Source organism: Oncorhynchus nerka, linkage group LG21 (genome assembly GCF_034236695.1).
Source record: "Oncorhynchus nerka isolate Pitt River linkage group LG21, Oner_Uvic_2.0, whole genome shotgun sequence".
Classification (NCBI taxonomy): domain Eukaryota; kingdom Metazoa; phylum Chordata; class Actinopteri; order Salmoniformes; family Salmonidae; genus Oncorhynchus; species Oncorhynchus nerka.
In genome coordinates, this window is record NC_088416.1 from 14951569 (window position 1) to 15023657 (window position 72089).

The following is a 72089-nucleotide window of genomic DNA, read 5'->3' on the forward strand; positions in this document are numbered from 1 at the left end:
TGGGTGATAAAACCTAAAGAGACCGCATTCCAGAGCATGAGTTAATGTGTCTGTTCTATATGGTACCAGGGAGAGATGACCCCAGGGCCAGACCCTGGTCTCTACACAAAGAGGACTGTTTTTACAGCAGATACTGTCTGCTGAGAATTATAAGTATATTTCATACAAATCTTAACCTTGTGACCGGTTCTATACATCTGTTGTTAGTCATGTAGGTTGAAAGGGGTGTATCTTGGCTGTAAAAGACCTTTGTACTTTTGTATCGTGGCTCTCAACGAGTCATCTGGGGGTAATTTGTCGACCAGCCATCATTATCGTAGAGCACTCAATTGATTCACTTTATATTTGTGCGTTGTATTGACCTGCTCCCTTATTAAGTGAATAAATCTTTAAATTGAACTCTGACTTGTGTGATAAGTTTGTCTCATTTGATATGAAAGAAATTAACCACATTTGGCGATGGGGATGTTAGTCTTCACTTGGTGACCGCTCCTGACGACCTGGGTAAATCGTGCACGAGGGATCCCTCAAACATGGGATCTCAGGGAGACCACACTTTGGGAACGGAGCAGATGGTCCAACCCTTGATCTGAGAGGCAGCGAGCAGAGTGAATACCACATCTCAAACATAGTTTGAGTGTATTTCTGTGTGAGGGGGGCACCTTTGAGGTGTAAACAGGGCCGAGTCAGCTATCTGTGAACTGGATGAAAACTAGAATCTGTGTTTACTAGTTAAGACCATTTATGATATAGTAGAAGATAGTAAGGTGCACCTGTAATTTTTTAAAACCTGGAACCCATTTTAGAAGAATTGAAAGATGTACATGTATGAGTTACATTATCCTAGGAACTAACCATGACAGAAATGTGTAAATATTCCTGCAGGTTAAAATATTGTTGAAAAACTAATTGATTAGGTATGTTTGGGAATAACATTGTGTGACTGATATGAGAGTTGTGTGAATGTGGAAATTAGTCTTAATCTGACGTTTGGATAGTAACATATAGAAATATGCTTACTCAGATTATTGAAATTTGGATAATAAACGGGATGATATTTTAGAAAGCAGCGGAAGGTCTATAGTTCCTGGGAGGCTTGATTTTCCAGTGGTCTCTGGGAGGATAGAGAAACGTTGACGATCCCATGGTCATTGTCTGGGAAAACAAAAGTTATTTTTAAAATTCTGCTGGGAGTATGTTTGGAGAGCCTATTCTTAGCTATGGAGAGTCCTTGAAAAATCTAATTGAATGGTTTTCGTGAGTACCAAATCATTTCTTACGTTTTATATGGATTCTGTGAATATATGAAAATATGATGAATTGTTATTGTGTATAATGATTATAGATTTGATAAAGTAAAACTGGGAACTGCTGACTGGAGTTAGTATCGCAGTTGAGAAAATACTTTCAGACAAAAAGCTAAAAAAGTTATTTGAAGAACCTTTTGCGGGAACCCCTATAAGTTATTTGAAGAACCCCTTATGGTTCCTCAAATAACCTTTTGGGGTTCATTTTTTAACTCCCTGTCCACCCTCCCTCCATTATAAAAACATATAATAATATTGACAATATTGACTTAAATAATTAATTGTTTATTTAGTGGCACCACAAATGTGAATTAATATTTACAATACAATTTACCAAACAAAACACATTACAAATTGCAACATTTCTGCAGACATGTCAGACCATATTAAATAATAAAATTACTTTGTAAAGTGCATTTCATGACATTTAAAATAATAATGATGTACAATAAAAACAACATATATTAAAAATGAATCATAGGTAAACTAACAACATTGTAGACTTGATGCTAAATAAATATTTTTCAGCTTTAGTGTGTATATCGTATCCACTTAGTTATGTTAGGAAGTTTGTCATCTTTATGACCTGCCCTGGTACTTCACCCAACTTCTCTTTTCCCCAGAACACAGTAACTTAACAACATAAGTGTTTTTCTGACATTTTTGGGAAATTTAAGGGAAAATAAAAAATACAGCCCTAGCAGAGCCCCAAGTCCCATGGAGACGTCCTCGAGGGTGTGGATGTTCTCCCCATCAAAGGCCAGTGGGATTTCACTCTCATGGTGAAATGGATTTCCGCCGATGTGCAGTAAAGGAGTGAAGAGCGGTGAAATCTGTGTCAACAAAAGTAAGAAAAGATTAATACACATACAATTAACAAAGAACATAACAAATGTTCAGCTGTAGTTTTATATAAGCATGCACACTTATGTGTATGAAGAAACAGATGATTGGTGCATAGGCATACCTTGTCACGGACATAAAGGCCACTTGGCTCCTCTTTGAAGAGGTTGGGCAAGAGCAGAATTGCTGCTGTGGTCTCCAGTCCTAGTAAAGCATTGATCTTACTACACTTGCTAATTTTATTACAAAATACATTAGAGAAAGGGAAGGAACAAGAGCAAATCCCTCTTCTGTATTGTCCTTCGGGGACTGTCAAAATACCAGGAGGATGTCCTCACCCCTGCCTCTCTACCTCTGCTAGTACTTGAAATCTCGTTTTGGGGAGAGTTGACGACAACGAGGCGGCAGATCAAAGACCCGTGGAGCCGGAGGTAAAGAGAATGGCTAGCATCGGGAAAATAGATGTGTTTGATGACACGCAAGAAAACTGGGCAAGTTACATTGAACGACTGGAACAGTACTTCATTGCAAACGACATTGCTGATAACAAAAGAGTACCAGCGTTGTTGAGTTTAATTGGCCCAAAAACATACAGTTTGCTAAGAGATCTGACTGCCCCTCTGAAGCCCTCAAATAAAACATTCACAGAGATTGTGGAGATATTGCAAAATCACCTATCACCTAAACCACTCCTCATCGCTGAACGTTTTCGTTTCCACAAGAGAGATCAGAATGGGGGTTAGGGTGTTAGTACATATGTAGCAGAGTTGAAGAAACTGTCTGAACATTGCCAGTTTGGAGAGAACCTAAATGACACATTAAGGGATAGATTTGTTTGTGGACTGAAACATGAACACATTCAAAAACGAGAGCTCACGTTTGCAAAGGCTGTTGAAATTGCTGTGGCTATGGAAATTGCGACTAAAAATGCATTTGAGTTGCAAAGTAAAAGAAGTACTGACCTGTCACAAATTTCCCTGCACAAGTTTTCACGCAGTCGACAGCGCCCCGTGTGGCCGGAAAATGCAACAGGTGTGACAGAGATGGTCACAGAGCAGAGGACTGCCGTTTCAAAGACGAAATTTGTCACAAATGCAGTAGAAGGGGGCACATTCAAAGAGCATGCAAAGCAAAATTCAGTCACAACAGGAAAACTGAGAAAATGAAAGGGTCTGTGAATGCACTAGCAGAGAACAGTGGCAGTGATTCAGATGAACGATTAATTGGTACAATGGAGTTAAACACAGTGACTTCTCCCAGCAGTAGCATAATATGGGTGACACCAGATATCGAAGGCAAACCCCTCAAAATGGAGCTGGACACAGGATCTGCAGTGTCTATAATTTCCACTACCGTCTACAATGAGCACTTTAAGGCTATCAAGCTGAAGAACACAAATGTGTTACTGAAGACATACTCAGGAGAGAGATTGAGCCCAATGGGGGCGTTGCAGGTCAGAGTGAATTATGGGGGGCAAACACAGCAGTTACAGCTGTATATGGTGCCTGGAACTGGCCCCCCATTATTTGGCAGGGAATGGCTTTCAAAAATAAAGCTGAATTGGTGTGACTTGAAAATGCTCCACACGTTCCAGTCCAAAGAGAAAGGCACAGACCAAACACTGGAACACTTGCGGAAGAAATACAACACAGTTTTCAGTGATCAGATGGGAACATTAAAAGGCTTCACAGCAAAACTTGTACTAAGAGATGACGCAACCCCAAAATTCTGCAAAGCCAGATCTGTTCCATACTCCTTGAGACCAAAGGTGGAAGCGGAAATCGATCGCTTGCAGGATACAGGGATCCTGACGAAAGTGGACAGAAGCGAATAGGCCACACCCATAGTTCCTATTGTGAAGAAAGACGGGTCTGTTAGAATGTGTGGGGACTTCAAGGTAACTGTGAATTCAATGTTGCATGTGGACCAATACCCCCTACCACGTCTGGATGACATCTTTGCTACACTAGCTGGTGGGAAACACTTAAGTAAAATCGATCTGAAACAGGCTTACCTGCAGCTACCGGTTGAAGAGAGTTCCAAACAGTACCTGACAATAAAACACACACAAAGGTCTATACAGGTATAACCGCCTGGTTTTTGGCATTGCATCAGCCCCAGCCATTTGGCAATGAACTATTGACCAGATTTTGCAAGGAATCCCAGGAACCCAGTGTATCCTGGATGACATGATCATAACAGGACACACCGACAAAGAGCACTTGGCTAACCTGGAAGAGGTCCTGAAAAGACTGAAAGAGTATGGTCTACAGGCAAACTTACAGAAGTGTGAGTTCTTCAAAGACAAGATTGTCTTCTGTGGACATGAGATTGACTGCAATGGATTGCACAAAACACAGGACAAAATCGAGGCAGTGGTACAGGTACCACGACCACAAAATATCACAGAAGTGAGATCTTTCACGGGACTGATCAATTACTACAGAAGATTCCTCCCAAACCTTTCAGCAGTACTCCAGCCTCTAAATCAGCTCCTGGAAAAGAATAGGACATGGCGGTGGACAGAGCAGTGTGAAAATGCATTTCTGGAGGCAAAACGGCTCATAACATCTGAACAGGTCCTGATGCATTACGACCCTGAAATGCCAGTGAAGTTGGCTTGTGATACGTCCCCTTATGGATTAGGGCCAGTCCTTTCACACACACTGAAAGATGGGTCAGAGAGGCCAGTTGCATTTCCGTCACGAACATTGAATGATGCAGAGAAAAACTACTCACAAATCGACAAAGAAGCACTGGCACTAGTGTGGGGCGTCAGGAAATTCCATGCATACCTATATGGCAAGCGTTTCACACTGGTTACAGATCACCAGCCATTGCTTTCCATTTTCAGTCCAAAGAAAGGCATTCCGGCAATGACAGCAGCCAGGTTACAGCGATATGCCCTGTTCCTTGCCAGTTATATGTATGACATTGAGTTTAAGCCGTCATCCCTCCACACAAATGCAGATGGATTATTCAGACTGCAGTGTACAAGAGAAAGACAAAGGAGGGTGGATGCAGTGGACATGTTCCATACCGCTCAGCTCGAGGCACTACCAGTCACAAGCACAGTTATCAAACAGGAGACAAGCAAAGATGTGACCTTGTCAAAAGTGTACACCTACACCATGTCAGGATGGCCAGCTACTGGCAGAAAGGAGCTGACTCCGTATTTCCAGCGGAGAAACTAAATTACAACGTACCAAGGATGTTTGATGTGGGGAATGAGAGTCATGAGACCCCAGAAATGCCAACATCTAGTCTTGCAGCAACTACATGAAGGTCATGTTGGAATTGTCAAAATGAAGCTGCTCGCAAGGAGCCACTTCTGGTGGCCAGGTCTGGACGAACAGATAGAGAATATGGCAAAGAACTGTAGCGGATGTTTGGAAACCCTTCACATGCCTGCTCCTGTCCCAGTCCACCCATGGGAATGGCCCGCAGAGCCATGGCAGAGAATTCATGTAGACTACGCTGGTCCATTTGAAAAGCACATGTTTCTGGTTATAGTTGATGCCCATTCCAAATGGCCAGAAGTGTTTTGCACTGACTCCTCCACCTCAGCTCAGACGATAGAGTGTCTCAGAACAACGTTTGCACGCTTCGGTTTGCCACTGCAGCTGGTAAGTGACAACGCACAAGCTTTTGTAAGTGACGAGTTTACAAGATTCATGTCAGTAAATGGAATCAAACACTCAACCTCAGCTCCGTACCACCCTGCCACTAATGGGCTGGCAGAACGCTTTGTGCAAACCCTAAAGCAAGGACTCCGTGCAGAAAAACGAGACGAAGGGACTTTGCAAACAAAACTGGCCAAGTTCCTGGCCTCCTACCGAAACACCCCACATGCCACGACAAATGAAACCCAGCCGCACTGATGTTCGGGAGGCCTCTCCGCACACAGCTGGACATCATGAAGCCAAACAGGCGTAATGAAGTGCTGAACAAACAAACCAAGATGCTCTCCGGTGGCTGGGAGCGCCATCTCCAAACAGGACAGGAAGTGATGGTGCGAGATTACAGAAGAGTAGGGAAATGGACAAGAGGGACCGTACACACACAAACGGGTCCCAGAACTTACCAGGTTCAAGTGAGCCCAGACATAATGTGGCGGCGTCACATTAACCAAATGCATTCCACGGAAAACAGCATAACAATCGAGAGAGAACAGGCACAGAGAGCTCCTGAGAGTGACACACAGGGAACTGTAGAGGACGGTGGGGCAGTAAAGAGACCCCAGGCTGAAAGAAGGGAACGTGTTGATGAAGGTGCTGCTATAGCAGAAGCTATAATGGAACAAGCACACACTGAGGATGTTCAGGAGCCTCCAGACAATCCGAGGCGCTACCCAGAACGAAGGCAACAAACAAACAAAATCGAACTGTTCAAGTTCAAATTAAAATATGCAAAATAACTACAACAAGTTCTGGGAAATGTTTCAGTTGTGGTTTGGTTAAAGTAACTCTGATTGTATAAGAGAATGAATGTTATGTTCTGTTAATTACTGATGTCCCCTTTAAGGATGGACCTTTGGTCATGCACAGTGTTGTTCTATGTTATTCTGGTACTAACTCGTTTGAGTAAATGTAAAGCTCCAGTTCAATTGCTTGTATTCAGAGTCTTTCTTATTACATAAATAAGTACTAAGTGTTAAGACACTACACATTCCATGGACTTGATTAATTTTGGAGAAGATCAGAAAAGATCATTAAGATAATTAACGCGGACATGTAACGTTTCCAAAATGGGATAGTATTGTCCATGTAACGTTTCCAAAATGGGATAGTATTGTCCATGTAACGTTTCCAAAATGGGATAGTATTGTACATGTAACGTTTCCAAAATGGGATAGTATTGTACATGTAACGTTATGCCCCCTTGTGAGTTGATAGTATTGCATGCTGTAGCAGACTATATAAAGAGGAAGACCTCCATTGACGATTCAGTTCGTTGTAACATCTCGTAAGGACAGGTCAACGTCCTTAGTTAGTTAACGTTAGCTAGTTAATTCTCACAAAACTGAGAACTGCTCTAGATTGGAAACTCACGTTAATGAGTGTAAAGCCATGTTGGCTTTATGGAAACGATATGCAACATATGGGAACGAATATAGTTGAGGGAAATAATCCAAACCTAGTTGTGCCTAGTTAGGACATAACGTTATCTAGCTAGATAACAGTACTGAACTGTAGCTCATACAACGCCAACGGTCAAACCCGGCTTTCTAATATTTACGGTAATTAACTATAGTAACGTTACGGAAGATATTCACTGAAACCCATCGTTGTCTTCGTTATTCATTATTAGTATGTTATATTATTATATTAATTATTTCGAGACATATTCAGAGCCAAACATCAACCCAACTTAACCTTTTTAACTGTTGTCGCATCCAATCTTGTCACCATCGTTTTCAGTTGTAATTGCGAAGTTCACGGAAGAAGTCCAGCAACAACGGAGGTTCCTCGATGAACCCATCTTCTAACAAGTTATTTGAAGAACCTTTTTGGGGCTGTTTTTCATTGTCGAGAAACCTAAGGTTCTTAGGGGATCTGAGAACAACTCCAGTTGAACCCTTCATTTTTAGAGTTGTAGTCGGCTCTATTTACTCTCAAATTCGAAACATGCTGATTAGCATCAACGAACAAGTCAGCTGCTGCTGCTCCAATACAGTATGAGTTGAGACGGTGAACTGGGCAGTCAGCTGCTGCTGCTCCAATACAGTATGAAGTGAGACGGTGAACTGATGTTGAACCCGGCAGTCTGCTGCTGCTGCTCCAATACAGTATGAGGTGAGACGGTGAACTGACGTTGAATCATAAAGATTAAGTTAATTAGTGAAACTGTTAAAAAAGAGTATATGGCATATTAAATATATTACTCTTGTTATCATATCATCATGGAATATTGTACATTATATTAGCATCAACATAATTGTTTCATTCAATTTTACATAAGGATATTTCATATTTTCAAGTTCAGAAGTCAGAACCCATCACCTGTTATGTAAAGGAGACGGAAGAATGCACAATGGTCAATTCTACCCGGGATCCTTGGGACCCTAAAACCCTAACCATAACACTTTTTAATGTCAACTTCAATGGGCTAAGGGACATCCCAAGGATGTATCTCTACCTGAAAATACATGATCTAAGTGATTGATAGTTGGTATTCAGCAGTCATAAAGCCTAATTTACTTTAACGAACTACTAAAATAGTGATTTTGTCAGACAGCAGCTATACACTTTGACTGACTGATCCATTCATCCTTCCATCCCTCCTCAGCCTTCCTCTCCTCTGAGGCCCCAGTGAGGGTGGAGCTCAGTCAGAGAGGTGAGAGGTCACACGTGGTTTAGATGGTAAATATTTATGTCCCCTTAGCGGTTCATCACATCAGCAAAAGGTAAAATGTTCCATCATCTATGTTTATTTACATTAGTGCAAATTGACCACTGGTATTGGTGTAATTTCTCACCCTTTTTGGCTCTATGAAAGTTAATTCCCCTCATACACACATTTGCTCTTTGATATTATGAAGGTAATTTGTGTCAAATGTACTTTTCCCCACTCATTCACCCCATCTCTTTGCATTGCTCTCGTCTTCCTAAAACTCACTAGCTTCTAGAACTCTCGTCCCCTTGGAACGAGCCCAAACCAAACTCAAATCAAATTGTATTAGTCACATGCGCTGAATACATGTGTAGACCTAACAGTGAAATGCTTACTTATGAGCCCCTAACCAACAGTGCAGTTTAAAAAAAATATGGATAAGAAGAAGAGATAAAACTAATCTCCAACATGGAAAAAAAAACAATTGTGATCCATGATCCATGGTAACACACTGGTCAAAAACACACTGGTTAAATGCACAACACAAATATTTTGACTGCTCACCCTTGAGACAATCAGCAACCAAGTTGTCCTTACCACATGCTCTAGTACATTTGGGTTGGCACATCTGAGATTGAATCCTGATATTCTAAAAGCAGGGCAACAATGTCAATATAATTGTACCCAAAAATTGTCAGTTGGTTACATAAATTATTATGATTACTAAATGTTGCATAGTCTTATTTTCAATTACATTTTGCTAGGTGAGATATCCCCAATGTCAAAACACAGTTTTAACATGTACGAATCAATAACCAATATGCAGAAACAGTTTGGGATAAATTGAAAACATAAACATAAAATGGGCTATATACACAAACCTCTGCCACAATAATCATATTACTTGTATTGTTTAAACAAGCTCCTTATAAACTGTACAAGCACCAGAAACACTGTTGTTTTGACAAGTAGCAATAAATCACTGATATCGATTAGGGGGGAAAATCAGGTTGTACGTGCTGTTGAAACTAACACAACTAAAAAAACACATGGAAACGGGAGATTAAAGGACAACCTGCAGAAGACAGTCAGCTACATTTTGGAGTGATGCATTTAAATGTAGGGGTCGCTAAACAAAGGAACACAACACTTATTTGTCATAACTCATCGCTAAAATAATTTGTGTGAGAGGAGGGAGATGAGGTTGCACGTCCTGTTAAAACTAACAGCTCAAAAACCACACGGAATCTGGGAATGTGTACATCCCTGGTTACGGGACAATTTGTAGAAAAAAGCTTGCTACATTTTGAAGTGTTGCATATTGATTCAAGTGGGTCACCAACATGGTAAGTGTAACACAACTCTTTTTTTGTTAGTCAATTTTTCTTAAATCACATAAATAGTAACTCTTTCAATTCAAGGCCTGTATTTTTCCTTGAGGCTAATATACCTAGCAAATTGAAATCAATAGAACAGGGGAAACGTTTAGAGTTCTACATTGTGACATTATTCAAATAGTCCTACTACAATGTTTAAATATTCTACATTGTGACATCGTTAAAATACTCTTCCTACATTGTTAAAACATTCTACATTGTGACATTAATTCATTGATATCATGAAACAACTCCTTTGTGTATGTATTTTCTGATGTTTGATCAGAGGTATTTTATCAGATTATCTCTGGTCACACTGATCACAGCTGAGGTTTCTCTCCTGTATGTTATATGGTTTGTAGTCCGCTTGCTAGATGTAGTAAAACTCTTCCCACATTGAGCACAGCTATAAGATTTCTCTCCTGTGTGTGTTTTCTCTGGTGTGATATCAGGCTGTTTGACTGAGTAAAACACTTCCCACATTGAGTACAGCTAAAATGTTTCTCTCCTGTGTGTGTTCTCTGGTGTTTAGTCAGACAGCTAGACTCAGTAAAGATCTTCCCACATTGAGCACAGCTATACTGTTTCTCTCCTGTGTTTTGTCAGACTGTTAGATGTAACAAATCTCTTTCCACATTCATCACAGCTATATATGTTCTCTCCTGTGTGTGTTCTCTGGTGTGATTTCAGGCCGGTTGATTGAGTAAAACTCTTCCCACATTGAGTACAGATAAAAGGTTTCTCTCCTGTGTGGATTCTCTGATGAATTTTAATGCCTGTTGATGAGGTGAATCTCTTCCCACAGTCAGAGGAGCGGTGAGTTCTCTTCCCTGTCGGTTTCTGCTGGTGTTTCTTGTGTTCAAATGTGGAGAGACTCTTCTCTGCCTTGTCAGCATCATGAGGTTGCTGAGGCTCCCCAGAGGATCCACGTCTCTCTCCTGCGTGAACAACAAAGTCAGACAGATGGTTAAAGGCCCACAAAATGAGCAAGAATAGTCATATTTTGTCTTGTTTCCACATGAGTAGTAACATCGATGATTGAGTTATTCAAGTTGTTGAAACCCTAAGCAATGTGCCAGACAACGTTTGGTCTCCAATATAGGACCATTTCTGTGTATGCTAAAATTGCGGCACGAGGGCGATGTACACTCAATTTGGTTGCAGAAACACCTCCCTGCTAATGAGAAAACCAATTGTTATGGATGTAGTATATCTGCCTGGAGCAAAAATGGTGAGTAAAGATTTTCGTTTTCACTTTGTATTCTAAATATTAGCACCATCAACACTAGATCAGGAGTGCTAACCAAGGAAACTCACATTAAGCTCTGTGTCTATTCACTAATTCACCAAAGAGTGCATTTCACACTTTTTGGATTATAATTGTAAGGTTCGATTGAATGTCCTGCTTAATAAAATGTGTGTTTTATTGTTGCAAATCAACTGATTTATACTTTTAAAAAATACTTCAACCAGTAAAATGTTCTTTGGCTAGCTTTGCCATCAGCCTGACAATGAGGGTTTGTACACTAAGTGTTTAAGAAATTGGCCCATAACTTTACCTAGCAATAACATAGACTAGAGGTCGACCGATTATGATTTTTCAACACCCATGCCGATTATTGGAGGGACAAAAAAGCCGATACCGTTTAATCGGTCAATATTTTTATTTATTATTTATTTGTAATAATGACAATTACAACAATACTGAATGAACACATCAATAAAATCAATTTAGCCTCAAATAAATAATGAAACGTGTTCAATTTGGTTTAAATAATGCAAAAACAAAGTGTTGGAGAAGAAAGTAAAAGTGCAATATGTGCTATGTAAGAAAGCTAACGTTTAATTAAGTTCCTTGCTCAGAACATATTAAAGCTGGTGGTTCCTTTTAACATGAGTCTTCAATATTCCCAGGTAAGAAGTTTTAGTTTGTTGTTATTATAGGAATTATAGGACTATTTCCCTCTATACCATTTGTATTTCATTAACATTTGACTATTGGATGTTCTTATAGGCACTTTAGAATTGCCAGTGTAACAGTATAGCTTCTGTCCCTTTCCTCGCTCCTCCCTGGGCTCAAACCAGGAACACAACGACAACAGCCACCCTCGAAGCAGCTTTACCCATGCAGTATATCCATAATATTTGGTGTAGTCAACCCAACTCTCACATGGCACTATTGGGGGGCTCGGTGTGTAGTAAAAACATCACTACACGAAAATCAATACAAGCCGTGCCCCCCAGTCTGCTGTCAGCAGATAGACCCTTCTCAAATATATATGTTAAGCCACTTTTTGGGGAACGGAGAAAACAAGGGGTAGCTTGCTCTCTACGTCTTCTGATTTTAGACATCAGTCATCATCTCAGGGCCCTCCGTTGAAGAGGTATTGACGAGCCAACCCTGAATATCCAAAGTTAAAAACCAATTTAAGGCGGTACTTACTGGTGTGAATCAGATCTCCTATCTCCACCTCTTCATCTTTCAATGTGACAGTAATCTCCCCATCCTTCTTCACTCCAAAATCAGCATCTTCCTCTTCTTTCGTCTTTCTCTTCTTCTTCCACTGGAACAACCTCACCCTCCACTTGTTTTACTGTGACGTCCTCCTCTTCCTCCTCCTCCTCTTTCACAACAATGTTCAGCCTCTGAGCTTCTTTCTCCGTCCAGCATTTCCCCTCTTCTTTAACAGGAGGGGAGTAGTTTAGAGAGCTCATGGTCGGGGGTGTTAGCTAGCTATCATTAGCGACTAGGCTAGTGCTAACTTAACCAGCCAGCTACTATAGCTGACTAATACAAAATAACGTAATATTAAATTAAATAGGTTAACAAGTAGATACGACAGAAGTGTGTCTAAAACACAGTAGCTAATATACATCGAAAGCGTATAAATAGCTTGAATCTTTCGGCTATGTTGGCTAGCAAGCTACGGAGGTTTCTGAAGAACCGTCCACTAGATTATAGACACACATCGCCGTCTGCTGACTGGAGGGGAAACGCAGTTGAGGATCATATTTTATTTTCAGACAAAGATTATTTTTTAAATGGATTTAATTAAATAATACTATTATATTGAGACATACAAAATACTTGAATGTGTTGATTGATTAGTGCGAATAAAACAATGTTTACTACAGCACATTTAAGGAAGTTTCATTAAGTCAAACTAAATCTAAATAAGTAGCTAGCTATTGTAGGTCTATGCTGCTCCTACATGGTGTAACAATACATCATGTAGATGTATATAATGAACAGATGAGGTCTATACTGCTCCTACATGGTGTAACAATACATCATGTAGATGTATATAATGAACAGTCTAGGTCTATACTGCTCCTACATGGTGTAACAATACATCATGTAGATGTATATAATGAACAGACGAGGTCTATACTGCTCCTACATGGTGTAACAATACATCATGTAGATGTATATAATGAACAGACTAGGTCTATACTTCTCCTACATGGTGTAACAATACATCATGTAGATGTATATAATGAACAGACGAGGTCTATACTGCTCCTACATGGTGTAACAATACATCATGTGGATGTATATAATGAACAGACTAGGTCTATACTGCTCCTACATGGTGTAACAATACATCATGTAGATGTATATAATGAACAGACTAGGTCTATACTGCTCCTACATGGTGTAACAATACATCATGTATATGTATATAATGAACGGACTAGGTCTCTACTGCTCCTACATTTTATGTATTATTATGTGTTATTTATTTCACCTTTATTTAACCAGGTAGGAAGTTTAGAACAAGTTCTCATTCACAACTGTGACCTGGCTAAGATAAAGCAAAGCAGTTCGACAAAAACAACAACACAGAGTTACACATGAACAAACATTCAGTCAACAACACAATAGAAGATAGAGAATATACTTTTATGTTTAGGAATATTGTGAAACACGATCATTCCACTATTAATGCAGATAATATGGACATTTTATTTAAAACATGTAATTAAATTATGATTGTAGCTCCTTTAATTCAGACCCAAAATGTATTTGCTATCATGTGTGCCATTGCCCAGCTATTAAAATGGACAGGAGACTATTTGAGACTCAGCCTTGAATTGACATTTTATGGAATGTTAACTTTGATTGTCTTCAATGAAAATGATAGACCTTTCAAACATGGAATGCAACGTTGTATGAAACATTATTGTTAAGTGACTTGATGTCTATGGTGCCAAAGACATTGATAGTTGGGAGTGTCAAGTGTGTTGATATAACGGTAATAATGTCAAAATCCCACTTTTAACAAACATCAGAATTGGTAAAAAAAAAAAAACGTTATACCCGAGTAGTGCAACGGTCGAAGCTACTGCATTGAAGGGCTTGAGGAATCACTACAGACCCGGGTTTGATCCCGGGCTGTACCACAACCTGCTATGATCGGGAGTCCCATAGAACAGCACACTATAGTCCAAGCGTTGCCCAGGTTAGGGGAGGGTTTGGCCGGGGGGGGGGGTTTACTACTCTAGCGACTCCTTGTGGCGCCTGCAGGCTGACCTCGGTCGTCAGGTGAACAGTGTTTCCTCCGACATATTGGTGCATCTGGCTTCCGGGTTAAGCGGGCAGCTGTTAAGAAGCGCGGTTTGGCTGGTCATGCTTCAGAGGACGCATGACTCGACCTTCGAATCCTGAGCCCTTTGGGGAGTTGCAGCGATGAGACAATATTTAAATTTTTTATTTTACCTTTATTTATACAGGTTTTTCTCATTGAGATAACATCTCTTTTCCAAGAGAGACCTGGTCCAATAGCAGCAGGGGAAACAACGTTTCAGACAAAACAACGTACGTACACTAACACAACATTAAACAAAGCTATAAACACTCACACAGTACAACAATAACATTTTACGTTAAAAACACGAAAGTTTGACTAAAAACAGCTGTCCTAAAAACAATTACACTCTTCTATGATTTATACATCGATCAAGTGTTTAAGCTCCACCAACGAAACTAGATCATCAATTTTTTAAATGTTCAGGAGAGGATTCCAGGACCACGGAGCTGAGTAACTAAAACCATTTCTACCATGACCTGTTCTAATTTTTGGTACTGTTAGAAGAAAATGAGAAGGGGACCGTAATATATATTTATTTTCCGACCTGACTAAAAAAGAACAGAGATAAAATGGCATTTTACCCAATATGGCCTTAAAAATCAGTGTATACCAGTGTTTAAGCCTACGCAAGGTCAATGACGAACAGCCAACAGCACTGTAGACATCACAATATCGAAAATGTGGAGAAAAAACGGGGGTCAAATTATTTTTAAAATGCCGAAATTGGTTGTTCCCCACCATTTGCAACAACATCACTGAGCACCATCACTATCTTTCCTTCATGGATCTCCTGCATGTTTACATACTCATTACTCATCTCATATGTATATATGTATTCTATCCTATTCTACTGTATCTGTCTATGCCGCTTTGACATCGCTCGTCCATATATTTATATATTCTTATTCCTTTACTTAGATTTGTGTGTATTAGGTATTTGTTGTGAAATTGTTAGATATTACTGCACTGTTGGAGCTAGGAACACAAGCATTTAGATAGATATTACTGCACTGTTGGAGCTATGAACACAACCATTTAGTTTGATATTAATGCACTGTTGGAGCTAGAAACACAAGCATTACGTTAGATATTAATGCAGTGTTGGAGCTATGAACACAAGCAGTTAGTCAGATATTACTGCACTGTTGGAGCTAGAAACACAAGCATTACGTTAGATATTAATGCAGTGTTGGAGCTATGAACACAAGCAGTTAGTCAGATATTACTGCACTGTTGGAGCTAGGAACACAAGCATTTAGTTAGAAACACCCCATCTCTTTACATTACTTATGCATTTTCAGTGGCCTGTCTGTGTCCAGACTATGTCAAAGGCAAATCCTGGGAGATCTGAACCTAATGCAGCTTGGAGTGATCAGATGACAGAAGTCACATTTAGGTGCCAGGTGTAACTGAGGCCATAGATGCTCCATATCCATTACTTTGAGTGTTTTATATAATATGACTAAATGTGTTTCTGTGTTGAATGGGCAGTCAAGAAATGGAACAGCAAGGCCACAGAACATGACATAAGCAGAGCTGTGGGAGACCACCTCAAGCCCCTGATAGAGCCGATTGGTAAACACCGATAGAGGTGTTTACCACTCCACCACACCTTCAGCAGCTTGGGAAAGTGGGATTGATACTGATTTTCATACTAAGAGGGTCCAAGAGTCTGTTGATTAGTCAGTCACTGGGTTAATTTTTGTTTTACAATATGTTCAAATCAAATCAAGCTTTATTTATACAGCACATTTCAGACATGGATGCAACACAATGGCTTCACAGGAAAAAACAATGAAAATAAACAGAAATATTGAGGATAGAAAATAAAATAAAAACTGAAAGACAAATGAGCATTGCAAAGGAAATGCCATTGATTAAAATATTAACAATGTAATATTTGTGTTGTGGAGAAATGACCAGGCAGGAGACTGCCAGACAGTTAGTTTTCGTTTAGTCAAAAACCCCTCGTGCTCCACAGTTCCCGGCATTCCAGTGCGCATGTGCATTTCCTATTAGGTGTAGTAACGTAACACTGCCGTAATGCATTACTGCTTAGTAACAGCACAGTAACTAATATAAACAGATGTAGATCCCAGATACTACACTCCTCCCCCATAGTGTTTAACTTCCAGAGAACAAGGTAAATATGTTAGGTAACTACTAATGCAATATCTGAACAATGCATTCTTAAACATTTTTCAACTACTGGGTTGAAGCAGACTTTTCAGAGCCCAGCACAAATCCAGGGGATTATTCTGCCCCGAAGATGGAGTTTGTGTCCTAATAACTAACCCAGGTAATGTCATTTTTCTTTCCTTTTATCTATGACATATTAAAGTGTTTGTTTTACTGTCCGTTACCTCCTTAACCAGCTCAACTCACAGGTCAAGACTTTGAGGTGCCCTTCGCTGTCGAATAGGATATCTCCGCTCCTCCTGGGCTTCCTGTGGTGGGCCAGGTTCGGGTGGAAGGTCAGGCTCTGTCTCTCCCGTACGTCCACAGTCAGGAGAATAGTCCTGGGGGTCGTTATTGTTCTTGTTCTCTCGGCATGTCTCTGCTGGGGCGTGGGACCATAGCAGATGATCCACATGAACGTTGACCTGGCGATGACCAATTTGGACTTGGTAAGTCAAAGGTCCTCTGCGTTGCAAGATCACACCTGAGTTCCACAGGCGCTTGGGGTGTCTGAAATCACGTACCATCACCCTCTCTTCCTCTTTGAATTCTCTGACAGTCTTTGAGTGTCTGTCATGAGCTTTCTTCTGCTGTAGCTGGTGCTTTGCCACAGTGCTTGACAAGTCTGGTTTCAACAATGTCAGGCGGGTACGTGGTTGGTGTTTCAGAAACAGTTCAGCTGGTGTACATTCCGTTACTGTGTGTGGGGTGTTACGGTAAGTAAACAGGAACCGGGGAAGCCTTTGGTGGATGGGCACAGACTGAACCTCGAGTCTAGTCCAGGCCTTCTTAAAGGTTTGCACGGCTCTCTCCGCTGCTCCGTTTGATGCCGGATGGTAAGGTGGTGACAGGATGTGCCTTACTCCATTGTTCTTGAGAAACATTTCAAAATCGTTTGACGTGAACGGAGGGCCATTGTCCGATACGAGCTCCTTGACTAGTCCAAAGGATGCAAACAGGTGTCTGAGAAGATTGGTCTTCTCAGCTGTGGTCAGTTGAGTAGGGAACACTTCCATCCACTTGGAATGGACATCGACGACAACAAGGAAATGTTGCTTGTCAATTTCGGCATAATCCACATGGATGCGTTCCCAAGGTGTAGCAGCCCAGGACCATGGATGAAGAGGTGCAGCAGCAGGCTTGTTGCGAACAGCTTCACAAGGTGAGCAGTGGCCTACATGCTGTTGAATGTCCTGATCCAGTCCAGGCCACCACAGATAACTGCGAGCGAGTGCTTTCATTCGAGTGATCCCTGGATGTCCCTCATGCAGGTCAGATAGCAGTCTCCTCTGGAATTTGTGAGGTACCACCACCCTTGATCCCCACAGAACACACCCTTGATCAGTGGACAACTGGTCTTTCTTGTCGATGAATGGACGAAGGTTATCGTCATTTACGAAGGTTGGCCAACCGCCTAATGTTAAGTCCAAGACTTTGGAAAGCACTGGGTCTTTCCTTGTTTCCTCTGCTATGTCTGAAGCAGATATGGGCAGTTCGTCAATGAGTGAGATCTGGAAGACTGCTCTATCATCTTCACTGTCGGAGTCACTATTGCACGGTAGTCTCGATAGTGCATCGGCATTTGCATGATCACTGGATCGTCTGTACTCAATCTCGTAGTCGTAGGCTAACAATATCAGAGCCCAACGTTGCATTCGAAGTGCAGCAAGGGTTGGTATAGCTGATTTTGGTCCAAGGATGGCCAACAGAGGCTTGTGATCTGTCAGCAGTTGGAACTTCCTTCCGTAGAAGTATTTGTGAAACTTCTTCACTCCGAATATTATGCTCAGGGCTTCCTTCTCAATTTGAGCATAATTTTTCTCACTTGGTGACAGAGTCCGTGATGCAAATGCAATAGGGTGTTCTTCACCTGACGGTAGAACATGTGAGATGATGGCTCCTACTCCGTATGGAGATGCATCACACGCGAGTCTCAGCTTCATCTCTGTGTTATAGTGGGCAAGCCACTTGCTCTTTAGCAGACGCTGTTTGCAAGTCTTGAATGCTTCTTCGCATTGTGGGGACCAATTCCACTTTGTATCGGCCTGCAGCAGTTGGTGAAGCGGATGCAACAATGTGGACAAGTTTGCCACAAACTTTCCGTAATAGTTCAGGAGCCCCAAAAATGACCTCAGCTCTGAGATATTTGTGGGTGCTGGTGTGTTTACGATTGCTTCCACCTTGCTGTTGGTTGGGTGCAGGCCTTGTGCATCAATCTTGTATCCGAGATACTCCACTGAGTCCTGGAGGAACTCACACTTGCTGCGTTTCATTCTCACTCCGTATTTCTCCAGTCTTGACATCACTTTGTCCAGCACTACAAGGTGCTCTCCAATGGTTGGTGCTGACACGAGGATGTCGTCCATGACGCACACAACATGGTCTATACCGTCCAAGATCTGATCCATTGTTTGTTGGAATATCGCTGGAGCTGTCGAGATTCCATAGGCCAAGCGATTGAATCTGAATAGCCCCTTGTGTGTATTGATGGTCAGATACTGTTCTGACTCCGGATCCAGCTTCAGTTGCTGATAAGCGAATGCCAGGTCCAGCTTACTGAAAACCTTCCCACCAGCTAGAGTGGCAAACAGATCTTCAGCGTTTGGTAGTGGATATTCCTCTGGTAGTATGCAGCGATTTACTGTGACCTTGTAGTCACCGCACATTCTGACGGTCTTGTCTTTCTTTGGGACTACAACAATTGGAGCGGCCCAGTCGCTCCTCGCTACTTTCGTTATTATGTTATTCTTCTGTAGGCGGTCCAGTTCCTTCTCTACTGCTTCCTTAAGAGCATAGGGAACTGGACGTGGTTTGAGAAAGATAGGCTTGGTTCCTTCTTGCACTCTGACTTTTGCTGTGAAGTCTTGTATTTCACAGTAGCCATCTTTGAAAAGTTCTTTGTGCTTCTCCAGCATGTTAGTGAGTGTAGCCTGACTCACTGGTTTGTCATTTCTCAGACTGAAGATTTCTCCCCAGTTCAACTTGATCTTTTGTAGCCAGTTTCTGCCTAGCAAGGCTGATTTTTCTCCTTTAACAATGACAAGCGGTAGCGTCCACTCCTTCCCCTCATACCGGACTGGTACCTGGATCTGCCCTAACACAGGAATAGTGTCACCAGTGTATGAAGAAAGGCGGATGGACGCGGGCTGAAGAGGGCACTCTTTCAGTTTTTCTTCTCTCTGGAACCAGGGATACAGACGCTCCGGTGTCCAGCTGCATTTTTACTGGTTTTCCCGCTAACTCCATGTTGAGATAGATTCCATCTTTTAGTTGTTGAGCTGTGTACACTGTGAACAGTTCCACTACTGTTTCAGTTGTACCTTCCTCTTCTTGTGCTGCGTCTGACACTTTGTGCGCTCTTGCTGTGCGTTTCGAAGCTTTACACACTCTCTGTAAATGTCCAACCTTTCCACAATTGTGGCACTTTTCCTTTTGGAATCGACATTCACTGTGCTGATGATTATCTCCCCCACATCTGTAGTAACTTGGCTTAGACCTTTGAGATGTGGACTGCTTTGTTCTTGTGTAACCTTGAGGACGGGACTGAAAAAAGTGTGACTTTTGTGAGCTTTTTTCACCACGTGCATCACTGACCTTGTGAACACCTTTCTGACGTTCTGCATGTCCCGATAGCTCAATAGTATCCCTGTGGGCAAGCTCGAGTCCAAGTGCTATATCACAGGCTTTCTTAAAGGTCAGGTCCTTCTCTGACAGGAGCCTTCTGTGATATGCTTCACCTGTGAGACCACATACAAACTTGTCTCGGAGAGCATCATCGTGCAAACTCACATGTACTTGCCAGCCTTTTCAAAGCAAGGATGTAGTCAGCCACGGTTTCCCCTTGACTCTGGTGACATTGGTAAAATCTGAAACGTTCTGCAATGAGAATTGGCTTAGGCTTGAAATACCTTGAAAGAGTTTCAGTCAGTTCTGCATAGTTCAACTCCACTGCTTTCATTGGTTCAATGAGACCTTTCAGCAATCCATACTCAGTTGGACCCAAAACACTGAGGAATACGTCTGCTTTCTTTCCATCTTTGATTTCATTTGCAGCCAGCCAACGCTCAAAACGCTCCAAATAGGAATCAAAATCCTCTTTTGTAGCCTCAAACTCTGGTACCTGACCAATGGTTGCCATTTTCACAGTTAATTGTTCAGTTTCCTTATATTCCTTAATTTTCTGAATATTCATCTACTTCTTCACTTCAGAAGTTTCTGCAATTACTTCATTCACTGCACTCATTTGTATTAATGTACACACCGTGTTACGTCCCTTCTTCCTTTTTTTTCTTCCCCTTGACAATATTTCTCCACTGAGATCGCCTAATTTCAATGGGTTCAATGACAGTTTATTTTATTTAACCACCAGAGGGCAGTGTCGCTATTCTGGACTCCAATAGTCCTGCTACTTGGCAGCTCCTGAATACTGTACTAGCAGTGCTAGCAGTGCTTAACCTACTCTACTGGCGAAAGAAAATAAAAAATAACTGACGAATTACATAAAAAAAAATTGAGTTTCATTACTCACGCAACATTCTTCCCTTCAAGCAATGTCCGTTTATGTAGTTTAATCACCTCGTCGCCACTGTAATATTTGTGTTGTGGAGAAATGACCAGGCAGGAGATGGGAGTACAGTTAGTTTTCGTTTAGTCAAAAACCCCTCGTGCTCCACAGTTCCCGGCATTCCAGTGCGCATGTGCATTTCCTATTAGGTGTAGTAACGTAACACTGCCGTAATGCATTACTGCTTAGTAACAGCACAGTAACTAATATAAACAGATGTAGATCCCAGATACTACAAACAACATGATGCTACATCCACCCAAAACATAACTTGTTATTTAGGAGGGGCTCTGAAAGACACTACGGGGGCATCGATTGAAAATTGACTGGTAACAACTGGGACCTAAAAGACACCCACCATGAGACCCACTAAATCTGCCCAAGAAGAGGCAAACAAAAGAAAAACCCACAACAAACTTAAAGACAGGAAGTAAACCAAAAAGGTGGAGCAACTAAAGGTGTTGACTCTCCACATCTATCAAGACAACTGGAGCACTGGGCCAGACACTCTTAAAGTCAAGTTAACAAACAGATCACTGACCATTTTGAATCCCACCGTACCTTCTCCGCTGTGCAATCCATTTCCAATCCAAAATTAAATCTAGAATCGGCTTCCTATTTCGCATCAAAGCTACCTTCACTCACGCTGCCAAACATACCCTCGTAAAACTGACTATCCTACCGATCCTTGACTTCGATGATGTCGTTTTCAAAATAGCCTCCAACACTCTACTCAGCAAACTGGATGCAGTCTATCACATTGCCATCCATTTTGTTAGCAAAGCCCCATATACCACCCACCACTAGGACCTGTATGCTCTCATCGGCTGGACCTCGCTACATATTCGTCGCCAAACCAACTGGCTCCAGGTCATCTATAAGTCTTTGCTAGGCCGCCTTCACTCAGCTCACTGGTCACCATAGCAACACCCACCCATAGCATGCTCTCCAGGAGGTATATCTCACTGGTCATCCACAAAGCCAACACCTACTTTGCACGCATTTCCTTCCAGTTCTCTGCTGCCAGTGACTGGAACGAATTGCAAAAATCGCTGAAGTTGGAGACGTATATCTCCCTCGCTAACTTTAAGCATCAGCTATCTGAGCAGCTTACCGATCGCTGCAGCTGTACACAGCCCATCTGTAAATAGCCCATCCTACTGCCTACCTCATCCCCATATTTTTATTTACTTTTTTTGCTCTTTTGTACACCAGTATTTCTACTTGCACATCTATCACTCCAGTGTTCATTTGTTAAATTGTAATTACTTCGCTACTATGGCCTATTTATTGCCTTACCTCCATACTCCATTTGCACACACTGTATATAGATTTTTCTATTGTGTTATTGACTATACGTTTGTTTATCCCACGTGTAACTCTGTGTTGTTGTTTTTGTCGCACTGCTTTGCTTTATCATGGCCAGGTTGCAGTTGAGAACTTGTTCTCATCTAGCCTACCTGGTTAAATAAAGGTGAAATATATATATATTTTTAAATCTTAACTTTATTGACAACAGTCAAATGGATACTGTCATTAACGTGGTTCTTCTATAATTATACATTCTTAATACTGAAGCTATTTAGTTAGTCACGTGTTCAACTATCATCAGCTGATCCAGGAAATCATCTTTTGAATGACAGTCAAATGACAAACATCACAACATGCAACAACAACCAAGTGCTTCTTCATTCATTACTCTGGTAAAGACAGTTATGCCGTGCTCCATGTTGGATCCAACATCCCTAACAAATTGATGTTTATAATGTTATTTGTTATATAGTAGGGTCTCGTTAGTTTGTTTGGACAAAGAGATACTTAGCTCATAATGTGTAGAGAACTGTTCCTTGATGGATAGGCTATTGTACAACACACAGAGCTATTTTCCTATATTTGTTGTTAGGTGAAGTTACGGGTCCTACAGTTGGTCTATGTTATTGTTAGGTGAAGTTATGGGCCCCTGGTTGTTTTATGCAACAGAATAGAGGGTTCTTAGAACTATAGTGTCTGTGTGTTCTTCTGAGAATGGGCTTCTGGGAGAAAACAATGACAGGAGATTTGCAATGTATTTTGGGTGATATAACCTAAAGAGACCGCATTCCAGAGTACGAGTTAATGTTTCTGTTGTCTATGGTACCAAGGAGAGATGACCTCAGGGCCAGACCCTGGTCTCTACACAAAGAGTAATGTTTTTACAGCAGATACTGTCTGCTGAGAATTATAACTATCTTTGATACAAATCTAAACCTTGTGACCCGTTCTATACATCTGTTGTTAGTCATGTAGGTTGAAAGGGGTGTATCTTGGCTGTAAAAGACCTTTGTACTTTTGTATCGTGGCTCTCAATGAATCATCTGGGGGTGATTTGTCGACCAGCCATCATTATCGTAGAGCACTCAATTGATTAACTTTGTGTGCATTGTATTGACCTGCTCCCTTATTATTAAGTGAATAAAGATTTAGATTAAGAATAACTCATGTGATAAGTTTGTTTCCTCAATTGATATTAAAGAAATTAACAAACACATTTGGCGATGGGGATGTGAATCCTGATTTGGTGACCGCTCCTGACGACCTGGGTAAATGGTGCACGAGGGATCCCTTTAACATGGGATCTCAGGGAGACCACACTTGGGGAACGGAGCAGATGAACCCACCTTTGATCTGAGAGGCAGCGAGCCGAGTGGATACCACATCTCCAACCTAGTTTTTTTTTAAATAAAGAGGCGAGCGAAACACTTAAAGTGGAGTTTTTAGAAAAGCCTCGTAGACTCTGAGTGTGTATTCCTGTGTGAGGGGGACACCTTGGAAGTGTGATCAGGGCTGAGTCAGGAGGCTCTGAGTGAACTGGATGCAAACTATAATCTGTGTTAACTAGTTAAGACAATTTATGATATAGATAGTAAGGTGCACCGGTAATTGTTTTAAACCCATAATTGTTTTAAACCTGGACCCCATTTTAGAAGTATTAAAAGATGTAAATGTATGAGTTGCATTATCCTAGGAACTAACCATGACATAGAAATGTGGAAATATTCCTGCAGGTTAAGATATTGTTGAAAAACAACTAATTGATTAGGTATGTTTGGGAATAGCATTGTGTGACTGTGGTATGAGAGTTACGTGACTGACATGAGAGATGTGTGACTGTGATATGAGAGTTGTGTGACTGATATGATAGTTGTGTGATTGTGATATGTGAGTTGTGTGACTGAGTCTTAATCAGAAGTTTGGATAGTAACATAGAGATCTATAGTTCCTCCTAGAGATCTATAGTCCCTCACATAGATCTATAGTCCCTCACAGAGATCTATAGTTCCTCACAGAGATCTCTCACAGAGATCTGTAGGTCCTCCTAGAGATCTATAGTTCTTCGTATAGAAATATGCTTAATCAGATGATTGACATGTGGATAATAAGCTTTGATATAACGTTATCTTGGGGTTCCGTTACTTCACTGCCCATCATAGAGTATCATGGAGTGGAATAATATTTGAGAAAGCAGCGGAAGGTCTATAGTTCCTGGGAGGCTTGATTTTGCCGTGGTCTCTGGGAGGTTAGAGAACCGTTGAATTCCGGTCATTGTCCGGGAAACAAACATATTTTTTTGGTTCCGCTGGGAGTATGTTTGGAGAGCTGCTTCGTAGCTGCGGAGAGTCTTTGAAAAAGCAAATATAATGGTTGTCGTGAGTACCTGAGAATTTCTTACATTTTATATGGATTCTGTGAAAATATGATGATTTGTATGTGTCTATAATCGATTACTATAGATTTGATAAAGTAATACTGGGAATATAATTAGATACAATTTAAACAACCCATATGTAGACGAACGTAGGTTTTGAGTTGGTATCTTTAATGGATAATTTGATAAAGACGAGGTTTAAGCGTTATTAAACAGTCTACAAAGTTGTCTCAGAAACTGATGGGAGTGTGTCCACTTTAGGGTAAGTTACCCTAAGGATGAAACTATAAAACGCGTATTGGATTTTCTCCGTCCGGGTACTACATTTGAAATACAACTGCACTTAAGTCCTGAAAATTTAGGGGGTTCTTCCCAATATGAGTTGCTATATTTATTGAATAAACCTTTTTCGATAAAGTTAGAGTGAACCCCACCTTCTAAGAAGTTATTTGAAGAAACATTTGGGGCTGTTTTTCATTGTCAAGAACCCTAAGGTTCTTAGGGGATCTGAGAACAACTCCAGTTGAACCCTTCATTTTTAGAGTTGTAGTCGGATCTATTTACTCTCAGATTCAAAACATGATGATTAGTATCAACGATCAAGTCAGCTGCTGCTGCTACAATACAGGATGAGGTGAGACGTTGAACTGGGCAGTCAGTCATTCATTCTGTAGTATGAGTCTATCAAATCAAATTGTATTAGTCACATGCGCCGAATACAACAGGTGTAGTGAAATGTTTAGAGTGAATCCTTACAGTGAAATGCTGACTTAAAAGCCCCTAACCAACAATGCCGTTTTTAAAAGTACAAATAAGAATAAGAAATAAAAGGAACAAGTCATTAAAGAGCAGAAGTTAAATATGAATAACTAGACTATATACATAGGGTACCGGTACAGAGTCAATGTGGAGACTATATACAGGGGGTACTGGTACAGAGTCAATGTACCGGTTAGTCGAGGCAATTGAGGTAATATGTTCATTTAGGTAGAGTTATTAAAGTGACAATGCGTAGATGATAACAGAGTGTGTGGGGGGGCCCTTCCTCTGATACCGCCTGGTATAGAGGTCCTGGATGGCAGGAAGCTTGGCCCCAGTGATGTACTGGGCTGTACGCACTACCCTCTGTAGTGCCTTGTGGTTGGAGGCTAAGCTGTTGCTATACCAGAAAGTGATGCAACCAGTCAGGATGCTCTCGATGGTGCAGCTGTAGAACCTTTTGAGGTTCTGAGGTCCCGGGCTAAAACTTTTCAGTCTCCTGAGGGGGAATAGGTTTTGTCGTGCCGTCTTCACGATTATCTTGGTGTGCTTGGACTGTGATAGTTTGCTAGTGATGTGGACATCAGGGAACTTGAAGCTCTCAACCTGCTTCACTACAGCCCCGTCAATGAGAATGGGGGTGTGCTCTGTCTCCCTTTCCCTGTAGTCCACAATCATATTCTTTGTCTTGCTCACGTTGAAGGAGAGGTTGTTGTCCTGGCACCACACAGTCTCCTTGTTGTTGGTGATCAGGCTGCCACTGTTGTGGCATCGGAAAACTTAATGATGGTGTTGGAGTCATGCCTGGCCGTGCAGTCATGAGTGAACAGGAAGTACAGGAGGGTGCTGAGCACGCACCCCTGAGGGGCCACTGTGTTGAGGATCAGCGTGTTGTTACCAACCCTTAAAAAACATGAGCTGGCGCACACCCAGAAAAATACTTTGTGTGGAGGTGCTGACTAACGCCGAATAAACTATCAACATAAAGTCGCACACTCCATGTATAATCTCCCAGCAATTTAATGGGTTTTTACCAACGTTTCAGAATCACTGTGCCTTCCTCAGGGTGATGTCATGAACACTTGAACCAGGTTATGTAGACAGACAGTGCAACCAATGACAATAGTGAGGGGTGTGTCATAATGATTAAGTTAATTCAAATTAATTAGTGAAACTGTTTAAAAATACTATATGGCATATTAAATATATTACTCTATTGTTATCATATAGAAACATCATGGAATATTGTACATCATATTAGCATCAACATACATTATTGTTTCATTCAATTTCACATAAGGATATATCATATTTAAAAGTACAGAACCCATCACCTGCTACGTAAAAGAGACAGAATAATGCACAATGGTCAATGCTATTTGGGATCCTTGGGACATCCCTCCCCGCAACCCTAACCCCTAACGTAACCATTTTAAATATCAAAAGCCCATCCTGTTAGATCTGAACCTAATGGAGCGATCGGATGACAGAAATCACATTTAGGTGCCAGGTGTAACTGAGGCCGTAGATGCTCCATATCCATTAATTTGAGTGTTTTATAAAATATGACTAAATATATTATATATTTATTTCTGTGTTGCGGCGGCTGTCAAGAAATGGAATGGCAAGGCTGCAGAGCTGTGGGAGACCACCTCAAGCCCCTGGCAGAGCCTGGGGTGGTGTTTACCACTCCACCACGCCTTCAGCAGGCTGGAAAAGTGGGATTGATCCATTTGTTAGTTTCAGTTTTCAGTAGTTGAATCCTTTAACATATTGTTGATTTCAACATTTTTCATCTTCAACAAATGGACTAGGATTGGTTGAAAAGTTATACAAAACATACATACCATAGTGGAATATTTACTGAATTTACACCAAGATATGTGTTTCTTTTTCACATATTTGTTCATTGGTTTTACAAGAGTATTGATTGGTCAGTCATTGGGTTAATTTGTTTTGCAAAATGTTCAAATCAAATCAAGCTTTATTTATACAGCATATTTCAGACATGGATGCAACACAATGGCTTCACAGGAAAAACAATGAATATAAACAAATATTTAAAACAATCACAAGAGGATCAAAAAACAGAATAACTGAAAACTAAACTGAAGACTAATGAGCATTCATCAATTAAAATATGAACAATTCACTGCAATATCCAACCCAAAACATCTGGTCTTTCTCCATTGTTTAATGTTACATTCTCCAGCAAGAAAACCAAAAATGTCCCTCAAACAGAAGAGGCAACTAAAAACAACTAAACATGTTTTAGGAGGGGCTCTGAAAGACACTATGGGGGTGTTCACTGGAAGTTGACTAGTACCAACAACTGGGACATAAAAGACACCCACCATGAGACCCACTAAATCTGCCCAAGAAGAGGAAAACAAAAGAAAAACCCACACCAAACTTAAAGACAGGAAGTAAACCAAAAAGGTGGTTAAAATAATTTATTTACAATCAATATCATTCACACTTTACAAAATCATATCTATCATTCATTCTTAATTACTTACTTTTATTTACAAAACCAAATCACCAAACACCAAACAAAAACAAACCTCAGGGGAGCATCGTCCCTCCCCGTCATACCTAACCAATACCTAACCCTTTCCCTATCTCCCCTTCCCTAATCTATCCCCTTACCAAACTCACTCTAACACTCCCAGCCCTAAACCCCCTTTCCACCTCTCCCGTGCCGCATGCTTCCCCCACTTCCTCTCCTCCCTCTTCATCCTCCCCCTCAAATCACCTTCCACCCTTCTCACTATCCCTTCCACCCCCAATCTCTCCCTGTCTTGACAAAATTCTTCCTGGCTTCCCACAGTCCCTTTTTAAAGAGACTCATGAGAAGCCAGAGCAGAAACCTGTCCCTATCCGTTCCCTTTGCTCTCCCTACGCCTCTCTCTAGCCTAGCCCATGTCAAAACAAAATCACTCCTAACCACACCTAGCATCACCCGTGCCCTAGCCCAGACTAGTCCGGCAAAGGCACAGTCCCAAAAGACATGGCGCACAGTCTCCTCCCTGCCACAAGAGGATCTTGGACAGGTGGGGGATTGCACCAAACTATACCGGTACAAGATGGAACGTACCGGCAAGCGCTATGAAGGCTCAACCAATTCAGGTCCTTGAGCCCGTTGTCCAGGCCCCGCGCCTGCACTCCTCCCAGACCACTGACGAGATGCCCGCTACAGGCGCAGGACTCCCTGCCTGCCTGACCTCCTCGTACAGGTGCCTGTGGTCTAAACCTACTCGGGCAACTTCAACCTCGGGTGCGCACGCAGCCACTTGGCCGCATGGCCAAAGTGCCACGGCAGCTGTTCCGCCCGAGGACCCGCGTTAGACCACACCATTACGCTTCTCGCCTGGTACGAGAAGAACACCCGCAGGAGGTAACCGGACGGGTGTATCACTGGCTGAGCAAGCTCCGCTAACAAGAAAGAAACAAAAATTGAGTCCAGCTTGAGGGGGAAATGTGGTACCTCCCTCCCCGATGGGACAGATCATGCGTGCCCTGGCGACCCACTCGCACCTGCCACTCCACATAAACTGAAACACAAGCCTCACTAGAGGCCTCCTCAGACAAGCCGGCAATGGGTAGATGTATGCCAAATACAAAAGAGACGGCAACACATCCACCTTTAGGACCAGGACTTTGCCCATAAAAGACAAATACCTAGCCTTCCACATTGCTAGCTTCCTCTGTACCACTGCGATACGCATGTTCCAGTTTAGCGTCGCTGAGCCGGAGGTCTCAAAATGAACCCCGAGAATCCTCTGGGCCCCTACACAGAGAGATAACCCCCCAGGCACATCCGTTCTACCGCGCCATCTTCCGAAAAACTTGACGGAAGACTTTGCATGGTTCAGAACTGCTCCCGACGCTCGGGTAAAATCCCCAAAGATGGCAAGGGACCTTGTCAGGCACGAGTCCTTGCACAACAGCAAGGAAGTGTCGTCGGCGTACTGCGTCATCTTAACACGCAGCCCACCACTTCCAGGGATCAACAAGCCTTCCACCCCTGTGTCTGCCCTAATGGCAGCCCCCAGAGGCTCCATGTACAGTATGAAGAGGAGAGCCGAGAGTGGGCATCCCTGCCTGACCCCAGACGAGAGGTCAAAAACGTCACCTAAGTGACTATTTACACTAACTCGACACCCCGCTCCGACATATAAAGTACGGATCCATCCTATAAACTTCTCCCCAAATCCTAATCTACCTAACACCCTGAATAGAAAAGATCTATTCACGCGATCAAAAGCTTTCGCCTGATCTAGCGCTGCTACCATTAAAGGCAGCCCTCTATCTTCACCCAAGCGATGGAATCCCTGATCAACTGTAGGTTCCATCTTATAGAGCGGCCCTCTACCCCGCACGTCTGATCCTCGTGGACGACGTAGGGAAGGGCTGTGCGCAACCGGTCTGCTAAAACCTTTGCAAGAATCTTGTAATCTACGCACAGCATGGTCAATGGCCGCCAGTTGCCAAGGTCAGTTGCTTCCCCTTCTTATAAAGAAGTGACAGCACACCAACAGCCATTGATCCCCCGACCCCGTCTCAAGGATGGCCTTCAAGACTTCGAGAACCACTGGTCCAAGTATACCCCAAAACTTGAGGTAAAACTCAGCCGGCAGCCCATCCATCCCAGGCACCTTCCCTTTTCCCATCCTCCTAAGAGCGCTCTCAACCTCTTCTAGTGAGATCTGGGCCTCCATCACGTCTCTAATGTCCTCTGGCAACCGCCGGGACAAGTGTTCTAAAACACATTTCCCTGCTCTACATCTATTTCCCTTTCCTGAAATAAACCTTGGAAATGATCAGTTGTCACCCTGACCATTTCCTCTGGTTTACTTACTATACTACCATTTTCTTCCCTAACTCCATGCATTACCTTCCTACTCTGCCTGGCCCTAACCGACTTAAAGAACATAGCGGAACAAGTCTCATTATGTTCTAGAAAGCCACTATGCGCACGCTCCAGGAAAGCTCGAGCCTTCTGCTCCTGCAGCTCCCTGAGCTGCGCCTTTAGGGCTGCGAATCTCTCCCAGTCAATCGACCCGCCGAGGTTGCCTGCCTCGTACTCGAGTTCAATTAACCTTTGGATACGATCCACCTCCCTCCTTTCCTCCCTTTTTTTCCTTCTACAATATCCTATTATAAAAGCCCTTATCCTCCCCTTAACTAAATCCCACCACTCTAACACCCCCTCGCACATAGACCGGAGGCCGTCAAGCCTCCGAAAGAAACAAAAAAATGCGTCAACGAAAGCCTGCTCCTCCAGTATATCCCGATCTAACTTCCAGTACCCCCTACCGAAGAGGCAGACTGGCGACCCCACCTGCAGGAACACCCCGTCGTGATCCGTGAAGAAAACAGGCAACAGCCGCCCAGACAACTGACCCAAAGACCTGGATACAAAAATGTAGTCGAGCCTCCGCGCAACCCCCCTGGAGTTGCGCCATGTAGGACCGACCATTGCCGGAGTAGTGTGCAGGCCACCATCAACCAGACCATGGCAAGCCATTAGCCCAGAGATGGCACCTGCACTGCTATCACCGCCTACCCCTAAATCTATATTAAAGTCTCCTCCTATCACCAAGTGCCTGTTTGTAACACACAGGGGCGCCAGACAGTCCACCATCTCCCTCCTGTCTGCCGCCACCTGTGGCCCATACACCCCAATTAACCTATATCTAGCTTCTCTAAACTTAACATCTATCCCCAAAACTCTACCCTGCATTATTACAAAAGTGTTCTCTATTTTAACCTCTCTATGCCCACACAAAATCCCTACTCCTGTTGAGTGCACCCTCCTATGCCCCAAAAAGATTCCCCCTTATCCCACTCCCTCTTAAATCTACACACATCCCCACCATCCCTCAGGTGAACCTCCTGTAAAAAACAGAAATCAAACCCCACACCCTCTAAATAACAAAAACCGCCCTCCTTTTAACATTATTCCTTATCCCCTAACATTTAGACTAAAAAAAGAAACAGAACTATTCATTTAATTATTAACAACAAATAAAACCCCAAAAACCAAAGAAAAAACAGGAGACTCACCCAATGCTCCCCTGGTCCATCTCCACCGGCGGGGACGTCCTCTCCACTCCTGACGCCCCCGTCCTCCATCCCAACCCATGACCCAGGCAGTGTGTTGGGTCCTCCCTCCCACCCACCATCCCCCCTCCCTGTTTGCCTCGGGGCTGCATGTAGGGGACCCCATCTCCTCAAAGAGGAGTTGGGATCCTTCTAGCAAACAGCCCACCGACCCCTCACTGGAGTCATCCACTAAAATGCAAGGGGCTGAGGCAAACAGGAGGACAAATTACCCTCCCCTCCCCCGCCACTCTCTTAGCCCCCCCCCCTCCCACTCCCTCTCACTACCTGCCAAACTTCCCCTCTTCTTCCCCTTCTTCTTTGGTGTAGGAGGTAGCGGGGAGACACAACGTCCCATCCCCGCTAACCCCCACCAATTCCCTTGTCTCGTCCTCGAGGAAGCTTGGCAGGCTGTCCCCCCCACTCCTTCCCCCATCTCCCCCTCCCACCCCCTCCCCTCCCACCTCCACCTCCCTCCGTCCCCATCACCTCTTCCACTCCTTCTCGCACCACTGTCCCCTTCTCCCTCTTCTCTGCTCCTTCCCGTTCTTCCGCCTTCTTTTTCTTCTCTCCTTCTTTTCCTTCGGTCCATCTTCTCTCCTCTTTCTTTTCGCCTCTTCATTCTTCCCTTCTTCGTCCTTCTCCGTCCTTTCCCCTGTGCCATCCGTACAATCCGCATGCGTCCTCTCTTTCCTCCCCCCTCCCCCCCCCCCAGCTGCAGACGCGTATGACCTGTGACGAGCCGGGCAATCACGCCACAGGTGTGCTCTTGAGCCACACCCGTGGCAAGCCTTGGGCTCGTCACACTCCTGGCCTCGTGCTCTTCCGACCCACAAAACCGACATTTCTTGTTACTGCACGAGGCCAGGGTATGGCCGTAGGCCATACAACGCCTGCAGAACGGGGGCTGACGTGCATAGTATAGGGTTCCCCTGTCAGCCCCCAGGGAGAACATTGCCGGAGGATGGAGGTAGCCATCCACACTCTTCGGGGACTCCCTGAGTAACGCCTGGAAGCCTCTCTTCCCATTCCAGAAACCCAGGGAGTCCCTGAGGTACCTCGCTGAGGAGACATTGTCCATGTACCTCCCCAGAAAGGCCCTCACTTCTTCGTCCTTCACGTGCGGATTGTACATGGTTACGGTGACCACCCTGAAGTTGTTTCTTGCCAGGCTGGTCACCGTGTAATGACACAGGGGACCTTCTTCTTTCCCTTCCGTCACCGTCTTCATAATCTCATTGTGTTTTTCTTCCAAATATAGGGTTACATCAAACCCCTTCTCCATTGGGTTCCCCTGAAGGCATAGAACATCTTTAACCTTCAATTTTAGGTGCCCCATTAGGATGTTCCTCCCGAAGGTTTCTCTCCCCCAAGGCTCCATCTCTTTTCCCCGCCAAGAAAAGCGCACCGTGTTGGCCAGTCCAATCCCCGGAACCGACGGTCCATATGTACTTTGCGCCATCTCCTCACGGACGATGGCGCACCCGTCCCACCACCTCAAACTTAGAAACAGGAAGCAAATCAAAAACAGGAATAAACAGCAAGCCAAAAAGGTGGAGCAAACAAAAGGTGTTGACTCTCCACATCTATCAAGACAACTGGAGCACTGGGCCAGACACTCTTAAATAGAACCTGGAACAGCTCAGGTGAAACACCTTCCCACTAACGAGATGGACAGGTGTAACACATACTGACTAACGAGGTGACACCAATCGGTGCTAACAAGCTACACAGGCGAAAGTCCAACCTCAAAACATAAAACAAAAGCCTGTAACACCTTCCCCCTTAAGACAACAAATATATCCTATATTTTTGTTGGATAAGTTTGCTCACCACCAACAGAAAACAATTTACATTTCACATTATAATCAACTACAATGATTCACCTTTACCAATATAAACATGGTGTCTACTGTCAACAATTAAAAATAGGGGAAAAAAACTATTGTTTTCCCACTAGCTTCTAGAACTCTCATCCCCTTGGAACGAGCCCAAACAAAACTCATCCCCAATACAAAAAAACGTGCAGTCAAAATAAATTGTGATCCATGACAACGCACTGGCTAAACGCAAAACACAAATATTTTTGACTGCCCACCTTTGAGACAATCAGCATCCAAGTTGTCCTTACCACGGACATGTCTGATTTCAAGAGGAAACTCCTGCAATATCCGTAATAACTTTCCACAGCTTCTCTCTCTTTTCAGGGTTCACTAGATAGGCATGTTGTTGGATCGGGGCCCAGTCCCCAATGTCATGCTCTAGTACATTTGAGTTGGCACATCTGAGAATTAACCCTGATATTCTAAAAGTGGGTCAATATAATTGTACCAAAAAATTGTCAGTTGGTTACATAATTATGATTACTAAATGTTACATGAAATGTAAATATGAAATATTTAGTTGCATAGTCTCATTTCCAATGACATTTTGCTAGGTGGGATAGCCCCAATGTCAAAACACAGTTTTAACGTGTCCAAATCAACAACCAATATGCAGAAACAGTTTGGGATAAATTGAAAACCTAAACATAACAAGTGCTATTTACACAAACATCTGCCACAATAATCATATTACTTGTAATTTTTAAAACAAGCACCTTATAAACTGCACAAGCACCAGAAATGCTGTTGTTTTGACAAGTAGCAATAAATCACTGATATCGATTGGGGGGGAAATCAGGTTGTACATGCTGTTGAAACTGACACAACAAAAAAAAAACACATGGAAATGGGAGATATATTTTACCTCACTGGTTAGAGGACAACCTGCAGAAGACAGTCAGCTACATTTTGGAGTGATGCATTTCAATTTAGGGGTCGCTAAACAAAGGAACACAACACTTATCTGTCATCACTCATCGATATCATGTTGAAATCAATTGTGCCGAGAGGAGGTTGCACATCCTGTCAAAACTAACAGCTCAAAAACCACACGGAATCTGGGAATAATGTGTACACCACTGGTTAGAGGACAATTTGTAGAAAACAGCTAGCTACATTTTGATTCAAGTGGGTCACCAACATGGTAAGTGTAACACAGCTCTTTTTGTGTTAGTCACTTTTTTGTTAAATCACATAAATAGTACACTTTCAAGAGCCTGGATTTTTCCTAAGGCTGAAATCAATTAAATGGGGCAAACGTTTAGGGTTCTATATTGTGAAATTCCTTAAAATACTCCTCTACTACAATGACATTAAAAACATTGATATCATGAAAAAACATGAAAAAACTCCATGTATTTTCTGATGTTTGATCAGAGATCTTTTATCAGAGTATCTCTTGTCACACTGATCACAGCTATGATATTTTACTCCTGTGTGCGTTCTCTGGTGTAGAGTCAGCGAGCCAGATGTAGTAAAACTCTTCCCACATTGAGCACAGCCATAAGGTTTCTCTCCTGTGTGTGTTCTCTGGTGTGATACCAGATGGCAAGATTGACCAAAACTCTTCCCACATTGACCACAGCTATAAGGTTTCTCTCCTGTGTGTGTTCTCTGGTGTGATACCAGATGGCAAGATTGCCCAAAAGTCTTCTCACATTTATCACAGCTATAAGATTTCTCTCCTGTGTGTATTCTCTGGTGTTGAGTCAAAGTTTTAGATAGAGCAAAACTCTTTCCACATTGACCACAGCTGTATGGTTTCTCTCCTGTGTGTGTTCTCTGGTGTACAGTCAGATTGCCAGATGTAGTAAAACTCTTCCCACATTGATCACAGCTATAAGGTTTCTCTCCTGTGTGTGTTCTCTGGTGTACTGTCAGAGAGCCAGATGTAGTACATTTCTTCCCACATTGATCACAGCTATAAGGATTCTCTCCTGTGTGTGTTCTCTGGTGTACTGTCAGAGAGCCAGATGTAGTACATTTCTTCCCACATTGATCACAGCTATAAGGATTCTCTCCTGTGTGTGTTCTCTGGTGTACAGTCAGAGAGCCAGATGTTGTACATTTCTTCCCACATTGACCACATCTATAAGATTTCTCTCCTGTGTGTAATTTCTGGTGTTGAGTCAGAGTTCTCGAAGCAGCAAAACTCTTCCCACATTGATGACAGCTGTAAGGTTTCTCTCCTGTGTGTGTTCTCTGGTGCACTGTCAGCTCTCCAGATTGACCAAAACTCTTCCCACATTGATCACAGCTGTAAGGTTTCTCTCCTGTGTGTGTTCTCTGGTGTACAGTCAGATGGCCAGATGTTGAACATCTCTTCCCACATTGATTACAGCTATAAGGTTTCTCTCCTGTGTGTATTCTCTGGTGTACAGTCAGATGGCCAGATGTTGAACATCTCTTCCCGCATTGACCACAGCTATAAGGTTTCTCTCCTGTGTGTGTTCTCTGGTGTTGAGTCAGAGTTCTAGATGCAGCAAAACTCTTCCCACATTGATCACAGCTGTAAGGTTTCTCTCCTGTGTGTATTCTCTGGTGCACTGTCAACTCTCCAGATCGAAGAAAACTCATCCCACATTGACCACAACTATATGATTTCTCTCCTGTGTGTGTCTTCTGGTGTTGAGTCAGATGGCAAGATTGACCAAAACTCTTCCCACATTGACCACAACTATAAGGTTTTTCTCCTGTGTGTGTCTTTTGGTGTTGAGTCAGATAGCAAGATCTACCAAAACTCTTCCCACATTGACCACAGCTATAAGGTTTCTCTCCTGTGTGTGTTTTCTGGTGCAGCGTCAGAGAGCCAGATGTTGAAAAACTCTTTCCACATTGACCACAACTATAAGGTTTCTCTCCTGTGTGTGTTCTCTGGTGCACTGTCAGATGGCCAGATTGACCAAAACTCTTCCCACATTGAACACAGCAAAAAGGTTTCTCTCCGGTGTGTGTTCTCTGATGAATTTTTATGCCTGATGAGGTGAATCTCTTCCCGCAGTCAGAGCAGTAGTGAGTTCTCTTCCCCGTGGATCTCTGCAGGTGTTTATTGAGGTGTTCTGATCTGGAGAGATTCTTCTCTGCCTGTTCAGCATCATGAGGTTGTTGAGGCTCCCCAGAGGATCCACGATAGTGAAGTATCTCTCCTGTGTAAACAACAAAGTCAGACAGATGATTAAAGGCCCACAACAGCAGAAGTCCACTGTAACAGGTGATGCCAACAGCGTAGCCATGATGTTGTACAACAATTGATGTCTGTAATGAATGTTAGCTATTTGACAATTGTCTTAAAATGAGCAACAATAATCATATTTTGTCTTGTTTTCACATTAGTAGTAACATCGATGATTGTAGGCTAGAAATAAGTTATTCATGTTGTTGAAACTCTAAGCGGTGTGCCTGACGACTTTTGGTCTCCAATATATGCCCCTTCCTGTGTTTCCTAAACGAGGGCGATGCACATGCAATTTGGTTGAAGAAACTCCTCCCTGCTAATGAGGAAACCGATAGTTATGGATGTACAATATCTGATTAGAGCAAAAATGGTGAGCAAAGATTTTAGTTTCTCACAATGTATTCTGAATGTGAATGGGGGAAAACTCAGGGAAGTAACCTCCATTTCCAGGAAGCTTATAAGTGCATTTCACACTAGATCATCCAGTCTTCAATTTGATCGATTATTTACGTTAAATACCTAAAGTTGTATTAAAAAAGTAGTTTGACATTTTTGGGCAAAGTTTACAGGTAACCTTTGAGCTATTTTGTCGTCACGTTTGAGCAAGTTGGAACCTGTGTTTTTCTGGATCAAACGCGCCAAATAAATGGACATTTTGGATATATAATGACGGAATTAATCGAACAAAGGGACCATTTGTGATATTTATGGGACATATTGGAGTGCCAACAACAGAAGCTCGTCAAAGGTAAGGCATGAATTATTCTTTTTATTTCTGCGTTTTGTGTCTTGCCTGCAGTGTTGAATATGCTTATCTCTCTTTGTTTACAATGGTACTATCCTCAGATAATAGCATCGTATGCTTTCGCCGAAAAGACTATTTGAATTCTGACATGTTGGCTGGACTCACAACCAGTGTAGCTTTAATTTGGTATCTTTCATGTGTGATTTAATGGTAATTTTCAAAGTAATTAATTTGGCGCTCTGCATTTTCTCAGGCTTTTTGCCAAGTGAGACAGTAGCGTCCCGCCTAAACTCAGAGTTTTGGATATAAATATGAACTTTACCGAACAAAACATACATGTATTCTGTAACATGAAGTCCTATGAGTGTCATCTGATGAAGGTCATCAAAGGTTAGTGATTAATCTTCTCTCTATTTCTGCTTTTTGTTACTGCTCTCTTTGGCAGGAAAAATGGCTGTCTTTTTCTGTGACTTGGCTCATACCTAACAATCGTTTGGTGTGCTTTCGTCTTTTTGAAATCAGACACTTTGGCTGGATTTACAAGTGTATCTTTAAAATGGCGTAAAATACTTGTTTGTTTGAGGAATTTAAATTATGGGATTTCTGTTGTTTGAATTTGGCACCTTGCAGTTTCACTGGCTGTTGATGAGGTGGGACGCTACCGTCCCACATACCCTAGAGAAGTTAACCTCTTCAACCTATGGGGGCGCTATTTCATTATTGGATAAAAAAACGTGCTCGTTTTAAGCGCAATATTTTGTCACAAAAAGATGCTCGACTATGCATATAATTGACAGCTTTGAAAGAAAACACTCTGACGTTTCCAAAACTGCAAAGATATTATCTGTGACTGCCCCAGAACTGATGCTACAGGCGAAACCAAGATGAAACTTCAAACAGGAAATGAGCAGGATTTTTAGGCTCTGTTTTTCATTGTCTCCTTATATGGCTGTGAAAGCGCCAGGAATGAGCCTGCCCTTTCTATCGTTTCACCAAGTTGTCTGCAGCATTGTGACGTATTTGTAGGCATATCATTGGAAGATTGGCCATAAGAGACTACATTTACCAGGTGTCCGCCCGGTGTCCTTTGTTGAAATTGCTGCGGAATCTCCAAGCTGCTCGCATTCATCCATGTGATTGAGACAGAGAGGAGAATTCCAGGAACGATATATCATGAAGAGATATGTGAAAAACACCTTGAGGATTGATTCTAAACCACGTTTACCATGTTTCAGTCGATATTATGGAGTTAATGTGGAAAAAAGTTTGGCGTTTTGATGAATGAATTTTAGTTTATTTTTGGTAGCCAAACATGACGCAGAAAACGGACCGATTTCTCCTGCACAAATAATCTTTCAGGAAAAACTGAACATTTGCTATCTAACTAAGAGTCTCCTCATTGAAAACATCCAAAGTTCTTCAAAGGTAAATGATTTTGTTTGAATGGTTTTCTGGTTTTTGTGAAAATGTTGCCTGCTGAATGCTAACGCTAAATGCTAACGCTAGCTATCAATACTGTTACACAAATGCTTGTTTTGCTATGGTTGAGAAGCACATTTTTGAAAATCTGAGATGACAGTGTTGTTAACAAAAGGCTAAGCTTGAGAGCTAGCATATTGATTTCATTTAATTTGCGATTTTCATGAATAGTTAACGTTGTGTTATGCTAATGAGCTTGCGGATAGATTTACACAATCCTGGATACAGGTTTTTTTCTTAGCTAAACGTGACGCACAAAATGGAGCGATTTCTCCTAAACAAATAATCTTTCAGGAAAAACTGAACATTTGCTATCTAACTGAGAGTCTCCTCATTGAAAACTTCAGAAGTTCTTCAAAGGTAAATTATTTTATTTGAATGGTTTTCTGGTTTTTGTGAAAATGTTGCCTGCTGAATGCTAACGCTAAATGCTATGCTAACTGTCGATGCTGTTACACAAATGCTTGTTTTGCTATGGTTGAGAAGCATATTTTTGAAAATCTGAGATGACAGTGTTGTTAACAAAAGGCTAAGCTTGAGAGCTAGCATATTTATTTAATTTCATTTGCGATTTTCATGAATAGTTAATGTTGAGTAATGAGCTTGAGGCTGTATTCACGATCCCGGATCCGGGATGGCTCGACGCAAGAAGTTAACTTGGCTTTCGAAGACTTTAGAAAGGCAGGACAGGATGGATATAGGTCTGTAACAGTTTGGGTCATGAGTGTCACCCCCTTTGAAGAGTGGGATGACTGCAGAAGCTTTCCAATCTTTAGGAATCTCGGACGATACGAAAGAGCGGTTGAACAGACTAGTAATAGGGGTTGCAACAATGGCGGCGGATAACTTTAGTCCAGACTGACTAGCCCAGCTGATTTGTACGGGTTTTGCAGCTCTTTCAGAACATCAGCTATCTGGATTTGGGTGAAGGAGAAGATGGGGAGGCTTGGTTAACTAGCTGAGGGGGGTGTGGAGCTGTTGGCCGGGGTTGGGGTAGCCAGGAGGAAAGCATGGCCAGCCGTACAGAAATGCTTGTTGAAATTCTCGATTATTGTGGATTTATCGGTGGTGACATAGTTTCCTAGCCTCAGTGCAGTGGGCAGCTGGGAGGAGGTGCTCTTATTCTCCATGGACTTTACAGTGTCCCAAAACGTTTTGGAGTTAGAGCTACAGGACGCACATTTCTGTTTGAAAAAGCTAGCCTTTGCTTTCCTAACTGACTGTGTGTATTGGTTCCTGACTTCTCTGAAAAGTTGCATATTGCGGGGACAATTCGACACTAGTGCAGTACGCCACAGGATGTATTTGTGCTGGTCAAGGACAGTCACGTCTGGAGTGAACCAAGGGCTATATCTGTTCTTAGTTCTACATTTTTTGAAAGGGGCATGCTTATTTAAGTTGGTGAGGAAATTCCTTTTAAAAGAACAACCAGGCATCCTCTACTGACGGGATGAGGTCAATATCCTTCCAGGATACCCGGACCAGGTCGATTAGAAAGGCCTGCTCGCAGAAGTGATTTAGGGACCGTTTGACAGTGATGAGGGGTGGTCGTTTGACCGCAAACCCATAACGGATGTAGACAATGAGGCAGTGATCGCTGAGATCCTGATTGAAAACAGCATAGGTGTATTTGGAGGGCAAGTTGGTCATGATAATATCTATGAGGGTGCCCATGTTTACAGATTTAGGGTTGTACCTGGTGGGTTCCTTGATAATTTGTGTGAGATTGAGGGCATCTAGCTTGGATTGTAGGATGGACGGGGTGTTAAACATATCCCAGTTTAGGTCACCTAACAGAACGAACTCTGAAGATATATGGGGGGCAATAAATTCACATATGGTGTCCAGGCCACAGCTGGGAGCTGAGGGGGGTTAGTAACAGGCGGAAACAGTGCAAAACTTATTTCTGGAGAGATTCATTTTTTAAATTAGAACCTAAAACTGTTTGGGCATAGACCTGGAAAGTATGACAGAACTATGCAGGCCATCTCTGCAGTAGATTGCAACTCCTCCCCCTTTGGCAGTTCTATCTTGACGGAAAATGTTGTAGTTAGGGATGGACATTTCTGAATTTTTGGTGGCCTTCCAAAGCCAGGATTCAGACACGGCAAGGACATCAAGGTTGCTGAAGCAGTGAGTAAAACAAACTTAGGGAGTAGGCTTCTGATGTTAACATGCATGAAACCAAGGTTTTTACGGTTACAAAGGTCAACAAATGAGAGCGCCTGGGGACACACAGGACCTGGGTTAACCTCTACATCACCCGAGGAACAGAGGAGTAGGATGAGGGTACAGCTAAAGGCTATCAGAACTGGTCGTCTAGTGCGTCGTGAACAGAGAATAAAAGGAGCAGATTTATGGACGTGGTAGGATAGATTCAAGGCATAATGTACAGACATGGGTATGGTAGGGTGTGGGTACAGTGGAGGTAAACCTAGGCATTGAGTGACGATAAGAGAGGTTGCATCTCTTGAGGCACTAGTTATGATAGGTGAGGTCACCACATGTGTGGGAGGTGGGACAAAAGAGCTCTCTGAGGCATGTTGAGTGGGACTAGGGGCGCCGCAGTATAATAAAACAATGATAACTACCCTAAACAGTATACAAGGCATATTTACATTAGAGAGAGACAAAGTGAGGTACAAAGCAATCACAGGTGTTGATTGGGAGAGCAAGCTAAGACAACAACAACAGGTAAAATGGCGATGAATGGGCAGAGAGGGTCAGTTAACTACACACAGGGCCTGAGTTCGAGGCTGGGGCCGACAGATAAACAAAATAAACAAAATGGAGTACTGTGATTAATGAACAGTCCAGCAGGCATCAGCTATGTAGCCAAGTGATCATAGGGTCCAGTGAACAGGAATATGAAACAGGGAAACCCTTAGGTAGTCTTTACTACGCTAGCCGGGAGATGCGCCTGGCTCGAGGCTAACTGGTGCTAGCGTCGGGACCAGGGCATCACCGACGTCCGGCAAAGGCCGGTTTAGGACACATCAGATGGAATTATGTCGGCAGACCAGATGTGATGGATCGGCGGGGTTCCGTGTCGACAAATGGTCCAGGCCATTGGCAAAAGAGGTATTGTAGCTGGAGTAATTTTGTTTTATTAGCCGGGAGATGCACCTGACTCGAGGCTAACTGGTGCTAGCTTCGGGACAAGGACGTTAGCCACTATAGCCACTCCGGTGCAAAGGTCCAGGAATCCGGTGATGTAGTCGTCTTAGTGAAGAGTCCGGGAGGCATGAGCTGTGTAGCTGAGTGATCATAGGGTCCAGTGAGCAGGCCGGGAGATGGGCCTGGCTCAAGGCTAGCTTCGGGGCTGGTCCACTCGGTAGCAGCTATCTAGCTGCGATTAATCGGTGTAATGGTCCAGAGCTTACGTCAAGAATACAGTGATGTAGTGGAGAAAAACAGTCCGACATGTTCAGGGTTGATATTGCACTGTGCAGACTAGAGGTCGACCGATTAAATGGGAATGGACGATTAATTTGGGTCAATTTAAAGTTTTCATAACAATTGGCGATCGGCATTTTTGGACACCGATTGTGGCCGATTACATTGCACTCCACGAGGAGACTGCGTGGCAGGCTGACGACCTGTTATGCGAATGCAGCAAGGAGCCAAGGTAAGTTGCTAGCTAGCATTAAACTTATCTTATAAAAAACAATCAATCTTAACATAATCACTAGTTAACTACACATGGTTGATGATATTACTAGTTCATCTAGCTTGTCCTGCGTTGCATATAATCGATGCGGTGCCCGGTAATTTATCATGGAATCACAGCCTACTTTTCCAAACGGGTGATGATTTAACAAAAGCATTTCGCGAAAAAAGCAGTGTCATTGTGTAACAGTATAACTTTAGACCGTCCCCTCGCCCATACCCGGGCGCGAACCAGGAACCCTCTGCACACATCAACAACAGTCACCCACGAAGCATCGTTACCCATCGCTCCACAAAATCCACGGCCCTTGCAGAGCAAGGGGAACCACTACTTCAAGGTCTCAGAGCAAGTGACGTCACCGATTGAAACGCTATTTAGCGCGCACCACCGCTAACTAAGCTAGCCGTTTCACATCCATTACACTTGCACCAATGTGTACCTAACCATAAACATCAACGCCTTTCTTAAAATCAATACACAAGTATATATTTTTAAACCTGCATATTTAGTTAATATTGCCTGCTAACATTCATTTATTTTAACTAGGGAAATTGTGTCACTTCTCTTGCGTTCTGTGCAACAGAGTAAGGGTATATGCAGCAGTTTGGTCCGCCTGGCTCGTTGCGAACTGTGTGAAGACTATTTCTTCCCCCAAAAAAACTGCCAACTTCGCCAAACGGGGGATGATTCAACAAAAGCGCATTTGTGAAAAAAAGCACAATCGTTGCACGAATGTACCTAACCATAAACATCAATGCCTTTTTTCAAATCAATACACAGAAGTATATTTTTTAAAAACCTGCATATTTAGTTGAAAGAAATTCATGTTAGCAGGCAATATTAACTAGGCAAATTGTGTCACTTCTCTTGCATTCATTGCACGCAGAGTCAGGGTATATGCAACAGTTTGGGCCGCCTGGCTCGTTGCGAACTGATTTGCCAGATTTTTACATAATTATGTAACAACAATATTTAGACTTATGGATGCCACCCACCCGTTAGATAAAATACTGAATGGTTCCATATTTCACTGATAGAATAAAGGTTTTGTTTTCGAAATGATAGTTTCCGGATTTTACCATAATGACTTAAGGCTCGTATTTGTGTGTTTATTATATATAGTTAAGTCTATGATTTGATATAGCAGTCTGATTACTCAGACTGATTACTCAGATTGATTATTATAGCGGCTGATTACTCTTGCTGAATTCCGGTACAGGATCAAAGATTAAAAATATATTTTGCACCGAAATGCTAGATAAAACACATGAAAGAGTTGTGATGAAAGTGAAGAATCTGGTGGCACCAGTGAACGCTCCACACATGGCATTCACAACTGACTGCTGGTCAGGCACTAGAGTCCCTGATGAACCTTACTGGACATTTCATTGACAATGTCTGGACAAGAAAGCAGGTTGTGCTGAATTTCAAGACTATGATTGGATCACACACAGGAAACTACATCAGAGAGATGTTTTTGACCATGTTGGAATACTGTGAAATCCACACAGAACGTGTAGTGCTGGTCCTCAGGGACAGTGGGGAAAACATGGTGAAAGGTATGAGACTGGCAGAGCTTCCAGACTTCAGCTACAGTGCACACACCCTACAGCTTGTAATCAATGATGGCCTATCCAGTCAGGCAGCTGTGCTAGACATTATTGCCATGTTGAAGAGCTGTGCAACTCACTTTGACCACTCTGTACTGGCCAAACAGAGGCTGAGGGCCATTCAGGAAGAGCTTGGCCTTCCCAAACACAGCATCATCTAAGCAGTTCAAACTCGCTGGAACTCAACACTACACATGTTGCAGAGGATGTTTGAACAGAGGCATGCACTGAATGTGTATGCAGGTGAATACGGACACATCAGCAGTTTGTCTGCTTCACAATGGGACATTGTCTCTAACCTAATTGAGACTATGGCACCTATGGAGGAGGTGCCACTGGAGATGAGCCACTCCAAATCTACAGCAGCATGAAGCATCCCCAGTGTGTCGGTGCTGAAGCTGATGCTGCAGCAGGAGGGTTCTTCTACTCAAGGCATCAAAACTTTACGGAACACCATGTTGGACAGTCTGACAAGGAGGTTCTCCAAGGCCGAGGAGACAAAGTGCCTGGTGCTGGCAACTGTCCTGGATCCACGTTACAAGAGCTATGCCTTCAGCTCAGGGACAGCACTAGAGAAAGCAAAAGAGTGGCTGAAGGAGGAGTCTGACCTACTAAGGAAACCAAATCCCAGAGCCACAGTAGAAGGACAAGTGAAGAGGAGGACCCAGGTGCAAAAAAGCAAAGAATCCAGGTAGATCAGCCACCCAGTCTGGTGGACAGCCTCTACGCCAGAATCCTTGGAAGCAAAGAGGGCAGGGCTGAAGACCAGGTAGAACAGCCACCCAGTCTGGTGGACAGCCTCTACGCTAGAATCCTTGGAAGCCAAGAGGGCAGGGCTGAAGTCCAGTGCAGTTTTGAAATTGAGTTTGAGCGTTACCTCACAGAGCCTGCCATTGACAGAAAGAGCGGCTTGCTTTTGGAGCTGTGGAAGCAGAATGAGGATAGACTTCAATCACTCGATCCACTGGCAAACAAGTTTCTCTGTCCCCCACCTTCTTCGGTCCCAAGCAGAGAGAGTGTTCAGTGAGGTGGGGAACATTTATGATAAGCAGAGGAGCTGACTGACAGGGGAACATGCAGACAAGCTCTGCTTTCTGCACTACAACCTAAAACTTCTGAACTGGGAACATTGAAGACCCATGAAAGCTGCTGCTTCCTGTCAACATATGTTCTCATGTCATTTGAGACTACATTTATTTTATTTATGGATTATATTAAGTTAAAATAAAAGTGTTCATTGTTCATTCAGTATTGTGGCAATTGTCAATATTACAAAAATGTGTGTGTATATAAATATATAAATATATATATATAAAACATTTAAACCGTCCGATTAACCGGTATCGGCTTTTTTTTGGTCCTCCAATAATCGGTATTGGCGTTGAAAAATCACAATCGGTCGACCTCTATTAGAAACAATAACAAAGCGTACTTCATGCCCGTTTCAGCAAAAAGCTGAGGGATGGGGCTGGAGAAATGCAACAATCCATGATATCAACATTATAGATTTAACCATGTTTTGAGGATATACAGTGTTTGTTTATATTTACTGACAAACATTGCAGTAAAACAAAAAGCTTATATTTTGGGTTCTGATGGGGTATGACAGTTGAACTAAGCTCATCAGGCATTTATAAGTGATTTCTTAAAGAAACAATGGGTACATATCATTAATGTATACGTCCCAAAATGGATGTAACAACTGCTGATTGCCCCTTTAAGAGTACATCTTGGGCTAATCTAATAGGAGATATTGAGGACTACAGTATTTCAGGCATTGTCATTGGATGCATTTGATCAATTGTTAACGTTTTGTTGATGGTCCACTCTTGATGTTCTACACGTTGCAGTGAAGCTTCAGCAATTCCTACAGAACAACATTAAAGTGTAGAACCCCTTTACTGCATATTGGTTCAACGACTGCAGAGACGGTACTTACTGGTGTTAAACAGATCTCCAACCTCCTCTTCTTCCTCCAATGTTACAGTCATCTCCCCCTCCTCCTCTCCAAAAACTGCACCCTCTTTCTCTTCCCCCTCTTCTTTTACTGTAACATCCTCCTCCTCTTTCACTCTGAACGCGTCTTCCTCTTCTTTTTTCACGGTAAGAGTCTCACCCTCTACTTGTTTTTGTAGTGTGACATCCTTCTCTTCCTCCTCCTCTTTCACAAGACCTTCTCTCTCCGTCCAGCAGACCTCTTCTTTATCAGGAGGAGAGTAGCTTAGTGAACTCATGGTCGGGGATGTTAGCTAGTTAGCATTAGCGACTAGCCTAGTTCTAAGCTAATTTAGCAAACCAGCTAGCTGACAAACAACGTAAATATATAATTAAATGGGCCAACAAGTACATACGACAGAAGTGTGTTGAATACACAGCGACTAATATACACCAAAACAGTGTAAAGAGCGTGAATGTTGTAGCTGTGTTTGCTTGAAAGCTACCGAGGTGTCTGACTAGCTGTTGTTGTTGAAGGAGCGTCACGTCCACTAGATTATACGTCACACTGGCAGCGTAGCCTGAACCTAAAAGACGCACATCGCCATCTGTTGACTGGAGTGGGCAACGCAGTTGAGGAACCAAAAGTACATTTTTCTAAACTTTTTATTGAAAAAAGTTTAATATTAGATTAAGTCGTTCACAGAGAAGCATGTGTTGATTCATTCGTGTTTAATGAGTGAGATTTTAAAACAAACTTTACACCCACTACACATTTGCATTGAACCATACTTCTGACATGGATCATTTTGACCCCAGAGGCATATCTTTTATCATTGCCAAAATGTGGTTCATTCAATTCTTCAAAATTTTCATTCAACTTGTTCTTAATAAATCTAAATAATGGTTTAGTGTTTCTGTATCAATATAGACTTTTAACATATTCAAATCCTTTGGAGTCATTTTGACCCCAGCCAAAAGCACATTTGATAAAGCACATTTGATAAGTATGACGTTTATTTTAAATCAAATCAAAATCACATTATATTGGTCACATACACGTGTTTAGCAGATGTTATTGCGGGTGTAGTGAAATATTTGTGTTTCTAGCTCCGACGGTGCAGTAATATCTAACCATTTCACAACATATACCCAATACACACACATCTAAGTATTCAAATCTAGGTTTCTCTGTAGACATGATCCATTCCACCAGAGGGTGGAGGGGAACCTGTATCAGTGGTTTTGACCAGATAGACACCTGCAGACACACAGTATAGTGTCTCCCATGTCCTCTCCTAAGAATGGATTTTTCTATACCACGTATCACATGACTGTACAAAACTGCCAACGGTAGAACACTCTGCCAGCAGTAGAAAACTCTGCCAACGGTAGAAAACTCTGCCAGTGGTAGAAAAGTCTACCAGGAGTATATTTGTAATGTATTCAGACCCCTTCACTTTTACCACATTTTGTTACATTACAGCCTTATTCTAAAAATGGAAGATTTTTTCCCTCATCAATCTACACACAATACCCCATAATGACATCACAATACCCCATACTGACAAACCAAAAACAGTTGTTGTTTTTTTACATTTATGCACATATTCAGACCCTTTGCTATGAGACTCGAAATTGAGCTCAGATGCACCCAGATTCCATTGATCATCCTTGAGATGTTTCTACAACTTGATTGGAGTTCACCTGTGGTAAATTCAATTGATTGGACATGATTTGGAAAGGCACACACCTGTCTATATATGGTCCCACATGTAACCAAGCCATGAGGTCAAAAGAATGTAGAGCTCCAAGACAGGATTGTGTCGAGGCACAGATCTGGGGAAGGGTACCAAAATATTTCTGCAGCATTGAATGTCCCCAAGAATACAGTGATCTCGATCATGCTTAATGGAAGAAGTTTATTATTATTTGTAGTCTTGCATGTCGTCTACTTTGATGCTAAATAGCATTTTCAAATCCGTGAATAAAGGATCCCCATTAGTTCCTGCCAAGGCAGCTCTTCTTGGGGTCCAGCAAAATAAAGGCAGTTATACAATATTAAAAACATTACAATACATTCACAACACATGGTGTGCCCTCAGTCACCTTGTCCTAGAGAGATTTACATGGTTATTTACATGGTTATCAAAACGTCACACCAGGGTGAGCCTAAACAAAACACAGCCCTGTGAGAAAAATTAATGGTGGAAAAACGATGTGAACCATTTCCCTGTTTGACCTGTAGTTGTTATCGATATTGTGACTCTACAGCGCCCCACAGTGGACGTGTCAAAATATGTTATATTGATAAAGCACACTTTATTTAACCTCCACGTCAACTTGTTTTTACATGGCATTGTAGATTTTAGTGGTATATAGTATGTATTTTGGATGTTTTCAGTGTATTTTTAACCCTTTCAGACAATGCGATTAATCGCAATTTAAAAAATAGTGCACTAACATTACACAAAGTTATCTTGAGTCTGACAGCCCAAACAAAAACACACATTCTCAGTCAAAAACACAAGTAGAACACAGCCTCTCTATTCTCTCATGTTTTCAGGTCCTCTGACTGGGAAAATGCCTTTCCACAATTAGAGCAGTGTTATGTCTTCTACTCCTGTGTATTTGTATGTATTCTTTCATGCTCTTTCAGGTACCTTAAACGGGTAAATCTCTCTACACAGTGGGAGCAGCGGTACGTCTTCTTTCCTGTGTGTGTCCTCTTATGCTTGCTCAGGTTTCCTACCAGGCCAACACTCTTTCCACAATAGGAACATTGGAAAAGCTTTTCCCCTGTGTCCCCCCTCTCATGCATCTGCAGGCTCCCTAGCTGGGTAAACGTCATTCCACATTGGGAACAGTGGTAAGGCTTCTCTCCAGTGTGTATTCTCTTAAACAGAGACCTGAATGAAACCTCCACATGATAAAATGTCCTACTACCTTTAATCTATACTAGATCCCTCAATCACCAGTCAGTTTTCACAAGTATTATTAAACCGACTACAAAATGCATGTCTCTGTGTGGATCTTAGTCAGAGAGGCCTTCAGTCAGTATGGTCAGGAGGAGTTGAGGAGTCTGGTTGCCTTTTACAAGGAACTCTTGACTAAGGCATGATTACACCAGAGGAAGTCATGTCAGAGTACTTCCAGTACAAGAGATTTGCCCAGGGCCCATCAGCTGGCCCAATGAGACATTTTCCTTAATGTCCTGCAGTCAGGTGTGTACTAGTAGACTTACATGTTGATATAAACTCCGAAAGTGTGAGGAGATTTAGACTCAACACCATGCTATTACAAGATGAGATATTTTTCCAGTCATTATCAGAGGAAGGGTAGATTTAGACTCAACACCATGCTATTACAAGATGACATATTTATCCAGTCTATCAGAGGAAGGGTAGATTTAGACTCAACACCATGCTATTACAAGATGACATATTTATCCAGTCACTAGCAGAGGAAGGGTAGATTTAGACTCAACACCATGCTATTACAAGATGAGATATTTATCCAGTCACTAGCAGAGGAAGGGTAGATTTAGACTCAACACCATGCTATTACAAGATGACATATTTATCCAGTCACAAGCAGATGGGCTGAACTGAAAGGATTTCCACAGTGTGGGAAACCTCTAAGACATGTGTTATAGTAGGCTCTGGTGTATTAGAGGGGAAATAACACAGTATTTATTACAATATGAGATATTTAGCCAGTCTATCAGAGTAAGGGTAGATTTAGACTCAACACCACACTGTTACAAGATGAGATATTCAGACAGTCACTAGCAGAGGAAGGGTAGATTTAGACTCAACACCATGCTATTACAAGATGACATATTTATCCAGTCACTAGCAGAGGAAGGGTAGATTTAGACTCAACACCATGCTATTACAAGATGAGATATTTATCCAGTCACTAGCAGAGGAAGGGTAGATTTAGACTCAACACCATGCTATTACAAGATGAGATATGTATCCAGTCACTAGCAGATGGGCTCAACTGAAAGGATTTCCACAGTGTGGGAAACCTCTAAAGCATGTATTATGGTGGGCTCTGGTGTATTAGAGGGGAAATAACACAGTGTGGGAACCACTATAACATGTATTATGGCTCTGGTGTATTAGAGGGGAAATAACACAGTGTGCGAACCTCTATAACATGTATTATGGCTCTGGTGTTTTAGAGGGGAAATAACACAGTGTAGGAACCTCTATAACATGTATTATGGTAGGCTCTGGTGTATTAGAGGGGAAATAACACAGTGTGGGAACCTCTATAACATGTATTGTGGCTCTGGTGTATTAGAGGTGAAATAACACAGTGTGGGAACCTCTACACCATGTATTATGGCTCTGGTGTATTATTGGGAAAATGACATGCAGAAAAAAGAGAGAAGGTCTGGAGCAGTGAAAAGACTAGAAACAGAGATGTGGTCTGGAAAGGGATTTGGACATTTCACAGATCGCACATTTCAAAACTGCCTGCAAATTCACATTTCAGATGCAGGAAATGTAGAACAAAAAGGAAGAATATGCTCTGTTTAGACCTAGAACCAGTTTAATGAGGGAGGTGAGAAGACAGGCAGGCTACTAGCAAGACAACTAAAACTGCACAACACCTGGAACGTAATTCCAGCCATTGAGAAGGACACTAAGATGGTGACCTCCTTTAAAGAGATTGACAGCGTGTTTTAATGTTATTATGAAGATGTATATATATCCTCCTGTTCAGCCCCATATATATGGACACTTCTTTGTCTGGTATAGAATTACCTAGATTATCAGATAGCCAGGTAGAGGACCTGGACTGGACTATAAACAGAAGAGGAGGTTAGAGACGCCATTTTATCTCTGAAAGCAGGGAAATCACCTGGTCTGGACGGCCTTCCTGTAGAATATTATAAAAGTATATTGACATTCTTGTGCCTGTGTCATGACGGGTCGACAATGGAAGACTGGTTTGCCCAGCAGAGATCGCCCTCGTCCCTTGTAGAATCTGTCTGGTCGTAGTGTCATAGAACGGATATGTTGTACCCTGTCGTTTTTCAGGAGATTGTCTGTCCTTTCCTAGGCCACGTACGTTTACAGCTGCAGCTGATAACTCGACATCTAGGATGTCACTTCTTCTTCAGTGAATAAGAGTTCAAAGTTCTTACCAAGTTGCCTCAACGCAGCTCGTACTATATTCTGGCTGGTGTAGTCGAAATTCATCCTTCCAGCATGGTGATCGTCATCTCCAGGGTTGAAATGAGCCCTTTTAAACGTATTTACACCTCATCAGGAACATGAGGTTGACTTCCATCAATGGGCTTTTGTAGTGGGGGAGAGAAGGACGTGTTTCATAGTTCTCAACCAATGTCTGTTCACTTGGGAGTGGCCACTGATTGAGCCCAGTTTACTTATTGAAAACAATTCTCTCATTTAGAAGCTAAAATTACATTTCATATTTAAACATTTAAATTGCACAACTAGTGATAACTAGAATGTATAGACTTTCCAAGCTCATACGTCACACTGATAGCATTGCCTGAAAGACGCACATCGCCATCTGTTGACTGGAGTGGTTAACGCAGGTGAAAGTTTATTTTATTTAGACAAAAAGTGCATTTTTATATTTCTTTCATTAAATAATAACATAATAGTCAGACAACTGTAGATTTGTAATAAGTATGAATTTAAAACCTACTTCTACATTCTACCAACCCAACAGATGTTTCTACTACAGTGAATATTAACCAATGAGGTGGGTCTTTCCACATTCTACCAACACAACAGATGTTTCTACTACAGGGAATATTAACCAATGAGGTGGGTCTTTCCACATTCTACCAACCCAACAGATGTTTCTACTACAGGGAATATTAACCAATGAGGTGGGTCTTTCCACATTCTACCAACACAACAGATGTTTCTACTACAGGGAATATTAACCAATGAGGTGGGTCTTTCCACATTCTACCAACCCAACAGATGTTTCTACTACAGGGAATATTAACCAATGAGGTGGGTCTTTCCACATTCTACCAACCCAACAGATGTATCTACTATGAAGAAACGCTTTCAGGTTAATTACATTTTAATTCCCAAATAGCCGATACAGGTTTGGTCATTATCAGGTTTTGGAGTGTTGAAAGACGATGCACAACAATGGTTTCTTCCACGACTCCAATAAACACCATGGTCGAAATAACTGTAAAGTATGTCGCCATCGAAACAACTACCGCTACAATCGACCTGTTCGCAATACATGGGTATTGGGATCTGACCTCATTGATCTGTCAGTAAGCTATGTTTACATGGGTATTGGGATCTGACCTCATTGATCTGTTAGTAAGCTATGTTTACATGGGTATTGGGATCTGACCTTATTGATCTGTCAGTAAGCTATGTTTGCATCGGTATTGGGATCTAACCTCATTGATCTGTCAGTAAGCTATGTTTACATGGGTATTGGGATCTGACCTCATTGATCTGTCAGTAAGCTATGTTTACATGGGTATTGGGATCTGACCTTATTGATCTGTCAGTAAGCTATGTTTACATGGGTATTGGGATCTAACCTCATTGATCTGCCAGTAAGCTATGTTTACATGGGTATTGGGATCTGACCTTAATGATCTGTCAGTAAGCTATGTTTGCATCGGTATTGGGATCTAACCTCATTGATCAGTCAGTAAGCTATGTTTACATGGGTATTGGGATCTGACCTCATTGATCAGTCAGTAAGCTATGTTTACATGGGTATTGGGATCTGACCTCATTGATCAGTCAGTAAGCTATGGTTACATGGGTACTGGGATCTGAGCTCTAGTATAATCCAGCAAAGCAGTCCTACCAGCTAGCAGTGTAATGGACCTTGTCTGATAGCCAATCAACCGGTGTCCTGAGCCTGTCGCCTGCAGTCCGCGGAGAATTTTTTTCTTTTTTTTCTCGTAAAGTTACACTGGGTACATGGGCCACATAAATAATTACCATCCAGCACATTGTCTAGGAAGGTACTGTTCCTAGTGGTGCTAGAATGGATTGTTAGGGCTGACAATCACATTGTTCCTAGGCCATCATTGTAAACAAGAATTTGTTCTGACAATTTAACTGACTTAACTAACTTGTCAATTTAAATAAAGGAAGAAAAAAATGGAATATGTTCCGTCATCCACTGCGTGTATAATTGAACTACAATTGACCATAATGCATTGTGTGTCTACTTGTCTTGTCTGTTTACTTTACACCTGCTATGTAAAAGAGACAGACGAATGCACAATGTTCAATGCCATCTGGGATTCTTGGGACATCTCTACTTTAACCCCTACCTTAACCATTTTAAATGTCAACTTCAACGGGCTAGGGACGTCCCAAGGATGTATCTCTACCTGAAAATGCGTGATCTAAGTGATTGATAGTTGGTATTCATCAGTCATAAAGACTTATTTACTTAGGGAACTACTAAAATAGTGATCTTGTTAGACAGCATAGACAGCAGCTCTAAACTTTGAGTGACAGATCCATTCATCCTCCGATCCCTCCTCACCTTTCTCTCCTCTGAAGACCCAGTGAGTGTGGAGCTCAGTCAGAGAGCTGTTGAGAGACTGGTTAGGAAGAACACTCCTACAGTCAGAGAGGTGAGAGGTCACACTTGGTTTAGATGGTAAATATTTATGTCCCCTTAGTTGTTCTTTGTTATTATGAAGGTCATTTGTGTCAAATGTATTTTTCCCCACTCATTCACCTCATCTCTTTACATTGCTTATGCATATTCGGAGGCCCGACTCAAATTCCGAACACAATGCCCATCCTGGCAGATCTAAACCTAATGCAGCACATTGTGAATCACATTGTGATTTTTGTGCATCCAGACCTAATGCAGCTTGGAGTGATCAGATGACAGAAGTCACATTTAGGCACCAGGTGTAACTGAGGCCATAGATGCTCTATATCCATTACTTTGAGTGTTTTGTTTAATATGACTAAATGTGTTTCTTTCTGTGTTGCAGGGGCAGTCAAGAAATGGAACAGCAAGGCCACAGAACACGACATAAGCAGAGCTGTGGGAGACCACTTCAAGCCCCTGGTAGAGCCGGGGCTGGAAAAGTGGAATTGATTCTGTGTTTCATACTAAGATGGACCAAGACTCTGTTGATTGGTCGGTCATTGGGATAATTTATTTCACAATATGTTCAAATCAAATCAAGCTTTATTTATACAGCACATTTCAGACATGGATGCAACACAATGGCTTCACAGGAAAAAAATATGAAAATAAACAGAAATATTTAGTACACAAACATAAGAGGATAAAAAACAGAACAACAACTGAAAGACTAATGAGCATTCTAAGGAAATGCCATGGATTAAAATATTAACTAACAATTGGATGCAATATCCAACCTAAAACATAAGCTTGTTTTTAAAGGAGGGGTTCTGAAAGACTATGGGGGTGTCCACTGAAAGTTGACTAGTAACAACAACTGGGACATAAGACACCCACCATGAGACCCACTAAATCTGCCCAAGAAGAGGCAAACAAAAGAAAAACCCACAACAAACTTAAAGACAGGAAGCAAACCAAAAAGGTGGAGCAACTAAAGGTGTTGACTCTCCACATCAGGAATCAGGTTGTACGTGCTGTTGAAACTAACACAACTAAAAAAACACATGGAAATGGGAGATATCTTTCACCTCACAGGTTAGAGGACAACCTGCAGAAGAAGGAGAGTTTACAGTCTAACCAGACACCCAGGTATTTGTAGTTGTCCACATATTCTAAGTCAGAACCGTCCAGAGTAGTGATGCTAGTCGGGTGGGCGGGTGTAGGCAGCGATCGGTTGAAGAGCATGCATTTAGTTTTACTTGCGTTTAAGAGCAGTTGGAGGTCACAGAAGGAGTGTTGTAATGGCATTGAAGCTCATTTGGAGGTTTGTTAGTTTGTTAGTTGGTGAACCAGGCGAGTCAGTCATTTGAGAAACCAAGGCTGTTGAGTCTGCCGATAAGAATACGGTGATTGACAGAGTCGAGAGCCTTGGCCAGGTCGATGAAGAAGGCTGCACAGTACTGTCTTTTATCGATGGCTGTTATGATATCGTTTAGTACTTTCAGCGTGGCCGAGGTGCACCCGTGACCAGCTCGGAAACCGGATTGCACAGTGGAGAAGGTACGGTGGGATTCGAAATGGTCAGTGATCTGTTTGTTAACTTGTCTTTCGAAGACATTACATTTACATTTAACATTTAAGTCATTTAGCAGACGCTCTTATCCAGAGCGACTTACAAATTGGTGCGTTCACCTTAAGACATCCAGTGGAACAGCCACTTTACAATAGTGCATCTAAATCTTTTAAGGGGGGGGTGAGAAGGATTACTTTATCCTATCCTAGGTATTCCTGAAAGAGGTGGGGTTTCAGGTGTCTCCGGAAGGTGGTGATTGACTCCGCTGTCCTGGCGTCGTGAGGGAGTTTGTTCCACCATTGGGGGGCCAGAGCAGCGAACAGTTTTGACTGGGCTGCGCGGGAACTGTACCTCCTCAGTGGTAGGGAGGCGAGTAGGCCAGAGGTGGATGAACGCAGTGCCCTTGTTTGGGTGTAGGGCCTGATCAGAGCCTGGAGGTACTGAGGTGCCGTTCCCCTCACAGCTCCGTAGGCAAGCACCATGGTCTTGTAGCGGATGCGAGCTTCAACTGGAAGCCAGTGGAGAGAGCGGAGGAGCGGGGTGACGTGAGAGAACTTGGGAAGGTTGAACACCAGACGGGCTGCGGCGTTCTGGATGAGTTGTAGGGGTTTAATGGCACAGGCAGGGAGCCCAGCCAACAGCGAGTTGCAGTAATCAAGACGGGAGATGACAAGTGCCTGGATTAGGACCTGCGCTGCTTCCTGTGTGAGGCAGGGTCGTACTCTGCGGATGTTGTAGAGCATGAACCTACAAGAACGGGCCACCGCCTTGATGTTAGTTGAGAACGACAGGGTGTTGTCCAGGATCACGCCAAGGTTCTTAGCGCTCTGGGAGGAGGACACAATGGAGTTGTCAACCGTGATGGCGAGATCATGGAACGGGCAGTCCTTCCCCGGGAGGAAGAGCAGCTCCGTCTTGCCGAGGTTCAGCTTGAGGTGGTGATCCGTCATCCACACTGATATGTCTGCCAGACATGCAGAGATGCGATTCGCCACCTGGTCATCAGAAGGGGGAAAGGAGAAGATTAATTGTGTGTCGTCTGCATAGCAATGATAGGAGAGACCATGTGAGGTTATGACAGAGCCAAGTGACTTGGTGTATAGCGAGAATAGGAGAGGAATCATTCAGATGTTCATTGGCAAACTTCAGACGGGCATGTATATGTGCTTTTTTAAGCAGGGGGACCTTGCGGGCGCTGCAGGATTTCAGTCCTTCACGGCGTAGTGTGTTACCAGTTGTTTTCTTGGTGACTATGGTCCCAGCTGCCTTGAGATCATTGACAATTCCTTGCCGTTCTCATGACCGTGGTTACAACTCCACGAGGTGAGATCTTGCATGGAGCCCCAGGCCGAGGGAGATTGACAGTTTTTTGTTTCTACCATTTGCGAATAATCGCACCAACTGTTGTCACCTTCTCACCAAGCTGCTTGGTGATGGTCTTGTAGCCCATTCCAGCCTTGTGTAGGTCTACAATCTTGTCTGACATCCTTGGAGAGCTCTTTGGTCTTGGCCATGGTGGAGAGTTTGGAATCTGATTGATTGCTTCTGTGGACAGGTGTATTCTATAGAGGTAATAAATTGAGATTAGGAGCACTGCCTTTAAGAGTGTGCTCCTAATCTCAGGTCGTTACCTGTATAAAAAACACCTGGGAGCCAGAAATCTTCCTGATTGAGAGGGGGTCAAATACTTATTTCTCTCATTAAAATGCAAATCAATTTATAACATTTTTGACATGCGTTTTTCTGGATTTTTTTGTTGTTATTCTGTCTCTCACTGTTCAAATAAACCTACCATTAAAATTATAGACTGATAATTTCTTTGTCAGTGGGCAAACGTACAAAATCAGCAGGGGATCAAATACTTTTTCCCCCTCACTGTATATAGCCTAGAAACCTGGTTAAACTATCTTTATGACATCATAGATGAATGCTAGAATATACTATATATCCTAGAAACCTGGTTAAACTATCATTATGACATCATGGATGAATGCTAGAATATACTATATAGCCTAGAAACCTGGTTAAACTATCATTATGACATCCTGGATGAATTCTAGAATATAGTATATATCCTATAAACCTGGTTAAACTATCATTATGACATCATGGATGAATTCTAGAATATACTATATAGCCTCAATCCGTTTAAAACGATGATTTTGACCTCATGGATGGCCGGTCTTTGTATTCATAGTGTAGTCAATTCAGGGGGTAGCCCTGAGCTGAACTCAAACCTGGGTCCAGTGCCTGTCAAGCCAACACCTTATAACTGTTAGGGCAAGATTTCTGAACTTCTTGACGAGGTCGCTAGGTGTTGGGTTACGGTTGCTACAATAACTTTCTCTATGAATTTGAGAGTGGTTACATTTCTCCAGCCCCCATCCCTCAGCTGTTTACCAAACCAAATCTCTGGGCAGATATTTTGTTGCTGTTTAAAAAACCCACACAACCCATCAGTCTGCAGTTTAAACAATAACAAATCTGTAATTCCACCACTGTTTTGGTAATAAGATGATGGATGCGGATGGAGAAATGAAACTACTCTCAAATTCATAGACAGACCTATGGATGCAAGGACTGACCATCCATGATATCAACATTATAGTTTTAACCATGTTGAGGCGGTAGTGTTTTTTTTACATTGTTTACAGCAGTTGAACTAAGCTTATGAGGCATGTGTTATATTCTTCAAGAATCAATGGCTATAAATAAATAATTTAAAAGTCACAATATGGATGTAGCAATAGCTGATTTCCCGCTTTAACACCAAACATCAGATCAGAACTGCAGAGTTTGTGCTTGTGTTTTTAAGACAGTACTTACTAGTGTTAATCAGGAAACAGTTTCTCAAAACCATTTTATGGCTAAATTCAACATTAGAACCATCGGACACCTTAAGATGCATTTGGGAAACCGGGACCCAGATATCCAGGTTCCTCCTCTTCTTCCCCCTCCTTTTTTCGATGTGAAAGTCATCTCCCCCTCCTCCTCTTTCAATCCATAAAACTCTTCCTCCTCTTCTTTTACTCTAACATCCTCCTCCTCATTCACTCTGAATATGTCTTCCTCTTCTTTCACAGTAACGGCCTCACCCTCTACTTCTTGTTTTACTGTGATACCCACCTCTCTTCTCTATCAGGAGGAGAGTAGCTTAGTGACCGCATGGTCGGGGATGTTAGCTAGCTAGGCTAATGCTAACTTAACCAGACCGCTAGCTGAATAACAACAACAACAACGTAAATATTACATTAAAGTGGATAACTAACTAGAGGACAGAAGTGGGTTTAAAACACAGATGCTAATATACACAAAAGCGTCTAAAGAGCTTTATTGGTTCGGCTATTTTGTCGAGCAAACTACCGAGGTGGATGACTAACTGTTGCTGCTGTTGAAAGAAGCGTTCCGTCCACTAGATTATACGTCACACCAGCAGCATCACCTTAAAGTCTCACTTCGCCATCTGCTGACTGGAGTGGGTAACGCAGTTGAGTAAAATGTATATTTAATTTTCAGACAAGTTGAAGTGTAGGAAGCATGAGTTTTGAAAATCATACCTGCTTGCTCCTTTTTGTTTGGTCAAATGTTTGATTCCGGAGCTACGAGGCATGCGTCCAAATCGCTAAGCAGTAAACTTCAAAGCAGTGTGCTGATGCCTGTATCACTTTATCAGCAGCACGTAGGCTACGCTGCTACGGTGTGGGATGTCATCTATAATAATGACATAAAGGCTATGCTGCTACGTGCTACGGTGTGGGATGTCATCTATAATAATGACATAAAGGACAGTATGTTTTAAATTCTCACTCAAAATATGCACTGCTCTATTTAAACGTCTCAATATAATATTATTATTTAATGAAAGGAATGAAAAATAAACAAACGTATCTTAACTGCGTTACCCACTCCAGTCAGCAGACGGCGATATGCGTCTTTCAGGCGTTGCTGCCAGCGTGACGTATAATCTAGTGGACGGAACACTGCAACATCAACAACAACGAGTCTGCCACCTTGGTAGCCAACAGCCGAAACATTTAGACTGTTTCTGTGCATATTTGCCTCTGTGTTTTAAATATACTTCTGACATCTAGTTAATTACCCCAATTGAAATGTTACATGTACATTGTTAGTCAACTAGCTGGCTTTATAAGTTAGCCTAGCACTAAACTAGTCGCTCATGCTAACAACTAGCTAGCTAACATCCCCGACCATGAGCTCCCTAAACTACTCCCCTCCTGTTAAAGAAGAGGTGGTCTGCTGGACAGAGAAAGAAGCTCAGGGGCTGAACATTGTTGTGCAAGAAGAGGAGGATGTTACTGTAAAACAAGAAGTAGAGGGTGAGGCTGTTTAGTGAAAGAAGAAGAGAAAGACGTGTTCAGAGTGAAAGAGGAGGAAGATGTTTCAGTAAAAGAAGAGGAGGATGCAGTTTTTGGAGTGAAGAAGGAAGGGGAGATTACTGTCACATTGAAAGATGAAGAGGTGGACATAGTACTTACTGGTGTTAATCAGATCTCCTGTCTTAAATGTGTTTTTCACTTTGGATATTCGTAGTTTGCTCGTCAATACCTCTTCAACGGAGGGCCCTAGGATGATGACTGATATGTCTAGAATCAGACGACGTAGAGAGCAAGCTACGCCTTGTTTTCTCCGTTCCGTTTCCAAAAAGTGACGTAACATATATATTTGAGAAGCGTCTATCCGCTGACCGCAGACTGGGCGGCACGGCTTGTAGTGATTTTAATGTAGTGATGTTTTACTTAACACCGTGCCCCCCAATAGTGCCATGTGAGAGTTGGGTTGGCTACACCAAAGATGATGGATATACTGACAAGATGTCTGTCTGCCCTAACAAGGGGAGTCGTTGTCCACAAAGCGGCACTGTGGGTTGTCTAGCTTCCACCTATCCTTTCTTTGGATTGGTGGATTCATCTTATTATTGTAAACTATTGATTATATTCTATGAGGGTTGTTGTCGTCAACCACCTGTATTCAATGGTGAGAGATGCTAAGCTACTAGCATGAATATGCATAGCGATCTGGAGACAACTCCTATATTGTTTTTATCAAAGTTGTCGGTATGTCACGTGTCCACATAACTTAATCATTACGAAACTTCTGTTGGATCAAGTAAATCTCACGTAGCAAATAACCCATTCATTTTGTTGTTGACCATATTCGACACTTTCCACATTGGGTTGATAATTGTTTCCACTTGGATACAACCTACTGTAGCCTACTGGCATGACCTAGAGATATACAACCTACTGTACCCTACTGGCATGACCTAGAGAGTTACAACCTATTGGCATGACCTAGAGAGTTGAGAGTTGCACCCTACTGGCATGACCTAGAGAGTTACCACCTACTGTAGCCTACTGGCTTGACCTAGAGAGTTACAACCTACTGTAGCCTACTGGCATGACCTAAAGAGTTACAACCTACTGGCATGACCTAGAGAGTTACCAGAGAGGACGGGGAGGTTTGTTTTTGTTTGGTGTTTGGTGTTTTGGTTTTGTAAATATAAGTAATTAAGAATGAATGAGAGATTGATTTTGTAAAGAGTGAATGGTATTGATTGTAAATAAATTATTTTAACCACATTTTTGGTTTACTTCCTGTCTTGAAGTTTGTGGGTTTTTATTTTGTTTGTCTCTTCTTGGGCAGATTTAGTGGGTCTCATGGTGGGTGTCTTTTAGATCCCAGTTGTTGTTACTAGTCAACTTTCAGTGGACACTGAGAGCAAAATTGCAAGATTATATTATAATACTTTATTGCATCAAATGGTGGTGTTATGCAACAAAATAGAGGGTTCTTATAACTATTGTGTATGTGTTCTATTGAGGATTGGCCTCTGGGAGAAAACACTGGCAAGAGATTTACAATGTCTTTTGGGTGATGAAACCTAAAGAGACCACATTCCAGAGCATAAATGAATGTTTCTGTTCTATATGGTACCAGGGAGAGATGACCCCAGGGCCAGACCCTGGTCTCTACACAGAGTACTGTTTTTACAGCAGATACTGTCTGCTGAGAATTAAGTATCTTTCATACAAATCTTAATCTTGTGACCCGTTCTATACATCTTTTGTTTGTGTAGGTTGAAAGGGGTGCATCTTGGCTATAAAGACCTTTGTACTTTCATCTGGGGTGATTTGTCGACCAGCCATCATTATCGTAGAGACTCAATTGATTCACTTTATATGTGTGCGTTGTATTGCCCTGCTCCCATATTAAGCGAATAAAGATTTAGTTTAAGAATAACTCTGACTTGTGTTAAGTTCGTCTCAATTGATACTAAAGAAATTAACAACCACATTTGGCGAAGGGGATGTGAATCTTCACTTGGTGACTGACGACCTGGTATATTACCTTACTCCTGATGGTAAATGGTGCACGAGGGATCCCTCTTAATTTGGTGTCCCAGGGAGACACTTCAGGAAAGGCGCAAATGCACCCACCTTTGATCAGAGGCAGCGAGCCGAGTGGATACCACATCTGAAGTGTAGTTTAAAAAAAAGAAAGGTGAGCGAAACAAGTGGAGTTTTTAGAAAAGCCTCGTATGCTCTTGTCATGAATTTTCTCCCGATGTTCTAACCAAACTATATTATAGCTTTGACCAATTCACCCGAGGTTGTAAATCCCGGTTTCAAAATAAGATTTAGGCAAAGTCTCAGTTACTGCAAAATGTTAATTCTTTATTCAGAGAGCTCTGAGGTCAAAAATGCAAACAGTCATTTTATAACTCCCACCTACACACACACACAGTTTATGACTTTTCTACCAGCCTGGCAGTTTCTAGCCTAGATTAGAGAGACCTTTTGGAAGGGGGGTCTTCCCAGTTGTCCTTTGTCTCAACTCTCACATTACTACATAATGGTCTAGTCACACACATACTCTTTCCACTGGGATTCTCTGCCTCTAACCCTATTACAGGGGCTGAGTCACTGGCTTACTGGGGCTCTTTCATGCTGTCCCTAGGAGGGGTGCGTCACTTGAGTGGGTTGAGTCACTGATGTGATCTTCCTGTCTGGGTTGGCGCCCCCAAATGGGTTGTGCCGTGGCGGAGATCTTTGTGGGCTGTACTCGGCCTTGTCTCAGGATGGTAAGTTGGTGGTTGAAGATATCCCTCTAGTGGTGTCGGGGCTGTGCTTTGGCAAGGTGGGTGGGGTTATATCCTTCCTGTTTGGCCCTGTCCGGGGGTATCATCGGATGGGGCCACAGTGTCTCCTGACCCCTCCTGTCTCAGCCTCCAGTATTTATGCTGCAGTAGTTTGTGTCGGGGGGCTAGGGTCAGTTTGTTATATCTGGAGTACTTCTCCTGTCTTATCTGGTGTCCTGTGTGAATTTAAGTATACTCCATCTAATTCGCTCTTTCTCCCTTTCTCTCTCTCGAAGGACTTGAGCCCTAGGACCATGCCTCAGGACTACCTGGCATGATGACTCCTTGCTGTCCCCAGTCCACCTGGCTGTGCTGCTGCTCCAGTTTCAACTGTTCTGCCTGTGATTATTGTGATTTGACCATGCTGCTCATTTATGAACATTTGAACATCTTGGCCATGTTCTGTTATAATCTCCACCAGGCACAGCCAGAAGAGGACGGGCCACCCCTCATAGCCTGGTTCCTCTCTAGGTCTCTTCCTAGGTTTTGGCCTTTCTATGGAGTTTTTCCTAGCCACCGTGCTTCAACACCTGCATTGCTTGCTGTTTGGGGTTTTAGGCTGGGTTTCTGTACAGCACTTTGAGATATCAGCTGATGTAAAAAGGGCTATATAACCTGGTTTATACCCTAATACCGTTTGTTTTAAAGGCAATCTGAATCACAATCATGTCATTATGAGCCTGTAGGCCCTGTTTGGGTGGTCCACCTGTGAGGTCAGAGTGGAACAATGTTTACACAAGCACCTTAATCTACGAGCTATGAAACCAACTCGTTTTTTAAAAAACAAACAACTTTGTTTAGTTTCTTCTTAACAGTGCCAATTTATTATCAATATCATGACTGTAACACATTTCATACAATTATATGATTTCAGGGTGGAATCCTTTAGTCATTACTTTAAACATATAAATTCCTTTATCAGCTCTAAGTGTGTATTCCTGTGTGGGGGGGAAGCACCTTGAAGGCGTAAACAGGGCTGAGGCAGTTGGGCTATGCGTGTGTATTCCTTTGTGAAGGAGGCACCTTGGAGGTGTAAACAGGGCCGAGGTAGTATGCTATGAGTGTGTTTTCCTGTGTGAAGGCTAGTAAGGTGCACCTGTAATTATTTTTAAACCTGTAATTGTTTTAAATCTGCAATTGGTTTAAACCTGGACCCCATTTTAGAAGTATTGAAAGATGTCAATGTAATGTAATGAGTTACATTATCCTCGGAACTAACCATGAGATAGAAATGTGAAAATATTCCTGCAGGTTCAAATATTGTTGAAAAACAACTAATGGTTTATGTATGTTTGGGAATAGTTTTGTGTGACTGATATGAGGTGTGTGACTGTGGAAATGAGTCTTAATCTGACGTTTGAATAGTGACATATAGAAATATGATTGAAATTTGGATAATAAGCGGGATGATATTTTAGAAAGCAGTGGAAGATCTATAGGTCCTGAGAGGCTTGATTTTGCCGTGGTCTCTGGGAAGTTAGAGAACCGTTGGGGATCCCATGGTCATTGTCCGGGAAACAAACATTTATTTTTTGTTCTGCTGGGAGTTTGGAGAGCTGTTTTGTAGTTGCGGAGAGTCCTTGAAAAAGCAAATGGAATGGTTGTCTTGAGTAGCTGAGAATTTCTATGAAATTTCTATGAAAATATGATGAATTGTATGTGTGTATAATGATTACTAGAGATTTGATAAAGTAATACTGGGAATATAATTAGATACAATTTAAACAACCCATATGAAGACAAACGTAGGTTTTGAGTTGGTATCTTTAATGGATAATTTGATAAAGATGAGGTTTAAGCATCTCCGTCCGGGTACGGCATTGAAATACAACTGCCCTTAAGGCCTGGGGGGGGGGTCTTCCTTGTATGAGAGACGTTACTAGATTTATTGAATAAACATTTTTCCATAAAGTCAGAGTGAAGCAAGGTGGCTGACTAGCTGTTGAAGAAGCGTATAGTCCACTAGATTATACGTCTTAGTGGCAGAATCACCTGAAAGACGCACATCGCCATCTGCTGACTGGAGTTGGTATCGCAGTTGAGAAAATACTTTCAGACAAATGGCTTCAAAGCGACTGCCCCGAAAAACCAATGACTCCCTTTGAAAACAGGCGATGTGGCATCAGAAACGTTTATTAACGTGTAAAAATGTACTACAAAGTGTAGCTAAAGAGAATAACTTTGGTCATACCCAGTCAAATTATGGGCGATATCAGGTCTGTCTGTTGTGGCCGCCATTTCACCCCAAAATAGTCATCCCAAATTGAGTTGTGTATAACCGTGTAAATGTCTCTCGGACAAGGTGACTTTTATCAATATACACTCTAAAAAGTAAAGGTTCCTGGAGTATCCTTTAGGGGTTCTTCAAATTGAAACTGTGGGGGAACCCCTAAAAGTTATTTGAAGAACCTTTTGTGGGAACCCATATAAGTTCTTTGAAGATCCCCTTATCATGGTTCCTCGAAGAACCTTTTGGGGTTCATTTTTTTAACTCCCTGTCCACCCTCCATTATAAAAACATATTTTAATAGTAACAATATTCATTTAAATAATTGTTTTTCTTCTCTTACAAGGAAGACCCCCCCCCCCAGGCCTTAATTAAGGGCAGTTGTATTTCAAATGTAGTACCCGGATGGAGAAAATCCAAGAAGCATATTATAGTTCCATCGTTAGGGTAACTTGCCCTAAAGTGGACACACTCCCATCAGTTTCTGAGGCAATTGCCCAGACTTTGTAGACTGTTTAATAATATGTAAACCTCATCTTTATCAAATCATCCAATATTATTATATAACAATATTGACTTAAATAATTGTTTATTTAGTGGCACCACAAATTTGGAATTGATATTTACAAAGCAATTTACCAAACAAAACACATGACAAAATCGCAAAATTTCTGCAGACATGTCAGACCATAATAAATAATACATTTACTTTGAATAGTGCTTTTCATTCAATTTAAACATTTTTTAAATAATGTTGTACAATAAAAACAACTAATTAAAAATGAATCATAGGTAAACTAACAATATTGTAGACTTGATGCTAAATGCAGATTTTTCAGCTTTAGTCTGTATATGATATTCACTTATGTTAGGAAGTTTGCCATCTTTATGACCGGCCCTGGTAACTTGACCCCAAAATACAGTAACTTCAGAACAAAAGTGTTTTTCTGACATTTTTTAGAAATTTAAGGGAAAATAACAAATACAGCCCAAACAGAGACCCAAGTCCCATGGGGAAGTCCTCTAGGGCGTTTAGGGTTCTACATTGTGACAATTAATTGATATCATGAAACTCCATGTATGTACTTTCTGATATTTGATCAGACATCGATTATCTCTGGTCACAGCTAAGAGATTTCTCTCCTGTGTGTGTTCTCGTGTACAGTCAGACTGCCAGATTGACCAAAACTCTTCCCACATTGACCACAGCTATAAGGTTTCCCTCCTGTGTGTATTCTCTGGTGTAATGTCAGCTGGTCAGATCAAACAAAACTCTTCCCACATTGATCACATATACACGATTTCTCTCCTGTGTGTATTCTCTGATGTAGAGTCAGATAGCCAAATGTAGTAAAACTCTTCCCGCATAGACCACAGCTATAAGATTTCTCTCCTGTGTGTATTCTCTGATGAATTTTAATGCCTGATGAGCAGGTGAATCTCTTACCACAGTCAGAGCAGCAGTGAAGTCTCCTCCCTGTGGGTCTCTGCTGGTGTTTCTTGAGGTGTTCTGATCTGGAGAGACTCTTCTCTACCTTGTCAGCATCATGAGGTTGTTGAGGATCCCCAGAGGATCCACGATAGTCCTGTCTCTCCTGTATGAACAACAAAGTCAGACAGATGATTAAAGGCCCACATCAGCGGTAATCCACTGTACAACTTTTAGAAAAGGCTGTTGCGCAGCAACTCACAATGTATACGAAATGCTTCAGTCTGGTTTTAGACCCCATCATAGCACTGAGACTGCACTTGTGAAGGTGGTAAATGACCTTTTAATGGCATCAGACCGAGGCTCTGCATCTGTCCTCGTGCTCCTAGACCTTAGTGCTGCTTTTGATACCATCGATCAACACATTCTTTTGGAGAGATTGGAAACCCAAATTGGTCTTACACGGACAAGTTCTGGCCTGGTTTAGATCTTATCTGTCGGAAAGATATCAGTTTGTCTCTGTGAATGGTTTGTCCTCTGACAAATCAACTGTAAATTTTGGGTGTTCCTCCAGGTTCCATTTTAGGACCACTATTGTTTTCACTATATATTTTACCTCTTGGGGATGTCATTCGAAAACATAATGTTAACTTTCACTGCTATGCGGATGACACACAGCTGTACATTTCAATGAAACATGGTGAAGCCCCAAAATTGCCCTCGCTAGAAACACGTGTTTCAGACATAAGGAAGTGGATGGCTGCAAACTTTCTACTTTTAAACTCGGACAAAACAGAGATGCTTGTTCTAGGTCCCAAGAAACAAAGAGATCTTTTGTTGAATCTGACAATTAATCTTAATGGTTGTACAGTCGTCTCAAATAAAACTGTGAAGGACCTTGGCGTTACTCTGGACCCTGATCTCTCTTTTGAAGAACATATCAAGACCATTTCAAGGATAGCTTTTTTACATCTACGTAACATTGCAAAAATCAGAAACTTTCTGTCCAAAAATGCAGAAAAATTAATCCATGCTTTTGTCACTTCTAGGTTAGACTACTGCAATGCTCTACTTTCCGGCTACCCGGATAAAGCACTAAATAAACTTCAGTTAGTGCGAAATACGGCTGCTAGAATCCTGACTAGAACCAACAAATTTGATCATATTACTCCAGTGCTAGCCTCCCTACACTGGCTTCCTGTCAAAGCAAGGGCTGATTTCAAGGTTTTACTGCTAACCTACAAAGCATTACATGGGCTTGCTCCTACCCATCTCTCTGATTTTGTCCTGCCGTACATACCTACACGTACGCTACGGTCACAAGACGCAGGCCTCCTAATTGTCCCTAAAATTTCTAAGCAAACAGCTGGAGGCAGGGCTTTCTCCTATAGAGCTCCATTTTTATGGAACGGTCTGCCTACCCATGTCAGAGACGCAAACTCTGTCTCAACCTTTAAGTCTTTACTGAAGACTCATCTCTTCAGTGGGTCATATGATTGAGTGTAGTCTGGCCCAGGAGTGGGAAGGTGAACGGAAAGGCTCTGGAGCAACGAACCGCCCTTGCTGTCTCTGCCTGGCCGGTTCCCCTCTTTCCACTGGGATTCTCTGCCTCTAACCCTATTACAGGGGCTGAGTCACTGGCTTACTGGGGCTCTCTCATACCGTCCCTGGGAGGGTTGCGTCACCTGAGTGGGTTGAGTCACTGATGTGATCATCCTGTCTGGGTTGGCGCCCCCCCCTTGGGTTGTGCCGTGGCTGAGATCTTTGTGGGCTATACTCAGCCTTGTCTCAGGCTGGTAAGTTGGTGGTTGAAGATATCCCTCTAGTGGTGTGGGGGCTGTGCTTTGGCAAAGTGGGTGGGGTTATATCTTTCCTGTTTGGCCCTGTCCGGGGGTGTCCTCGGATGGGGCCACAGTGTCTCCTGACCCCTCCTGTCTCAGCCTCCAGTATTTATGCTGCAGTAGTTTGTGTCGGGGGGCTAGGGTCAGTTTGTTATATCTGGAGTACTTCTCCTGTCCTATTCGGTGTCCTGTGTGAATTTAAGTGTGCTCTCTCTAATTCTCTTTCTTTCTCTCTCTCGGAGGACCTGAGCCCTAGGACCATGCCTCAGGACTACCTGACGACTCCTTGCTGTCCCCAGTCCACCTGGCCGTGCTGCTGCTCCAGTTTCAACTGTTCTGCCTTATTATTATTGGACCATGCTGGTCATTTATGAACATTTGAACATCTTGGCCATGTTCTGTTATAATCTCCACCCGAGACACAGCCAGAAGAGGAATGGCCACCCCACATAGCCTGGTTCCTCTCTAGGTTTCTTCCTAGGTTTTGGCCTTTCTAGGGAGTTTTTCCTAGCCACCGTGCTTCTACACCTGCATTGCTTGCTGTTTGGGGTTTTAGGCTGAGTTTCTGTACAGCACTTTGAGATATCAGCTGATGTACGAAGGGCTATATAAATACAATTGATTTGATTTGATTAAAAGATGATGCCAACAGTCATGATGTTGTACAGCAATTGACATCTGTAATGAATGTTAAAATTATTTGACAATTGTCTTAAAATGAGCAAGAATAGTCACATTTTGTCTTGTTTTCCCATTAGTAGTAACATTGATGATTGTAGTTGTTGAAATCCTAAGCAGTGTGCCAGACGACTTTTGGTCTCCAATATAGGCCCCTTTCTGTGGTTAATAAAATTGCGGCACGATGGCGATTAGCACACAAGTTGATTGCAGAACCACCTCCCTGCTAATGAGGAAACCGATAGATGTAGTATGGATGTAGTATATCTGCCTGGAGCAAAAATGGTGAGCAAAGATTTTTGTTTTTCACAATGTATTCTGAATGTGAATGGGGGATAACGCAGGGGAGTAACCTCCATTTCCAGGTTGCTAATGAGTACATTTCACACTACTTTGGATTATAATTGTAAGGCTCGTTTGAATGTCCTGCTTAATATAATGTTTGCTACAGTATTAAGAAATATGTGTTATTATTGAAGAACCGCGTTAATGACAGTATCCATTTGGGTGTTGCTAGTAAAGTTAAGATTTTTTTTATATTTCACCTTTATTTAACCAGGTAGGCCAGTCGAGAACAAGTTCTCATTTACAACTGCAACCTGGCCAAGCTAAAGCAAAGCAGTGCGACAAAAAAACAACAGAGTTACATACACTTGGGATAAACAAACATACAGTCAATAACACAATAGAAAGTCTATATACAGTGTGTGCAAATTGATTGAGGTAAGGCAATAAATAGGCCATAGTAGCGAAGTAGTTACAAATTAACACTGGAGTGATGGATGTGCAGATGATGGTGTGCAAAAGAGCAAAAAAAGTAAATAAAAACATGGGGATGAGGTAGGCAGTTGGATGGGCTATTTACAAATGGGCTGTGTACAGCTGCAGCGATCGGTAAGCTGCTCAGATAGCTGATGCTTAAAGTTAGTGAGGGAGAGTCTCCAGATTCAGTGATTTTTGCAATTCGTTCCGGTCATTGGCAGCAGAGAACTGGAAGGAAAGGCAGCCAAAGTAGGTGTTGGCTTTGGGGATGACCAGTGAGAGATACTTCCTGGAGCACGTGCTATGGGTGGGTGTTTTATAGTGACCAGTGAGCTGAGTTAAGGCGGCCTAGCAAGGACTTATAGATGACCTGGAGCCAGTGGGTTTGGAGACAAATATGTAGCGCGGGCCAGCCGACGAGAGCAGTGGTATATGAAGCTTTGGTGACAAAACGGATGGCACTGTGATTAGACTGCTTCCAGTTTGCTGTGTAGAGTGTTGGAGGCTATTTTGAAAATGACATCACTGAAGTCAAGGATCGGTAGTATAGTCAGTTTTACGAGGGTATGTTCGGCAGCGTGAGTGAAGGAGGCTTTGTTGCAAAATAGGAAGCCAACTCTAGATTTAATTTTGGATTGGAAATGCTTAATATTAGTCTGGAAGGAGAGTTTACAGTCTAGCAAGACACCTAGGTATTTATAGTTGTCCACATATTCTAAGTCAGAACCGTCCAGAGTAGTGATGCTGGACGGGCGGGTACAGGCAGCGATCGGTTGAAAAGCATACATTTATTTTTACTAGCGTTTAAGAGCAGTTGGAGGCCACGGAAGGAGTGTTGTATGGCATTGAAGCTCGTTTGGAGGTTTGTTAACCTTTTTGGGATAGGGGGCCGCATTCATTTATTATAAAAAGACCCCAAGGATTAATTGTAAACATCGTTTGACATGTCTCTACAAACTGTAATGTAACTCTTTTGTCTGGATTTTGCGCTCGCACAATGTGCCTTTGGAATAGTGAACTAAACACGCGAACAAAACGGAGGTATGACATAAATATGGACGTAATCGAACAAAACAAACATTTCTTGTGGGAGTCCTGGGAATGCATTCCGACGAAGATCAGCAAAGGTAAGTGAAGATTTATAATGCTTCGATTTGACACACTGAACTCTGTCTGAGAAGTAGTTGGTGAACCAGGTGAGTCAGTCATTTGAGAAACCAAGGCTGTTGAGTCTGCCGATAAGAATACGGTGATTGACAGAGTCGAAAGCCTTGGCCAGGTTGATGAAGACAGCAACACAGTATTGTCTCTTATCGATGGCGGTTATGATATCGTTTAGGACCTTGAACGTGGCTGAGGTGCACCCGTGACCAGCTCGGAAACCTGATTGCACAGCGGAGAAGGTACGGTGGGATTCAAAATGGTCAGTGATCTGTTTGTTAACTTGACTTTTTTATACTTTAGAAAGGCTGGGCAGGATGCAGGGTTTCTGTACAGCACTTTGAAATATCAGCTGATGTACGAAGGGCTATATAAATACATTTGTTTTGATTTGATAGGTCTGTAACAGTTTGGGTCTAGAGTGTCACCCCCTTTGAAGAGGGGGATGACCGCGGAAGCTTTCCAATCTTTAGAAATCTCGGACGATACGAAAGAGAGGTTGAACAGACTAGTAGTAGGGGTTGCTACAATGGCGGCGGATAATTTTAGAAAGAGAGGGTCCAGATTGTCTAGCCCAGCTGATTTGAACGGGTCCAGGTTTTGCAACTCTTTCAGAACATCAGCTATCTGGATTTGGGTGAAGGAGAAGCTGGGGAGGCTTGGGCAAGTAGCTGCGGGGGGTGGGGAGTTGTGGCCGGGGTTGGGGTAGCCAAGGAGGAGTTATCGGTGGTAACAGTGTTTCATACCCTCAGTGCAGTGGGCAGCTGGGATGAGGTGCTCTTATTCCCCATGGACTTTACAGTGTCCCAAAACTTTTTGGAGTTAGAGCTAAATTTCTGTTTGAAAAAGCTAGCTTTTGCTTTCCTAACTGACTGTGTATTGGTTCCTGACTTCTCTGAAAAGTTGCATATCGCGGGGACTATTCGATGCTAGTGCAGTACGCCACAGGATGTTTTTGTGCTGGTCGAGGGCAGTCAGGTCTGGAGTGAACCAAGGGCTATATCTGTCCTCAGTCCTACATTTTTTGAAAGGGGCATGCTTATTTAAGGTGGTGAGGAAATTGCTTTTAAAGAACAACCAGGCATCCCAGTTTAGATCACCTAACAGAACTAACTCTGAAGATAGATGGGGGCAATCAATTGACATATGGTGTCCAGGGCACAGCTGGGAGCTGAGGGGGGTCTGTAACAGGCAGCAACAGTGCAAGACTTATTTCTTGAGAGATTTTTTTTTTTTAATTAGAAGCTCGAACTGGAAACTATTATAGAACTTTGCAGGCCATATCTGCAGTAGATAGCAACTCCTCCCCATTTTGGCAGTTCTACCTTGACGGAAAATGTTGCAGTTGGGGATGGAAATTTCAGAATTTTGGTGACCTTCCAAAGCCAGGATTCAGACACGTCAAGGACATCAAGGTTGGTGGAGTG

General features: G+C 42.4%; 1 protein-coding gene across 1 annotated transcript; it reads right to left on the reverse strand.

The window, feature by feature from the left end:
- Positions 1–34927: 34927 nt before the first annotated feature.
- On the reverse strand, positions 34928–46765 carry LOC115103478 (zinc finger protein ZFP2-like). The gene is made up of 2 exons (XM_065006715.1): positions 46244–46765; positions 34928–36771 (listed from the first exon to the last, which is right to left on the reverse strand). The coding sequence occupies exons 1-2, from the start codon at positions 46536–46538 to the stop codon at positions 34928–34930; spliced, it is 2139 nt and encodes a 712-aa protein (XP_064862787.1). The 5' UTR covers positions 46539–46765.
- Positions 46766–72089: the final 25324 nt, after the last annotated feature.

Coding starts and splice junctions, on each gene's coding strand:
- LOC115103478 (XM_065006715.1), bottom strand. CDS start 46,538: ATGAGTTCACTAAGCTACTCTCCTCCTGATAAAGAAGAGGTCTGCTGG. Junction 36,772..46,243: donor TGGAGATCTGTTTAACACCA/GTAAGTACCGTC, acceptor TTGTTTACACAG/GAGAGATACTTCACTATCGT.